Source organism: Larimichthys crocea, chromosome XIV, assembly GCF_000972845.2.
Source record: "Larimichthys crocea isolate SSNF chromosome XIV, L_crocea_2.0, whole genome shotgun sequence".
In the NCBI taxonomy this organism is placed as follows: domain Eukaryota; kingdom Metazoa; phylum Chordata; class Actinopteri; family Sciaenidae; genus Larimichthys; species Larimichthys crocea.
In genome coordinates, this window is record NC_040024.1 from 11,982,556 (window position 1) to 12,035,383 (window position 52,828).

The 52,828-nt window shown below is 39.5% G+C and overlaps 7 protein-coding genes across 10 annotated transcripts in view; 5 read left to right on the top strand and 2 right to left on the bottom strand.

The window, feature by feature from the left end:
* The first annotated feature begins 8,238 nt into the window (after positions 1-8,238).
* Positions 8,239-9,383, top strand: LOC104932941 (endonuclease domain-containing 1 protein). The gene is made up of 2 exons (XM_010748282.3): positions 8,239-8,584; positions 8,790-9,383. The coding sequence occupies exons 1-2, from the start codon at positions 8,291-8,293 to the stop codon at positions 9,381-9,383; spliced, it is 888 nt and encodes a 295-aa protein (XP_010746584.3). The 5' UTR covers positions 8,239-8,290.
* A 1,178-nt stretch (positions 9,384-10,561) lies between these two features.
* si:dkey-85k7.10 (endonuclease domain-containing 1 protein) lies at positions 10,562-12,088 on the top strand. The gene is made up of 2 exons (XM_010748281.3): positions 10,562-10,885; positions 11,455-12,088. The coding sequence occupies exons 1-2, from the start codon at positions 10,562-10,564 to the stop codon at positions 12,034-12,036; spliced, it is 906 nt and encodes a 301-aa protein (XP_010746583.2). The 3' UTR covers positions 12,037-12,088.
* Positions 12,089-12,187: 99 nt separating this feature from the next.
* ufsp1 (UFM1-specific peptidase 1) lies at positions 12,188-13,739 on the bottom strand. Its single transcript, XM_010748278.3, has one exon. The coding sequence runs from the start codon at positions 13,608-13,610 to the stop codon at positions 12,855-12,857; it is 756 nt and encodes a 251-aa protein (XP_010746580.3). The 5' UTR covers positions 13,611-13,739; the 3' UTR covers positions 12,188-12,854.
* Positions 13,740-14,134: 395 nt separating this feature from the next.
* Positions 14,135-17,193, top strand: LOC104932938 (zona pellucida sperm-binding protein 3). The gene is made up of 8 exons (XM_010748280.3): positions 14,135-14,532; positions 14,772-14,899; positions 15,025-15,128; positions 15,246-15,423; positions 15,651-15,768; positions 15,971-16,062; positions 16,229-16,344; positions 16,517-17,193. Exons 1-8 carry the CDS (start codon positions 14,233-14,235, stop codon positions 16,603-16,605), a joined length of 1,125 nt encoding a protein of 374 aa, XP_010746582.3. The 5' UTR covers positions 14,135-14,232; the 3' UTR covers positions 16,606-17,193.
* Positions 17,194-25,181: 7,988 nt separating this feature from the next.
* epoa (erythropoietin a) lies at positions 25,182-32,260 on the top strand. Of its 2 annotated transcripts, none has more exons than XM_019268996.2 (5): positions 25,182-25,281; positions 28,974-29,104; positions 29,246-29,332; positions 29,505-29,669; positions 30,524-32,260. In XM_019268996.2, the coding sequence occupies exons 1-5, from the start codon at positions 25,269-25,271 to the stop codon at positions 30,674-30,676; spliced, it is 549 nt and encodes a 182-aa protein (XP_019124541.1). In that variant the 5' UTR covers positions 25,182-25,268; the 3' UTR covers positions 30,677-32,260. The 2 variants fall into 2 exon arrangements, with proteins under 2 accessions (XP_019124541.1, XP_010746579.1); XM_010748277.3 differs by lacking the exon at positions 25,182-25,281 and adding an exon at positions 25,593-25,719.
* A 192-nt stretch (positions 32,261-32,452) lies between these two features.
* pop7 (POP7 homolog, ribonuclease P/MRP subunit) lies at positions 32,453-34,428 on the bottom strand. Of its 2 annotated transcripts, none has more exons than XM_010748276.3 (2): positions 34,290-34,428; positions 32,453-33,315 (listed from the first exon to the last, which is right to left on the bottom strand). In XM_010748276.3, the coding sequence occupies exon 2, from the start codon at positions 33,271-33,273 to the stop codon at positions 32,818-32,820; it is 456 nt and encodes a 151-aa protein (XP_010746578.1). In that variant the 5' UTR covers positions 33,274-33,315; positions 34,290-34,428; the 3' UTR covers positions 32,453-32,817. The 2 variants fall into 2 exon arrangements, with proteins under 2 accessions (XP_010746578.1, XP_027143562.1); XM_027287761.1 differs by lacking the exon at positions 34,290-34,428 and adding an exon at positions 34,172-34,268.
* Positions 34,429-38,561: 4,133 nt separating this feature from the next.
* Positions 38,562-52,828, top strand: part of LOC104932937 (interferon-induced very large GTPase 1) — an 18,479-nt gene continuing 4,212 nt past the window's right edge. The window contains exons 1-6 of one of the 2 annotated variants that reach the window (XM_019269052.2): positions 38,562-38,607; positions 40,698-40,775; positions 40,889-40,964; positions 41,059-41,319; positions 41,531-41,791; positions 43,104-47,934. In XM_019269052.2, coding sequence (XP_019124597.2) covers positions 40,734-40,775; positions 40,889-40,964; positions 41,059-41,319; positions 41,531-41,791; positions 43,104-47,770 — 5,307 coding nt within the window. In that variant the 5' untranslated portion in view covers positions 38,562-38,607; positions 40,698-40,733 and the 3' untranslated portion in view covers positions 47,771-47,934. Of the gene's footprint in view, positions 38,608-40,058; positions 40,188-40,697; positions 40,776-40,888; positions 40,965-41,058; positions 41,320-41,530; positions 41,792-43,103; positions 47,935-52,828 lie in introns of those variants that run through there. The other variant, XM_027287760.1, reaches the window with a different exon arrangement.

A 52,828-nucleotide genomic window follows, 5' to 3' on the forward strand; every position in this document is an offset into this window, starting at 1 on the left:
TCAGAAGAGATGTAGCCCTCGTCTTCATCTGAACAGATGAAGTCGGGGTCAACATCCTCTCCGTCAGAAGGAATGGAGCCCTCGTCATCAATACTAAATCTGCTGGATCTGTCATAATAATTGTTTTGGATAAAATGCCTCCAAACAGATTCTCCACTAAAGAGCTAAAATTATCTGGATAACTTTGTAAAACCCTGAACAAATTTTATGACATCAGTCCATATTCCAGAGTTGTATGTTTGGAGAACACAACTTATCTACAGTCTACAGTTTTAAAACACCTTGATGGTACAATGGTAAACAGAAAACTGTTGGGAGTTTGAAAACTTGAACTGAATGAGGTAAAATAGGGTCAAATTAAGTAATAAGGAAACAAATAATGGGTTAACAAACTAGTTCTTCAGCAGTGGCAGTAAATTAAACTTTGAAATGTGCTGCAAACTATTCCTAAACAACGTTTGAGTACTGACAAACCCCGTCTGTATAAAAGCAGTGTTGTAACAAACAGTTCTGAAGCATTATTTGGACAATATCGCACTGCAGGAAACAATATAGTGCTATAATAACGGCAAGAAAAGGACTGTTAACAAAGGAAGCCAGACAGACCATTAAAGTGTCTTCATTTTAGTGGACCTCCCCAGGGGGCTACGGACTGTTTAAGGGGAGTCTCGGTGAATGGAAGCAAGAAATATGACGTTAGTTGTCAAAAGGAGATCACAGAGACTAAACTAGAGTTCAGAGATACTGTAGTTTTTTACATTACATTACATTACATTATTACATTACATTGCATTTAGCAGACGCTTTTATCCAAAGCGACTTACAGAGGAGGACATAAGCTGACAAAGGTGTAAAGGAGCATAGAGTAGTTGTTAGTTTTGTTAGGCAGGGAAGCAGAGAAAGGTTTTTACACGTTTTTTAAAGGTAGAAAGGGATGTTGGTGTTCTTGTAGCCGTTGGTAGGTCATTCCACCATTTGGGGACAACCACAGAGAAGAGTTTTGGGGAATCGTACCGTTTTTCCCAGAGTCAGAAACTAATGAACATCTTAGGACTTATGTCAAACAACACATTAGGCTAAGCTCAATTGTTGAGTGTCGATATGGGATCAAATAGCATCACCATAGGCATCTAGAAATTTAGCAAAACTAAGCAAGTAAACTAAGTCAGAGTGGAGGAGGCGCCTTCTTCCAAACCTTGTCTGAAGTGAGGCCCAGAGTCTCAAAGCCCTCGTCTCTTACACCATCAAAAAAGGCAGAAAGTGGAAGAAACTCTGGCAGGAAGAGGTTTGGCAGGCCAAAAACCACTACAGAAGCAGAAGACAGGTTTCTTTGAAACAACAGCTTAACACTCGCAAAGTAAGGAAGTGTCTGGTTCACCTTCAAGCTGCAGGTTTGACAGCTCAACCAGCAGTAATAAAGTTGTTGCTAAAATAGGAAAAAAACTCCTCTTGGCTATGAATCACTGACGATGAACTACTTAAGATTAGAGCAAGGTCTTATGGGCCGATATATCAACATTTGAAATGTTCAGTTCATCATGAGCTCAGTTTGCACCTTGATCCATTTGACTAGAGGTGAACATGATGAAATGGCTCATCAGATTTTTTAAATTTAGACTTGAACATCCACAAAATCATATTCCCCTCACTTTAAATTGAACAAATAAACTGGAGAAACCATCGTTACAACTTCTGAAGTATTAGGATGGTCTGGGGGCAATGAAGCCTAAAGTTTTGGAGGGTCAGACACAGATTATGGAGTTATGGAGACAGCTGACTGAAGCAGCGGACTGTGTCTCTACAGCCAGATCAACACAGGAACAGATCTCAGAGCAGGATTGTAAAAGTCGCTGACAAAAACTAAAATATCAGAATGAACCTGTGGAACTACTTTTTTTTAATGCAACCTTGAGGAATGTAGGAAATCTTAAAATATTAGAATATCATTTATATATTTTTAAAGTGTATCCATTTTGAATTCAGGCTACAGGGGAATAGTTTCAGATATTTATTCTAATAACATTTCACACTTTTTCATTTTGTCATGACCTTTTACTCCTTCCTATAATACGATTTCTTCTTTCAGCTCAGGATCTTTTTTTATTTTTTTTATTTTTCTATTTAGCATTGATTTCATTTTCATTAGCCTGGACCGACCTCTCAGCCTGCATATCACAGCAATGTCTGCACACGTGTTTGACCCAGTCCTGATTCAAATGGCCTCCATAATGACTGAACAAATTTCAAGACTGCGCCACATTTTTTTTATGTACACCTGAGTGACAATGCTGCCATCTTATGTCCAAAAGTAAGTAACTACAACTTATTTTGGACAGGTTTCAGCAACTTGGATGTTCAAATTGTAAACCTTTGGGACAACATGTGGATTACTCAATGATTCAATTTTTTATCCAGTGAATTAGTCAATATATGTAGGCTAAGAAGCTTTGCTGCCATATGATAGAATCTGCTAAGACTTTGCCACAGCTTGCAAACATCATCTTCAGTGACCCCGAGCTTCTCCTCCACCAGATACGATCACACAGCACTGGCACTATTCCTGAGATCAGCACTGAATACATTAGACATAACACTGAAACTTTCACTACACTATCATTTTACCGAGTCAATTGGTCTATGCGTTAAATTAAAATGCTGCATGAACATATAGCTGATAATTTATTAATGAACACAACTGTACTTGGGGCGTGCTGGCAGGGTGAGACACTAACCTGTTTCAAGCGTGACTCAACTTGTTTCAGGAGTTTGCGAGAACATCGGAAGCTCACCTTTAAAAAAAATCACACAAAATGAACGGAGACATATCACAGCCATTGTTTACAATTTTATTATTGAATGTGCCTGAAAGAGCTGATTAGGTCCTGGTTGCTTGGCAACCTCAAGCCTGCCTGAAGGAGGAGAGGGGGGAGAAGCCGAGCGGTGGGCATCTTAGCAGTTATTTGCACTTAATTTGAAGTTGTCTGTCTAAAATGACAGTGTCAGTAATAATGTATGGGGGCAACAGGGCCAGAGTCAGGCACACTCAAAATTTCTTTAGAAATTTTCTAGTTATTATTATTAAGCATCTTTAAAGCATTTACAGAATAGCCACAGTTTATAAATGTATAAATAACCTTAATGTTTTAGGGGATATATATATAAATATAAATAATCATTGACCCCCGTATATTGCTCATGTGTGTAATGTTACAATAAAGTGTCATCAGAACTTTTAAAACTAAATACACATTGAGTTTGAGTACGTTTAATTCCTAATGATTCTTAATTTTATTTTCACGATCCATCATATCCTCACATCTAAAAACATCTGCTCAGGTCACTCAGGTTACATGTTAACCAGAGGTCGCTCTAGGTTAATAAAACCATGAAAGACCACACTTGCTTCATTAGGATTGAGAACTGTATGAGTGTAGTTTGATCATGACCTTTTCTAAATGAGTCCCACCCACTTCAAACTAGTGACAGGTGCCCAGGGAAAGAAACAGAAATGCATAATATAAGCAAAACATGTGTCACTTGTCTTACAGTCACAATTAACTGTTAACACAATGTTAATTTTTCAATGATGTCACTGCTGTTTCAAAGACAGGTACACATATCCTCACAGGTAAAAACAACACAGGCAATCTATCAGTCTAATAAATATTTCTCATGTATAGTTGGAGGGCCACAGTCCTTGGTTAAGGAAACTGAACTGGCAGCTTCAGACTGTTCAAGTCTAGGTGTAATGTCCAGCTGGGCTCCATATCTGTAAAGCTTCCCGTGGCAAGGATAAGGTTCATAAAGAGCAGCGGGCCATGTCGTGTGGTTTCAGGTGCCTCCAGTCCTCCACAGCCACAGGCCACCTCTGCAGGAGGCAGGCTTTTGGTTGAAGGGCACACAGCCTTTAATAAGAAAACATGGCTGTGCTATTAAAGTGTAATAAAACAACCAACAATCCAATTTTGATTACTGAGACCAATAAGGTGTTTTGATGATGTTTATAATAGAAAGTAGTGTACAGTGCTTTGAAAAAGTATTCACACCCCTTGCACTTTTTCACATTTTGCCACCTTACAACCACAAACATGTTTTTTTTATTGAGATTTTGTGATCGATAAACACAGAGTAGCACATAATTGTGACGTAGAACGGAAATGATACATAGTTTTTTCAAAATTTTAAGCAAATAAAAATCTGAAAAATATGGTGTGCATTTGTATTCAGCTCCCCCTGCATCAATACCTTGTAGAGCCACCTTTCACTGCAATTACAAGTCTTTTGGGGTATGTATTGCACACCTAGACACTAAATTTTTGCCCATTCTTCTTTGCAAAATAGCTAAAGCTCAGCCAGATTGGATGGAGAGTGTTTGTGAACAGCAATTTTCAAGTTCTGCCACAGATGCTCAATGGGATTTAGGTCTTGACTTTGACTGGGCCATTCTAACACATGAATATTCTTTGATCTAAACCATTCCCATTGTAGCTCTGGCTTTATGTTTAGGGTCATTGTCTTGCTGGAAGATGAATCTCCTTCCCAGTCCCAGTCCCTGTATATGATACATAAATATGTACCAGTTCATTACTTTATTGTCTTCAAAATAAGGTAAATACAACTGCCAGGGCGAATTTATGAGATAAGTTAGCACAGGTGCACCAGCCTGACAGAAGCCTGTGCAGAGATGCAGGGCTGCACAGACTCTGTGGGAGCAGATAAGTCAGCTTTCCAGCCAATAGACTCTGAGCTGCTGCTGCTTTGCATACTGAGTCTCTGTCCAACAGTCAGTATACTTTACTAGATTATGACAACTACACGAACACAGCCTGGCATATTCAACACCACATGAAACCACATTCTTCATTCATAGTGGCGTGTCAAACCCCAGACGATGAGGAAAGTTTTGTATTATTTTCATCTAGTCCACTTGTGTGATGATGCATCCGTCTTGCTCCAGCGTCCTATCCTTCCTGTTGATGGCGTCCCCCCTGGTGAGTGCCAGTGTGTCGAACAGCTTCAAAGACTGCAGCCATTTTTTCTACATGCAGACACCACCTGCAGGGATAAAGGGAACCAGCCCGAGGAAGATCTGCCAGAAGTTTGCAGACAATCTTCGCTACGCCACGTTGTATGACAGCAGTTGCCGCCTCCCCCTCTACTCGGCCTACATCTTTAAGAAGACTGATGGGAAGAGGAGGATTGACACACCGTGGATGTATGAGCCACAGGTAGAGAGAGCTGAACCAATGCATTTGTTGTATTTGTCACTTCAAATTAAACTTAAGAGAAGCTGCTTGTATTTAACTGGAGACAGACATTTTGACTCCTTAAAACCAGAAGAACCAGGTGGCTACAGTTACATTAAAGGGATAGTTTGGAGGTTTTTTTAAAGTGGGGCTTTGTGAGGTACTTGCTTTTCCAAACTGGGGTTTGCTGACACCATCTACTGTAGATAACACACCGACTATTCATAAACACCTCAAAATAACCCACTCCTAACACCCCCAAATTTAATTTAAATGTCCCGATAACAGCAACAGTGAATCAGCACATGTAAAAAAGCACAAACCAAACAAGAAAACAAATAGCATTGGTGAAGGGGAGATTTTAAAGCTTGGATTTTGGGCTAGTTACTCGAGGTAGAATGTGGTAAAAAGTAGGTACAAAGTATGTCTGGCACCCATGCTGGACAAACAGGCATCACTTGTCAATCACTACACAATACCCCATGCGCATACCTCTCTATAACAATGATATTTTGGAAAATACGCTCACTTTTTTTGTCGAGAAGCGGGATTGGCAGCACTCTCATGTCTGTAAGCTGTTAGCTTAGCTTAGCACAAAACAAACACATTCATATGACACTCCAAACATGAGAACTTCTTATCTAACTCCTGCAAGAAAGTACATTTCTCAAAATGTCCCCTACTCCTTTAAGCTTTAAAAACATTAATTGGAATATTTTTTTGGTTTCTTTTTAAAAAGTGCTGACACCATACATTGTGGTGGAAAATCAGTGGTATATGAAGTTATAATGTCTCAGCCTTTGAAATAAACACCACATTCCTTTCATTTCTTTCCCTACAGTTGGTTTCTGATAATGAGAGTGGCAACATGAGAGCACTCCCCCTCACTGAAGACACCCCTCCTCTGATTGAGGACAGCCAGGCCGTGTTGGAGGACTACACAGATGCTGTAGAATATAGACGTGGCCCACTGAATCCTGACCTGTTTCAATCAGAGCCGGATGACAAATCCTCCACATATACTCTGACCAATGTAGTGCCGTTATTTACCGACTTCCTGGACACTTCCTGGCACCCGTATTTGGACACCATCCGCCGTCGCCTAAACAACTTCTGCCATGGCAAATCTTTCATGGTGACAGGAGTGACCGTTTCTGGTGCAACCATCAAACGAGACAACAGGGACCGCCTGGCAATTCCAAAGCACGTGTGGTTGGCTTACTGCTGCCCACGTTTTGACCGTAACTCTCCATATGAGGTTAGGTTTATGTTCCCTAGTTATGGGGGTTATGCACTGAATGAACAGACTGACCACAGTGTGGTGGAAGTCCCACTGAAGACTCTGGAGAGCTTCCTGAAGAGCCAGACAGACACAGACAGTGATTTCACTATTTTCTACAAGGGCTGTGTGTCCGAAAACATCTTCAAGAAGAAAAGAGACCTTACAAGAGTTTCAGGATAAAGGGACACCTTGAACTCGCAGTAATGGACAAAGTCTATTATGAATTTGGTCCCATGCATTTTGGACTAAATTAGAATTATATTGAGGGGGGAAAGAGGCATGAAAAGGATCATAATCAAAGCTGCAGAGCCTAAAATATCCTGACTTCAAGTATCATGTATCAGCCAAACCTCCCCAAAATTCTACATGCTACATTTCCTACTCTTATTCATACATCCATGTCATGTGTATTTCACATAGAAGAAACTCCACATGTAGGCTAAATCAGATTAGGTCCTGGCTATCTGGATTCCACGTTCCAGATGTTACATTATAACTACCTCATGTTGTCTCTTCTGGCGTATTAATACATTTTTCCTATCACTGTACAGATGACATTGCTGAACACTTCAATACGTAAATTATCAGCTAACTGAATAAAAAAAGAAAAAAAATAGGGAAGGATATCTTTTCTTACTATCAAACAAATTAGATATACTGCATGTGGAAAAGGTGCTAAAACTTACAAAAGCATGCAGCACAAACAGGCCAGAGGTTCTGTGGAAACGTTTTCTTTCTGGGCAGTTTGTATCATCTAGCGGCTTGAACATGAGTACCTCTGACATTCTGTAGTGTACCCTGCATTAGTCATTATTCTGCATTTCACAGGATGATCAGTGGATGCAATATATCATGTAAGAAATGTTTCTGGCCCTCAGTAGTGCCTTTACACACTGCATCTTCATGCATGACATTGGAGAGTGCTGGTTAGGTTAGGGTTCCTGTTCCTGTGTGATTAGATTGGATTATGAATTTAAATTAAAGTAAAATGATAATAAAATAACTTTACTGCATGTTAGTATGTTTCTATCTTTACTAAAACTGTGGAATTGTAAATAAAGGTTACTGATTACTGACTTACTAATGTATTAATACTGCATGTTTTAATGTTTTTAACACATCTGTAAAAACACGAATAAAATACAATCAAATAAAAACCTGTTTTGTTTCATGCATAATATAATACTAAATTTCATAGTATGGTCTCTCTTATTTTGCATACTGTATGTTACAACCTTTCTGGTTTGAATGTGGCAGAGGACAATAACTGCATGCCATTCTTTGATTTTTAGAATGTTTCCCATCAGTCTATATTGTGCCTTTATTCTCCCTTAAATTCAAAGAGATGTAGTATTTTCATCATCATGATCATGATGATATGAGTATATACTACTTTTTCCAGTGCGTTATTGAAGCTACATCATATTTTCAATTAACATGTTTAAATCAAAGATTTAAATCTTATAAAATTCTAGACCAGAATTGTATAAAATGCCGTGAATTCAAGGAGTTCTTGACTGCAGGGTTTTAGGTAGGATAGCCTTTTCTACCTTCTTCCCTACCAATGAGAGAAACACTGATGTCTACAGTAGCTGTTCCTCTTACTGTGGGTGGATCTGCAAAGGTGTATTGTTTTGCATATTGAGTCCTGATTACAGAGAGCAGAGTGTGAAACCTGAGTTGGCTGTTATACCGAGCTCCATGGGCAGATATAGAGAGGCATTCCATCGTTTGTAGAAGCTCACCGAAACAAAGCTTTAACATGGCATTTTGGGCGCAGATGGCTTTCCTGCTTGTCAGCATAATAACATCAGCAGTAAGAGGGAAAGTGGAACAAGAGCTGTCTCCAGAGTGCAGAGAATTCCTCTACATGGAAACACCACCAAGTGGACTAGAGCACCACTCACTTCAGTTCATTTGTCAACGTTACAACAAGAAGGCTCGCTACGTGACACTGTACAATACTGTGGACCATATACCTATCTACTCTGCGTACACTTACAAACGCTCAGATGGGGAGAAATGCGTGGATGTTCCATGGATGTATGAACCACAGGTAAAAAATAAAAAAAAGGTTGGACATAAGCATGAAAGTCTTTTAACATTAACAGCGTGCTGTAATTTTTCTGTACTGCAGTCATGTTAGTATAGTATAGTCATGTTTGTGTATAAAAGCTTTTATTCATGCATATGTTGTGTAATTCCTTTTTACCTATGCTCATTTGCTCACATGCACTCAATCTATCCGTCTGCCTTCACAGCTCTCCACATTATCTGATACAGATGAGATGCAGCCTTTCCCACGTGGTTACATGCACATGAATTTTGAAGATAGCCAAGCTGTTCTGGATGACTACACAAACGCCATCCTTTACGAGCGTGGCACCCTCAACCCAGACGAGCATCAGGATGATCCTGACGACAAGGCGTCCACCTACACCCTCACCAATGTCGTGCCTATGGTGCCTGACTTCAACAACATAGTCTGGAACAAACAGGAGCACATCATCCGCAAACGGCTTAACAATTACTGTCGTGGAACCGCTTACATTGTCACAGGTATCACCACCTCGGGGAAGATGATCCGCCGGGAAAACATTAATCGTGTTGCAGTGCCCACATACCTGTGGTCAGCTTATTGCTGTATTCACTATGACCACAATGCACCTTTTAATGAGCGCTATAAGTTCCCATCTTTTGCTCACTATGGCCTTAATGAAGAAGATAACAATGAGGTGGTGGAAATCTCTGTCCAGAAGCTGAAGGAGTTTCTCAGGAAAACAACTTTTGTTGATCAGAACTTTCAGATATTTGTAGGTGACTGTATCCCACCAGCATCCAGCCAAGCTAAATAAGCAGATATTTAGCTATGAGGCAGCACATATTTTGACTTGTCATAGTAAGAAAAGCACAAATGTTACTGATAACATTAACTATAGCTCTAATCAACTGAGCACCTGTGCCTTTCCTGCTGCAAAAATGACAAAAAATGCTGATGTGACAAAGGTCTATAGTATATGGAAGGAGCTTAATTGCGCCATACAAAACACAGAATTTGTATCACTGGTAACAATGCACACAATGCAACTGGACATTAGTCTCCCTGCTTTGTCTAATTTGCATTAATAAAATATTTAAAATGTGTAATTAAACTGCCTTTGAAGCTTTATTTTCAAGAACATTCCTCTGATATGTTAAGTTTTTAGTGTTTAATAGCTTTTATCAGTCACAAAATAACAATAAACTGAAGACCTCTTCTGGTATTGATACCATATTTATCATGTGTATGCCTATGTAAACCTTGTATTATATCTCCTACTGGCTAACATGAAACAATCACATAGTATAACTATAACACCAGCATTAACATTGATCTCAGTAAAATTCACCACACTTTTTGTGAGTTCACTGCCGTTGTAGTCCTTATGAGTGTACTACAATCTCTAGATCATTGGAAAAACAGACTGAAGAAACATGCCACAGATGAAACAGATGACTGCTTTACATTTGTCTAAAAGAACTGTAGTGTAAATAAGAGATCCAATGACCTTCTCTTCTCAAACGCAAGATTGATACCTTCAGTTTCTTCCTGATCTACATTTTTAAATTTCTTTCATTCTCCCTCTGTAACCCTGTCTCAATACAAAACAGAATGAATGCAAAATATCATTACTTAAGCTGTTTGTGCACAACTTAAAAGGACAGTTCTCATTTTTCATAGCAGAGGGTGAAGTCATTTTCCTTCTCTGCAGTGCATAGTAATAAAGTGCTCTGGATGCTTGATAACATTCACTACTTTTGAATTACTGCTACGACATTTGTGGCACTTTGAATATATGGAAAGGACTTTACAAAGGGAGTCCAGTTTGTTCAAAGTAAAGGTGTTGAGTCTGACAGAGCTATAGCAGAGGCTGCACTTACAATAGTGAATTTGCAGTGGTGTGTTAGGGGTGAGACAGACACTTACGAGCGGACCTAGTGAGTTCTAAAAGGACGTAGACGTTGTAAGTTTGAGGAACAGATAGCTTTCGTAATGGTACCCACATCAGAAAATTGTGCCTTAACCCTGGCAGCTGTTGTGACCGTGCTGACCAGTGTGTTGCTGCAGGGGGCCCAGGCAGGAGTGGTGGTGGACTTCAACCATGCTGAGCGCTGTAAGGACTCTCTATACATGGGCACTCCACCCCGAGGCTACCTTAGCAACTCCTTTAAGAAGATCTGCCAGAGATACGAGGACAAACCCCACTATGTCACCCTATACGACCCCCAAAAACATATCCCCATCTATTCTGCCTATACGTTCAAGAAGTCAGACGGGGAGAAGAAGGTGGACTTCCCTTGGATGTTTGAGCCCCAGGTGAGTGTTCTCTCAAAATTAATCAAAGTTGAAATGTTACTTTAGAATTATTACAAGTCTGAGTTTCAATCCAAATCATTTGAAGGTAGATGTGCATTCTCTGCACGTGTAGATACGACATGTCTGTCTTATATTGTGCTATATTATAGTTTCATAACATATATGTAAATCTGTTTGCATTTATCAAGGATTCCTTCATGTCTTTAGACACATAAGACATATAATCAGAAATGTTTCATATATCCGCACAGAACGAGCAGTTCAGAGAGCTGGGGCAACTTATTTTACTGTTATAGGCAACTCAGTAAGCTTGAGATATGCTACTTTACTGGCTATGAATGATATTTCAAAGAGATAATGTTGCCTTGACCTTTTATGATCTAGTCTAGTATGTAGTTATGCAAATTTGTCACTAGCCACTCACATGTTGCACTTGTCACTTATATTCCTTTGTGGACGTGACAAATTGTCTGATTGTGAAAACATCTCTAAATTATTGTATGCTTTTAATTTTCAGAAGTAAGTTATAAGTATAAAACAATTGTGCTTCCCCTTCTCTCTCTTTCTAGCTGGCTTCAGAAAAGAGCAGCAGTAACATGGAGCCCTTTCCACAATCTTCAAGCATGCATATGAACTTTGAAGACAGCCAGGCAGTCCTGGAGGACTATGCTGATGTCGTTCAGTATGAGCGTGGCCAGCTAAATCCTGATGAGCATCAGGCCGACCCTCTGGACAAAGCCTCCACCTACACCTTGACAAATGTGGTACCCCAGATCAGGGAGTTCAACATGGGTCCCTGGGCAGAACACCAGGACATCATCCGCAAACGTCTCAACAACTACTGCCGTGGCAAAGCCTTTGTGGTCACTGGGGTGACCACCTCCGGGCACACCATCCGTCGCAACAACCTGGACCGGGTGGCTGTACCTGAATACATGTGGTCAGCCTACTGCTGCACCGAGTTTGACCAAAATGCACCATACTTTGTGCGCTATAAGTTCCCTGTGTTTGCAGCTTATGGGTTGAATGATCGTGTCAACAACCACATGGTGGAAGTTCCTCTCAAGAACCTGGAGAAATTTCTTAAGGGCAGGATGGATGTGGACAAGAACTTTCAGATTTTCTATAACGACTGTGTGCCAGATAACTGAGATAACGTGGGTGTGATCACTGTTATAATTCAGGTTTAGAAGTGTTACCACAGTCGAAAAGTTTGGTGTTCTTGCAGCACAAAATATACATAGAATGTGCTGTCAAATGAAATGAGATATCTTAAACAATAAAATTGGGAATTTATTGGAGTCTGTTTGATTATGTCCATTTTATTATTTTTCTGATCAGTTTTTAATTTCTTCAGAAAATGTCAAGAAATGGTAGCTCTATCACAATATCTCAGTCTAAAGATTGCTTGTTTTGTCACAGTAACGGTTGAAAATGATAAAAATGACAATCAAAATATTTTTTTAAAGTTGCAAATCTTTAAAAAAGATGGAACCAGAGAATCGTCACCATCTATATTTGAAAAATAAATTCAATAAAATGCAGTGTGACAAAGGTGGTAATGGTGATTTTCCTTTTTAAATATTAACAATACTGATTGTGCATACTGATACTACTACTCTCACTAAACCAATAATTTTTTTGAATTAATTATTGATCACTGAGCTTGGTTTACATATTGACATCACGGAGAGAACTGTGTGTGTAATACAAATGAATTCAAACTAAAGCATTTGCTTTTGAAGCAGAAATCACTGAGGGAAATACTTGATACATACCCAAGAAGAGTTTAATGAATCATAATCATTAATTTCATCCACAAGATGGCACTACAGCCCCAAAGCTGACACTGCAGTACAACCTCTACCCTAATAAAATATTACATCCAAATTAGAAAACCAGTTTTCTGAAGTTCATCCGAACAAACAATAATTCATCTGCCTCTCTGAATTAGAAATATGTCTTTTGCTTAGTTCATGTTCCTTTTTTTGGCAGTCTGAGGCATACATAAATTATAAAACGAAGACTGATCCAGGGATGATACTCTTTTCCACGCCACCCAACCCCGCTTCTGCAGCTCTTGCTGCTCCAGCTGACACCCATAGTAGTGAGGGTCAACGACAAGCAAGTAGCTCCCTCTATCCCCAGAGCACACCCCCAATATCCCTTTAGAGGAGTTGTCCCTGTCCCCTCCCATCATGACCGGAGATCCATGTTTCTCAAAGTGCTGATGGAGCTCCTCCACTGCAACATGCTCCAGCTCTGCGCCTCCACCTCTGACATGCACCAACTTACAGGGGACATCATAGAAATAGTCAAGGACCAGGGAGGCTTCAAATGTCCCGATCCACTCCCTGGAGCATGAAAAGGAGGCTGGTTTGTCCCCCATGGTGACCAGGGCTTGTTGGATTTCAGGGAGGCTTGGTGGAGGTCTGTGTTTGCCCTGAAGTGGAAACCAGTTTCGGCAAAGCCAGGAAGCCACAGTCTGAATGGTGCGGTAGCCGCATCCCCAGCCTCTGTCATCTTGCCCATCACAGCCATAGTGGAAGTAGAGGTAGTCTCCTTTTATCAGAGAACATTTCACAGGACCTGTGAGTGGATCAGGAAGACCACTGTGCACGTTCATTGATAAGGTTTTGCTCTTCTTCATAACCCCTCCCTCTTCAGCTCCACTTCCTCCCCAGTCAATCTCATCAGATTCGGAAGCTACAACCTTTTGCTCCATTTTTTTACTAATTATTCACACTTCAACATTTTACCTGATACGTGTCACTTCAAAATGTTTCCCAGCTGTTTACCTCCGACAGTAGTCTATTGCAACTGCAATAACTGTCCCTTCGGTACATTTAGACGCTTTAGTTCCGCCTTAACATCGTTCCCACGATGATACGTTCACGAGCGTCAGCTCAGCTTGACTCACAAATATAAATAAACAACCTGTCGCCATGATTTACTAGTTTGAAAGCGAATTTATTTTCGACCATTTATTTCATGTTGGAGATGTCTGAATTAGTGTTAGCGGTTTAATTGTGGAAAGAAAATGCGCACCGGCAAATTTAGCTTTAATACTTTAATTTAGCTTTTACGATTAAGAGTTTTTGTAGTATAATATTATGCATTAAATTATCATAAAATATTTAGTTGTTCCAAGTCCTAGCATATGCTTTTTACACGTATTTACATTTGCATACATGCATTACATTTATTTCTGTGTGTGTCAGACATTGTTTTTTAGCAGTCCCTGAAGGCGGCATAGGTGCTGTTAAGTGCGCGCGAGCCAAAGCCATCTGCACACACCTGGTTGTAAATTGACTAATTGACGCTATCTTGTTTTTTTCTTTTTTTAAATGGCGCCTCGTATTAAATGTATTAAACCATTCGCCTCCTTATTCGCATTCTTGTTATATGTGTGCGGAATTTCATTCGCTGAAAAAACTGTCGGGCTCGAAATAAAATGCGGAGAAGCCAAAGTGAGAGTCACCGTAAAGAGACACTTTTTCGAGGAGAGACTCATTCCCTTCAAACCCGAGTATCTTCGACTCGGAGCAAACTCAACACGGCAGAGTTCGTGTGGACCAAACGGACCCACGTCTGAATCTGAAATGGTCATCTCCGCAGGTCTACAAGAATGTGGGACTGAGTCCAGTGTAAGAGAAGGGAAGGGGGGCGGGCACACCCCATTCAAAACTCTGCTAGACATTAAAAGCTGAATACTGAATAGTTATTGTATCCATGAGTCTAATAACAATAATGCAGCACTTTAAATTTTTTCCACTTTAAGCTTTAACTTGTGTGTGCTACCCTCATACCATTTATTTTGCAACCATAATACCAGAAATAGAATAACTTTTCTTTTTTTCTTTTTCTTTTTTTTTTTACTATCCAGGTTCATGGTGAGTTTCTTGTGTATTCCAACCAGCTGGTACTGTTTCCTGCTGTGGTTCCCACCTTTACAGGCAGTGCGATAGTTCGAGGGGCAACTACTGTCATACCTGTTGACTGCCACTATAGAAGGTAAGGCTGATGCCATATTACTGTAGAAATCATCACTTGTGCAGCTACAGAGTACAATTTTGCTGCATAACGTTGTATAGGAACAAAGTCGAGAGTTGTGTGTCTTTATCTTTGTGCGAGCACAGAAAGCAGACGGTGAGTGGAGAACCATTAACTCCAACCTGGCTGCCCATGACATCCACTGTCAGTAACTTTGGCCTTCTGCACTTCTCCCTTCGTACCATGGCAGGTGAAATCACTATTTCATTGAATCTAGGCAACAGTGAAATATAATCTCTGACAATTATGTATTAGGTGGAATTCATTTGACATTTGGACTGAAAACTGTCTGTTGTTTGCTTTGCAGGTGGTTGTACCTCTTTACGTAGTTCCTCAGTGTATCAGCAGGGGGAGGCAGTGTTTTTGGAGGCCAGGGTGGAGGCCCCACTGCATCCTCCTCTTACTCTATATGTCGACTACTGTGTTGCTACGCTACAGCCTGACTCCCTCTCCTTGCCAGGCTACAAGTTTATCACTAAGCATGGGTGAATCTTTCCTTCTGACTAAAAACAAATAAGTAACTCATTAATATAATACTAATTTGTGGACAGTACATAAAACTTATGTCACAGCAAGAGCTTAAGATATCGCACAGTGCACAGTCAGAGAATTCAAATGTAAGATTAAGTCAACCTTTATTTGACTACACATCATGTCTATGTTTGATGCAATTTGTGGAATAATTTCAGCAACTATTGCTCCTCTATTACAGATGTCTTATGGACAGTGTATTGCCAGGGTCGTCATCTAAATTCCTTCCTCGAGAGCAAGTTAACAGACTATGCTTCAGTGTCGAAGCCTTCCACTTCAACCAGCAGACAAGGGGACCGGTAAAAACTCCTCATTGTGCAGCAGCTGGTTCATCGCTTTCTGAATGATAATTGTCTTAGGAGTCACATTCCATTTATTGAGCTAATTTATTACTCTCCTTGTGTGTTGTTTGTCCAGCATTTAACATGTGTATTTTTAACGGATCATTGTAGTGCTGGATTAAATGTACAATGTTAATGTGATGTGGCTTTCTTTTTCTAGATGTTCATCAGCTGTCACCTTAGAGCCGTTCTGAAAGGAAGCTCACATAGCCACCTCGATAAAGCTTGCTTCTTCCATAGGCCCACATTCAGGTCAGACGGACAAACTCTTAGTGAGCTTCAGATGCTAAATCAGGTCATTTATATTTGGTCATTATCATATGACATTAGAGTATAGCATTCACTGATGTAAAGTATATTCTGTTAGCTGGGGCATCACAATTGAGGTGTATTACCAAGATGTTTCTGTGTCATTCAGCTGGCATGCCATAGAGGGAGACTCTGCTCTGTGTGAGTGCTGCGACTCTGAGGACTGCTTTAGACAGACTGAAGAAAGCAGTGACCACACTGGACACACACCTCAACCAAATGCAGGTTGCTCAGCCGTTTAGAACAATCTACACATTTTGCTGGTTATTTTTACTAGACGTGCTGAATTAAAATGATAGCATGACCGTAGCAACTTGTATGTATTTGATGTATGGAACAGTACAGTAGCCTGTGCAATTACATGGTCACTGATCAGGTTGTATATGTTTTCTGACAGAAAAGAAGCATGAGGCGGACACAAAAGTCGGGCCACTTTACACCCTACCACGCTCCTATCGGACAGGCCGTCTGTCAATCATTCACTAATGAGCCTTTTCACAACTCACAAATAGGTGGGTACAGGCACTGTCAAAACCAAGACAAGGTGTATGACAATAAAGCATCTATCACATACAGTTTTCTCATTACTTGTAAAGTTTGGATTATAATGATGGCAAATTCATTTCATTTGCCAATATTTTTCTGGATTATAAAAAAGTTTAGTTGGAAGCCATGGGATATAAAGCAACCGGCTCTACTAATTAATATTTTAGGTAAATACAAAAGCCATTTAAATGCGGGATTTATTCTTTGTTACTTTAAAACCCTGATGGTCTTTTGCAGCACTATTTCATTAAAGCCATCACAACAGCTCCCTCATCGACACTGCCAACAGACAGAATATGTTTGCAGAAGAGATGAATAAACTCATGTAAGGAGGAGAGTTATGTGTTCACCATCGCAGTGTCTTCACATGTGTTTTGCATGCTATATGTCAATGCTGTGACCCAGTGCTGTTCTGCTTTTACTAAGGATGCTCCTAAACCAACGGGTTAGTCATTCATGCTTACTTTGAGGGTGTTGTACCTGACCCCAGGAACAACAAACAAAACAACACAGGCCTTTTTTTACAGTAAAATCTTTGTACATTACACTAAAGAATATATGTGAATGTTATATTTACAGTAGGGACTTTGACTTATTTTTCATTAATTATCTCAGCATTTTTAGCATTTTTTAGATGTCTTTGAGATGAAGTAAGAAATCCTGTTTACAAATGTGTGTCTCGTCTGAGCCACACCAGTTAGTTCATGACTGAAGAATGGGTGGTTTTTCATTCAGCCATGAAAATTGATAGCCATGAAAACAAACCCATGAGGAATTTCCACAAAGAGCTTGAGGAACTACAATGGAACCGAAAATATCTCTGAGGCAACAAGCGCACTAGAATAAACAGACACTGGAGTAAGAATGGGACTGCTGCAAGTCATGCACTGTATATGCTTTGCACTAGAAACACGTCTAGTCCCGTGAGAGGAAACGTGACAGACCAAATGGGAAACCTTGTAGATTTCAGGACCACAGTACAAACTGATCTGTATTCTCGAATATAAGCCATGCAATGTAATAAACAATTCATAAGAGGGTCTTTTTCTGGATCTAGCCTTTCATTCATCTAAAATGATTGTTCCAAAAGCCCAGGGTTCGAATATGACCTGTGGCTCTTTTCCGCATGTCATTCCCCGTCTCTCTCCCCGCATACCTGTCACTCCTTAGCTGTCTCTATTAAATTAAGGCTTGAAAAGGCCAAAAAAAATAATCTCAATAAATAAATAAATACATTGCTCTACAGATCAGCTAAGAACAGTGTTATTATCTGTTGTAGGGCAGGAGTAGTTGAAACTGAGCAGTTACATTAACTTTTGTGGCATAAGGTATGTTGTGAGGTTGTGGTTTCGACAGCTTCATGATGCTAGTTATACTTAGAAACGGCAAAGAGACCATTGGTTCTTTTTTATATTAATGTAGTATTGGGATTAGGGTTACAATTGACAGTGTGTTTTCTGTAGAGATCAGTGGCTTTTTATTTGTTTTACTGTTTTTGGTTTTGTAAGTACAGACAGACAGACACACACACACTTTATTGATCCTGAAGGAAATTCAAGAGTAATATAGAATAGTAGACACTTTTGTGGCAAATCTCTTATTCTGCCATATTTTCATTATGCTTAACACAAAAAAAATTCAATCAGCTGATTTTTCAGTTTAGCCATCTCTATCATCATATTTACTAATATTCCAGTAGCTGGAATGCCTCCCAAGTCTGTGTAAAGGCAATTCTGAGATTCCTTAAATTTGTTAGAAAATAGTTGCTGAAAACCTGTAAAAAAGACTTTGAATGATATATTACTGAAATGCAGAGTTAGAGGATAAAACTGTTTTTCACCAGTTTTCAGTGTATTCAGCGGACATGCCCCCACAGTCCTGGAGCTTTGACACCTAGTTTCATAAACCTCTATGGACTGACAAACTCACAACACTTATTTGTTCTTACTTTACGTTGACTTTGATAAATCATTTCTTAATTACATTTCTAGGTATTAAGCAAATTTCCATCTTCCTATACCTCATGTATGGTATTAGTTATATGGTCAGTGCTTTCCTCTGTTCTATTAAATGTTCTGTGATGCAAGTGTTGGTCTTGGCATGGTTCATCAGACAATGTTTTATGTTTGTGGTTTGATGTCTCCATTGGTTGGCACCTTTCAACATAGAATGGAAACAATCCAACATCAAGGTCCATTTTTTTATTATTTATGGGACAGCCAAAAAAGATCTTGCCCTGATAATGCTAGGGGATTAAATCAACAAACATAAAGAGCTCTCATATGTCACAAAGAGGAGCAATTGACTCTCCTCTTCTTCAGAGTAAACTGCAGTCAGTAGTCAAACCACGTGCTAGTAGTCAAAGGCAATTCGACTCCCTTACTTCCTTTTCTTGAAGATGTTTTGCTTCTTGTCTAAGAGGCATTTTCGGTTCTGAATGACTAGTGGGAAGTCCCTGGAGTTTAACTGTCAGATTCACACCCACACTGTGGTTGGGGTCATGTGTGGTTTGTTGTGTCTTTGTCATGCCAGTTATGAAATCTTTTCCCAGACAGTTTAAGACCCATCAACACCTCGACTAATGTGAATCCAACGACTCTCACATGATGTCCGGGGAAATGCATCTGGCCCCATTATATTGCTTTATTGCTACTGGATCACTCACCTCTCATTTGTTTGCTTCTCTTCCATGTGGTCCACAGAGTTCCTATTCTGGGCAGAACTCCCAATTATTTCGTTGCCCAATTGATAAGTGTCTGCGATCGGGGAGCCATGCACATTCCGACAAGGTACACAAGAATAACACTAAATACTCAAAGGGAGGGAGGGAGCTGCAGTGTTGTAACAGGAAACACCCACTTTTAAATGTGGTATTCAGTCAAATTTGGTATTTAGTAAGTCAGAAATTAAATTGTGGTGAGCATGTTCCTTTATAGTGCAGGCAAGCCGTGTAGAGTTGATACAGTAAGAGAAAAAACAAGGTTGGTTAGATAAGCAAGCAAATGGCATTCTAGTTGGATGCTAAACAAGCAGTGAGGTTGCATTGTACTATACAGCTTTTATTGTTTTTCTTTCATTTCAAATGGAGAAGGGTCAACTAGAGCAAGGTCCATGGGAGATGTTGAGCCTAGAATAATGCTTTAGTGTTTTCTCCACCTCCTATGGCTTTAGATTTTTTAAACCACACATATAAGGAATAATCAGATTATCACTTAATGTTAGACAATTGTCCCTTTGTCTATCAGGCTTATGTTGCCAGTAAGTTAGTTATTTTTTTATTGTTGTTGAACACAAATGTGTAAATAACCCAAGATGACAGAATAGGAGTCTATATCAATGTGTGCAAATCTAAAGAGACTTGTACAATATGTATATATTTATGCACAAATTGAATAGAAATGGAGGTGAAAGGTTGAGGTGGAATATTAAACCTGCAGTTTCAAACAGCGCAGGGAGTACAGTCAGGTCCAGGAAATAGCAGACAGGGCAGCCAAAAAGCGGGTGAAGAGCATGTAGTGGAAATGACAAGTGATGAGAGGCCCTCTGGATAAGAGAAGGTGTGAGGCTAGGGTAGCTTAGCCAGAAAAAATACCACACAAGGCAGCTTGGCAACAGGGAGAATACCAGATAAAAGAGAAAAAAAAGATAATACAGCCAGAGAATTGCTTACAGGGCAGCAGGAGAACAGGGGACTATCTAAAGACCTATAAAACATGTTCTGGGGTGGTAAAATAGGGGCAGTATGTCAGAGAGGGATATGACGTTGTTGGTGTCAGAAGGTTCAGTTCATGTCAAGAGCAATGCTTTGTAAATGAACCAGAATTTCATTTACTCATGGGCCAAAAGACAGCATTTGGGTAGAAGAGGTTCCTGTCCTGGAATGCTCTCAGCACTTAAGGCCATCACCATGGGATCATAATAAGTTCAATGGAACAACACCTATGGAACATCACTGTGGATGTCTGTAAGCTGAAACAATACTTCCGACCTCTCAGTGTCTACTGTCTTGGCTCCTGCCTTGGCTCCTGTGTCCCTCACAGTCAGTCCCCCCATTCTTTTATGTCAGCTTCCTGTCTCGTGTCGCGCCAGAGGAGTAGACCTAGCTGGCTGTGAGCCAAAACCTGGATAAGAAAGCGAAACACACACACACACACACACACACACACTACAACGTAATAGCGGTGCACTGCACTATATTTTCATTGTTTGCATCACCCCTGGCCGTCTCTGTTTATTAACTGGTGTGAGGCACAGGGAAAGATCATTTGGGTTCATCACCAACTTTACATCACCCCTCCTCTTTCATATCATCCTAAATTCAATAACTGTGTTCCATTCCAACCAAGGAGTCACTGTGACTGGACCCCCCCTGCCCCCGCACTCCCCACACATCCCTCACCTCCCACCCCAATCCCCTGCCCTGGTCACGGAGCATGGCTCGCAGCACGTACCTTGTCTCCCTCTCCTCTCTCGCTCTCATGTTGGCTCAGACTAAGCAAACAGCCCTTTAAGCAAACAGTGCAACAATCTGTCCACATTGTCTTTAGCTTAACATGCGGTGACCATGTTTTAATAAAGCTGACTCATAAGAGTAGATATGATAAGACAGTAGATTTAAATATCTAAACTTATAAAAGAATGTTTAAAAAATGACCATCAATAATATGATTAGAATATGTAAATACCAGAAAAAAAACATTGTACCCAGTTTATATTAAAGGTCCTCCATTTAGGGCATCACGTGGCTTCACATTTTTAGGAGTATGGCAACCTTAATTCTTAGAAAGGGAAAAACGACTATTGATAAAAATTTAACCATGGCTCTTCTTTAGTAGTATTTAGTAATGTATCAATGTCAATAATCTTAGTCTTTTCTTGTTGATATTGACGTCATACACAATATTGTAATAATTTGTTTTCACAGTTCAAATAGTTTTCATAAATTTCTATATTATATATATGTATTATTATTATATGTACACACAATTTAATCTGTGTGTACACGTGTGTGCGTACGTCCCATGCATGCGCCGTCCATCGGCTTATGAAATCCTAAACATGCAGACGTGTAAACCTTGCAACTGTTATCAGTGTTTCCAAGTATCTGTGTGAGTAAAGCTATGTCTGTCATTTTGCATGATGGCTCCTGGTACTGCATATGCAAACATACTTTTACTTCCTGTCTGGTGGAAAAGCCTCCTGTAGCCTCTGGAAGACCCCCCCTCCTCCTATGACACACAGAGGAGACTTCCAGGAAATTTCGATATATTTCCATTACTCTGTCTATGATCCTGGCTCCAAAGTGGCTGTCAAGGGTCATGGTGAGGACATGGGACTTAAACATGTGCAGAGTATAGAATTACTGTAAGAAATCTTTGACTACGTCTGCCCTGAATCTGTGGATGGTTCTAACTGGATATTCATAATTCACATTACATAATATTAACTTTTCATGAAATGATATCTAACCACATCGATAAATGTAATGAAATGCACTCCCATGCTCCCATGTTTGTCCTAGTCCCATTTGTTTCATTGTATCATGAGGAAGTCAAATTGAGAGAAAACTATTCTAAGAATGTTATCATGGATGGACTCCAGCACTTGAGCTGTACATGCTTCCTTGAAATAACCTGCATCTTCCTGTAGCAGATACTTTGTTTTGATGATGCCATGGATGAGCCACTGCGGTAACACTTTATTTGGATAGATACTACAGATTTGGGGAGTATTTGTAACATTTGAATACTAGTAGAGTCAACAATTCAACTGTTTGACCAATAGAAATGTTTTCTGATATTACACCACAGTGGTAAAAACATCTTGTTCAGGATATGTTCATGAATTGTTGCATATACTCTATATATATTATCTGTTAAACATCTACAGACAAAGCAAAACAGTTGAAATGTACAAATACTCTCTATCCTATCTGTAGGCTACACTGTCCAAATAAAGTCTACTCCATTGCTACTCACCACGTACCTGGGTCGGGGTCAGTGTCATTTTGTCACATAAAGTTCACTGAAATGTCTTTTTTACCAGAAATATGATTTCACAAGAGGAGGTGGAGAATTTCAGTAATGTGTTTTCTGAATTACAATTTGATTTCAGACAAGGCTGCGGTTCCTCTGAAACATTTCTCTAATGCCACTCACTGTTATCTTCCAGATGAAACAGTAATGTTTAAGATCAGCGCTGTTGCAAGGTTTCTATATTGAGAATCGAACATCTGGTGGAAAAGCTGTCAGAGAAGTTCAGTACAGCTTTCTTTGAGCCAGTGTCTACTGGACATCAGACCATACCACAACTAGATGTTTGACAGAGAACATCTCACATTATCAGGGCTTAATTCACATTCTTTTCATTGACCAGCGGGACAGTTCAGTTCATTTGCCAATTATCAGAACTGATCATGATCAGGAAATCCCAGAGGAAGCCATAGAAGTTAAGTGCTCACACCTTCCCACTGATATGTGGAACCTGGGAAGTGAAATTCAGTTTTTTAAAATGACTTCTAGCTCATTCTGAACTGTCATGATCACTAGAGGAGCGCTTTCATGGTTTCAAACATCATCATCATCATCATCATCATTATCATCATCATCATCATCATCACTACTCCTCTGTCCTTAAGTCTTTTCTGTTATTCATTCATTGGTATCAGTCTAGCTCTTGTCTAACTCCTGTTCTCTCAGTTTTCTTGCTGTTTCTGTTATGCACTTCTGTTTCATAGACTCTAATGATTCTTTGTTATGATCAGAATGCACATATCTCAATGAACAGAGCTGGGGTCTTTTTCTCTCTTGTAAACAACTCAAGCAAGCAATAATGTAATAATGTTTATTTATTCATACTGGCTCTAACCACGGGTATAGAAGAAATCCACCATGGAGGCCTCGTCAAGCAGAAAGGTAGCACATTTATCTTTAATAGAAACATATAGAAAGGTGACCAATTAAAGGAAAAACCAATACAAAGACGCCGTCCTATCATGAGCCTCCAGAACAGTCTCAGTGCTCCGTTTCTTTGCTTGTCTTGTCTGGTCTCTGCACTGACAGGATGAACATTCTTCAAAAGATATTCCCTCACTTGATGATTGGATGATGACGATGGAGAGCACTAACACGTCGCCCCAAAATGTCCCATGGATGTTCGACTGGGTTGAGAGGCAGCACCTGCAAATGCAATGACATAACTGTAATATCCAATAAAACATTCAGTGTATAAGGACATCGGCATTCATTTTGTTTCTCCAATATTTATATATTTTAAATGTTTTCCTTTAATTGATCACCAGTCGGCACATCACTGATCACATCTAACTTTAACTCTAAAGAAGAGAATGAAAAGGAGAGGCAACAAAGCTCTTCATCAATTAAAATGCATCAGACTTTACAGAGCGGTGTAAAGCTAAATACATGGGGAAATAATCAGAACATATCACATACAAAGTGTCTCTGTAGAACTTATTAGATGGTGTGCAAAAGATGAAATGGTCCATCATTGCCCCTATCCACTTGTTGATAGCCATGATTACTCTGTGCCCTTCTGTGACTTAAGGTCTTATCCCTTAATCAATCACTGGCATTAAAATTATATTAACAGCTTTGTTTTCCAGTGTAGTCAGACTGTAGAAATAATTCTCCTCATTGTTGTCTCAGTTGACTCTTTGTCTATGCTCTCTCCGATTCCCTCATCCTAATTTTCAACACATCAGTGTTGTGAAACATGCTTTTCCTTTAATCACAAAATACAGTCACAACTACGTTTTACAGCAAGTGCTGTTAGTTAATCTGCCTTGTTGTTCCCACGACCTTGACATGCATGGATGTCTGGGTAAAGACTCCAAGGGGAAGTTTTAGATGATCATCAACTGTAAATATGTGAGGATGTGTGTCACTGTAGAAAAGGAGTAGACGTGGGTAGTGGGTATAAATGCCTGTGCCACAATTAACAAGCACACATGCATACTGATCTGCTGCGATCAGTATACATTTTTTATTTAAAAGTTCAATCTCGTATTGTTGAAAAGTTCCAGAGTAACATCGATTCATGTGAAAGCTTGATTTCTGTGTGGCATCATTTGGCAGCTGTGGACAGTGAACGCGCCCTGGCACATGACAGATGTCATTTATAGTCTATAAAACCCGCAATGATTCTAAGAATCAGGGCTAAACTACTTATTTGATATTTATTATAAGTATTTACACGATCAGTTATTTTGAAAGTATACTACGGTCATAATCGTTTCTCGAAATCATCCGAACAATGGATGGGAAGTCTCCGCACGGCTTTTTTTGAGACAGTATTTACTTTTTAGAGCAAATGTTTTATAAACAGGGATTGCCTATTATTTGGACAACAATGAAAGAAAACAATTTTGACTTAAGGGGGGGATGTAGTTTCGAGCGTCATCATAGAAACAATGCAACTTTATTTTCAAAGTCATCAATAAAAAAATCAAACAGGATCAGTTTTTAGAAACACCTACCGGATAAGTGCAGGAGATCCACAAAAGAGCTTCGTTTCCAATTAATGGGCAATAGACGGACCTATGGGCCAAACCGCGAGGACCCTGTGAGGGGTATGCGGATACCGCTATGGAGTTTCCCAGTGAGTTATGGACATGCCTTCGTGATTTTTTTCTCTGTACACTGGCTTTAGTAGTTAGTGGATTTTCACGCTTTACGCCTGAGGGACTGCATGCATGGGTTAGGGTTGATGTTTAATCGCTCACCGTGGTGCGTAAAAAGGCGCGTCCTCGTCCTTTTCGTCACGTTATCGCTATATCCTTAGGGGGGGTAAATAAAAGGTTTTGCCAAAGCACAGCAGTGATGCAAAGTGTGGTAGGTGACTGCTCTCACCAGCAGCACAGATCTTTTTTTTGACACGGACCTGGAGTAGTGCTGGGACCAGCGCACTTGGTTGCATGTTGGACTTTAACTTGAGCCTTTAACTTGAGCCTTGAAGCGCGTGCATATCTCTAATTATTTCACAATGTTTTTAAACGATGCGGCACCTGTTTGCGAATGTTGCAGAAAACGGGTAGAGGTAAGAGCGCTTGTAATATTATCTGGACTGGTGCGTTGCTTGGTGTGGATTACCTGTGGGCTGCATCAGTATATATATATGCCCGGATTTTACGTTTATCGGGGTGATGAAGTGCTGAAGTGGCGTGCAGTTATTCGGTGTTCACATAGCTCATGTGTACAGGTGATGTTGAGAATATTTCTCTGGAAATAATAGTCAGGCTTTCTGTCAACTGTTCTGTCTGTTTTTCGAAGTTCTAACGCACTGAAATGTGTCAGTCTCTGCAAGCTTCAGTTTATTCACTACAGTTCATGGAAATAGATTGTGTAATGCCACCTCTTAGAAAGTGTGTGGGCTGTATATTAAGCTATAATGCTTAATAGCCATTAATCATAAGCTATTAAACATTCACCTCTAAATGAAGCCAGGTTGCTTTCTAGTGATGGACACTGAGCACTGGTGGGAATAGAGAACATTCAGAACAAAAAGACTCCTTTTGACGCTTAAGTCATATTAACTCAAGGCACTAAATTTGTTGGAGCTGCTGGACTGATTCCCACTCATGCTAAAGATCTGTTATTTCCTGTAACTGTAAGCAGCTCCAGATAAAATGCTCTGTTTTTTCTGTCTTGTTCACAGGGAAAATATGTCTAGAGTCATTCTTCTCTAGCATGACTCAGCAGACTGGGAAGTTAAGGGTACTGAATGCAAGAGCTGAATCTGCAGTTTTTTGACACAGTCGTGTCATACATATGTCAGCAGAAAAGAGCAAAAGGTTATCGCAGGCTGACACCTCCAGTATAAGGGATTCCAGTGAAGCCGAATAGGAAATTATGTCACACTGTGTCATCTGATAGCTACTTATTTACAACTCTACTCTTTGTCATGCTTTTTGTTTCAAATAGAATGATCTTATCAGGCTGCTGTGCTATTATACCATGCTGACTAGTTGGTTTCAATTGCTGATATTTTTGTGCACCTGTTTGACATGGTTAGTTAAAATAGGACATGTCCAAGGCACCATCTCACGTGAACATCCAGCCACCTTTCCAAAAGGATCTGTCACATACCTTGAGTGAAGCTTGCCAATATCCAAAGCACTGTCACTTGTGGTCTACTGCTTCCGATTTAAAATAGCAACATGGTTTTGGCAGAGAAAGCTGGTAACTTGAAGTTTGGCCACAGTCCTGCAGGACTGCAAATTCCACCACCTTGGTGAGAATGTGGAGAGAGAGAGAGGGTGTGTGTGTGTGTGTGTGTGTGTGTGTGTGTCTACACACAGTTTAGATTGATGAATTCTCACGTAGGCAATGGTGGAGGTGAAAGGGTCACAGATAATCCTTAAGCTGAGTCACACACACCTATTTAACAAAGTGACCGCGTTTGGGAAAATGACAAATAAGGAGTGCCATTAGTTGTCTACGGCAACATCCTTTTACCTCTGAAACTACTACATACATTTCTATATGTTAAATATACTTGACACATTGTTGATCTGAAGTTTTACTCTATAATGGTAATGTAGAAAGACCTCCGGGGCTTGTATAAACTTAAGTTATCATAGGGGGTCTGAAAAAGACCATATGGACAAAGATTTAAAATACGTGGTTCCTTTGAAGGGGACAACTTTACAAAGGTCTACTAGTTAATTTATTGCCGTCTTAGTGAAGCCGAGCAGCCACTTAAGGGATGAAAACAGGACCCATTCTAGAAGGATTTATTCCCTGTGTGAAATGCTTTGTAATTCATCCCTTTCAGTGTTCATTTCCCGCCATGCTTACATCTTGTATTTCTATTAGTAACAATAACTTTCACTGAATGACTCCATAAGCACCAGTGAATGTTACACACCTGTCGACACCATTTATGTGCATGTTTAGTTGCCTATGTGTGGTGATATTCACTGGATTGCAAATCTGCAGAGATTACAAGTGCTTGCTCAGGGGAACAAGAAGGCTGCAATTCTGTTACTAATGCACATGGTAGCTTGTGAAGTTGTGTGACACTGTGTACCTCTATGAGTTTGCATTAGGTTTCTGTGAAACATGGGGGTGGTATGAGTCAGATGTACAGCTTTATACACAGTCCGACCCCTTTGTGTCCATGACAGTGCCCAACAGAAAAGGGGGCATGGAGGTTAAGCTGATTATACTATTGACCTCTTAAAAGACAGCTGCTAATGTACTGCTGGTAATGTTATTTTAATTCTTGACATTATTTCTTATTATCCTTGAGTGGTGAAGTAGCAAACCACTCAGCTCAGACTAATTTGTGCTAGTTTTCTGGAAGTCTGTCAGCTTAATCTAGCCTGTATCTGACCTGTCTGCTTGGGAAGATCATTTGTATTTCCTATCATCCTTTTGCGTCACACATCCAGGCCGCTGTGAAAGAGTGTATTCAGCATGTGGCACAGAGGAACGAGGCAAAATGCCCACATGACCCACAACATTAGAACCACTTTAATTACCAAGAATATCATTAGAGTTCAGGGAGTGCTTTCAATGGATGTTAGAGATTTCTTTCATTGAGAAAGGGTTAGAAGCAATATCTACATTTTTGAATAGGGCTGACTCAAGGGTTCAGTTATAGAACCACCCTGTTTTAAATAAAGCTTAAGCAAAGAAACAGTCATTTTAGCAATGTCATGAAATCTGCAGGTTTCTGTTCAGAATTCAGGATATCACATGGTTTTGTAGATGTAATATGAAAAAATGAAACATAAAAACGTGAATGAGAACTGCTTAATCATGCTGAATCATTATGATTCTACATGCTACAGCCCTAATAATCATATCTACTGTAATGTTTATTTAGACTGATCCTTGAGCAACTAATTTATCCAGAAAATTGTATTAAATCACAGTGGGTGAACAACATGATTTTGTTAATGATATCTGCAACATGAATAATTGTTCTCATACGTACTTTGTCATGTGATAAACATTTGAAATTATGTCAAATTATATCTTTACATTCCTGAAGGTTTTAGACCATACATACTCATGGAACTGCATGGAAGAGTCACCAGATGTATTTGTCACATATGTCATGTTGAAAGACCTTGACTGACGTCAATAGATGAGGGTGGGAGGTCAAGGGCATATGTATTACAAAAGACACATTTGTTCCAAAGGTTATGAAGTTGTTATATAGTATGTTAAAGTGAATCATGTTCGCGGAAGAAGAGTCTTGTAAGAAGACGCAACTGATGCAAAGATGAAAAGTGAAACAAATGGAGTAGTAGCCTTTGAGTGACTGACTTTTTGTATCTGCAGGATTGCTTGCCTTGCTGTTGATAGTGTTGGAGTGGACCCGGCCAAGTCTACCATCACCGCTGAGGCCAATCTGTGACCTGAGGGTCTTGAACCATTTCATTAAGGAAGCACGAGACGCAGAAGTCGCTATGGTGAGAGGAAAATGTATGCAGATCTAAGCGCAGGCAATGCTTGTAGCAGCGATATTGTAGTCCTGGAATCACCTATGCTGAATATGTATACACCATTGGATAAAAGTACACTAACATTATTATTTTCATGTTTTTTTTTAGAAGTCATGTAGAGAAGGATGTAGCCTGTCAGAGTCTGTCACTGTTCCCCAAACCAGAGTTGAATTTGATGTCTGGGAGAAGAAAAATGTAAGTAACCACTGAAAACTACAATATGTAAAACACGTTCATGGAGATTTGCTGCCTGTTGATGTGTAATCTAGTTAATTTCTTATTGAAGAGGATCACCTGTTTCCTTTGTTCCGTATCACCTCCATAATGAGACCCTTCAACTCTTGCCTTCTTTACTTTTTTTGACAAGGCATTGGAGCAAGCCCAGGAGGTCCAGTCTGGTTTATGGCTCCTACAACAGGCCCTCAACTTGCTACGGACCTCAGTCACCAACACAGCACTGCACAGCCACATAGATAACTCCATCAGAAACCTGGTCAGCATTAATGCTGTGCTGCGTAGCCTCAACATCCAGGTAAGTTACAAAAAAACAATACCTCTTCTAAGTCCATATACCAACGCAGGTCCGAGGTTTTGATGGTTTCTTTTTCGATCACATACTGTTGATCTTATCCTACCATTTATGTAGCCATGGAGTCAACAGTTATGTAAGACTCATCCATCTTAATTCATTATATTTGAGTGGAAAAATGGCCAAGGTATTTACAACCAATATGTTTTTGCCCTCTACTATTTAGTGGTCATACCAAGGCCATATCAAGTTAAGTTTCTTGTAATCAAATAATGGTGTTTTCTCCAGTAATGGAGAAACTGAGGGATGTCATGGGACATTCCCTAGAAGTGTAACCATAAGCCTTTCATGACTAGTCTGCAGGCACTGAAGCTGCCATATAAACTTGTTGGTAGAGTCCTGAATTTGTGGCGACACAGCCTTTGAAATGATTCAGGTCCAAGCTGAGGCCTTGTGGACAGACAAACTAAAGCTGAATGAGCAGCCTGTGTCCAGGCTCAAGGGTCACTGAAATCAAAGTTTCATCATTTTAACTGGGAACATTTAACATGCTTCTCTTACACATGAAAACCTTGACAAATATTGACTGGAAAGCTTGGAAATGTTACATTTTTTCTCATCGATATAAAGAAAAAATCAACATAAGAGTATTTTCAGTACTTTCCAAGATGAGATCAGCTTGCTATAGTGGGATTATTTGGTTGTCTGAAGTTTTTTTAAATTTTGTCTGTAACATTATAGGCCAAAATGTAGCTTGTTGCAGTGGAGGCTTTTGAGATTTAATTGAAAGAGGAGGAAAGACAAAAAAAAGACACATTTTCCAAATTAAGCAAGAGTTGCTTTGTGTTCTCTTTCAGGAATATACCCCACCAGCAAGTGCTGCAGGGCTTGAGGGAACATGGACGGCGTCCTCCGCAACAGATTTGCTTCAAGTCCATGTCAACTTCTTGCGAGGCAAAGTGCGCCTCCTCCTTTTGGATGCGCAGGCTTGTCAGCAAGATGTCAGCTGATCAGCTGATCTCCCTACTCCAGACGAAGCTAATTTGTGTTTCCGAAGGCAAGAGAAGGGACTTGACACTGCTGACCTGCACGTTGGCTGCTGGAAGCGGTGTGGAAAGAAAGGAAAGATACAGCCGTCCTCACATAAGAGGAGGAAGCTGATAGGAAAAGACAGGACAGGACAGGACCAGCAAGGCTTTGGATGGACAGGAGATGATTGCACCTTGGAATGTAGATGTGAAACATGGACATGGTGAAGCACACACTGACCAAAATGAAGCCTATGGGAAGCACTGCTCCAATAGCTGTTCTACTGGCACTCTCTTGCACTTTGTTTGTGGATGTTAGTCTGCACGTTTAAATCTGTACGTAGTATGTATGTGTGTGTTTCCAGTGAGTTTTGCCCTTACACTCACCCCTTTAGAGTGATTTGTGGAGTGAAACACCCAGAAAATATTGATTGCACCGGGAAATTGGAGGACTGTTGGGTTGCAACAGACCATCCATTTCCCATAATACTGCAAAAATGAATGAGGCCTCACCCCACAAGCCTTTAACATTTTTCCAACCATGCCTCACTGAAACATGAGTCTCTTTTCCTGTTTTTTTTTTTTGATTAATATTTTAATATTTTTTTAAAAGTTGTGTAATTGCTATTTATACAAATTTTCTACTTTTAAGTCTTTGTATTTTTTGTGTTGATTTTAGTTGGGCTCTCGTCGCCATGTTCTTCTGTAACACTGAACACATTTGCAAAGCTGTTTAACATCATTCGCAATGGCACGCTGCTGTTAGTTTCACGTCGCATGTTCAAGGGACTAAAAAGTTGATGCAGAGGTTCTGTTACAGTGAACGAGGGAGCAAGAGGTCAATGAGGAGGAGGGTGGAGGCTTACATGAGAACTGTGAAGTTGTTTTATTATTATCTGTGTTTTTGTTTCTGCCTTACCAACACTCAACCAGTCTCTACAGGCAGTCTGATAGCCAGACTGCCTGGGAAAATGCTGTTTGGCCTTTGCAATTAACATCCTGTGAGCCTGTAATTGCAAATAGTTTTCCAGAATCTGACGCTAACGCTGTCTCTTTCCTCCCTCTATTGTTCGTCATCAAATGGCAAGCAGGCAATCAGTTAGTCCTGGGAACTTGAGGCTCTCTATAAAATGGATGTTCAACTATTTCAGACGAGTTAAGTGTTCTTCCTTGTTTTTTTTCCGTATTTTTAAATCTTGTTGTGCAAGAGCAAGATGTTTTTAAGGATGTTTGTACATGTTTTCTTTCCTGTTATTTCTGTGTTGTTTTGTCCCATCACTGTATAATTTGCTATTTAAATACAAAATATTATTCTTGGATAAAGAAAGGATAGATGGAAACACAACAAGGGGAAGTCTGTCCATTTCATTCATTATCTTCATCTTGTTCACGTCAGTGGAATTAACAAGCTTCTGCCGTTCAGATGCTGAATGCAAGCTGCTATCACAGACCTTACTCTGCATAAATGATAGTCATTTAATCCTGATCAAATGTCGCTGCCCTTGATGCAGAGGTGATAGTTCAAGATACATTCCAGCTAATTTTTATTTTAGTCAAATTAAGTACACTGTCACCAGCAGTTCAAAGATTTAAAGGGAAATTTAAATACACCACTGCCATCTAGTGGAGACTTACTGCAACAACACCTGCATGGAATTTAAACTTAGGATTCTTCAGTTTTTCTTATTATTTATATCTTTGAAAAACTTGCAGATATGAAATAAAACACTCAGTCTGACTCTTAAGCCAAAAAAAATATTAAAGACACTTGTACATTTATTTGGCACAGCCATGTGAACAATACTTAAATTTCACTGAGGTTTTACCTGCCAAACAACACGGTTGCTTCAAGACATGCAAAGTAAAAAAAGAACAACAACTTGCAACTGACGAAACACATGACAAAAGAGCAAGGTATATTTAGTCAACTAAAGATTCACTAAAGTCCCAATTAAAGTATTCCAACACTGTTCACTGACAAACACACAGCCTGCACACTGTTTGTTGTCTGCTCCATTTTCGAGTCCTCTAGTGCTGTAATCATAGGCCCACCAGAAAAACATGTTCTCTACTGGTTTTTAAGAAACCAAACAGGACTCACACTCCTCACACCTCTTTTCAGGTCACTGTGGGTCAGGGTAGAAAACCTTAATATGAATGGCCGAGTTGTTGCGTGTACGAGTCATGGGCTCCCCGGCTTCATCAGGATCTTCAGGCTCCAGATCGTCCACGAGCTCCACTGTGGAGGTGTTGGCTGCCAGCTGCAGCACCCCCTGGCTGCTGGCCTGTAGCTGAAGTGCAATGTTGATAGCCCTGTTGATAGCCAGGCCCAGGCCGTGAACACAGATCTCCCTGTGACCCCCGCCTTCCAGCAGCTTCTGACAGCGAGCCAGCTGAGCCCGGAAATCAGTCTTCATGTTGACGTAGACGTCGTTCCGTCTTTTTGGGAGTTTCCGGGGGAGGCGCTTCCTAAGGGTGTACTCCACTGGGTCCATCTCTACAGCCGGAGAGGTGGAGTCAGTGTGCACTGGGGCTGCCTGAGGGATAGAGGACATTCCTGGGTTGCGTGGCTCCGTCATGGTTCTCCGTAGATATATGCGCTTAGGCAGCAAACAAGGAAGCTGAGGAAATAAAGTTGACAGAAAGAAACGGATGAAACGTGCTCATGATACACAAAACCTTCCAGCAGATCCTATCCAACTAACAATGATTTGATTATGTGATCTGCTGGATATATTTGAAATTAAGCCCCACAGATATTTAAGTTACTATCCTATAGGGCATGGAAAAGCAAAAGCAAAATTGTGATGAGGATTTTTTTCACCATTTTCTCACATTTTAAAGACCAAACCAAAGAAATAAATCCAGCAGGTTAAATGATAATAAAAGTGGTCGTTGTAACCCCCCAATAAAATGGACATGACACAAATAAAGCACGACACTAATATTGTTACCATGCTACGACACTGTTAAGGGCATGGACAGCAGGAAGTGGCAACTTAGAACGAGGACACTCAGTGTTACTTTAAATACAGAAACACCTGTGCATGTGTCGTTAGTTCAGCCGGTGTTGCGGTTTAACGAGTGACCATATTAACTTGTGACCGTGAGGTTTGCGTAGTTAATGACAGGCGCTGTTGTCGCAAACAAACACACCTGATTCGTCCTTTGGTGTTTGACAGCTACGTGTCTTTACTTTCCCTGTTTCAACAGCTGTCCCGATAGGACCACCACATACGTTATTCGGCTAAAGGTCACCAGTTAACAGGGTCGCTCGTTATACCGAAACACCAGTAAGAGGCACGGGTTAGTTAAACATTAGCCACATAGCGTTTCCCAGGTAAACCTTGAGGCTAAACATTAAAACGTTGATTTATGCCCGTTACCCAGCAACAAATTAGACTTTCATGTTCATATTGGTGATCTGACATATGTCTCCTGTCTCTAAAACAACGTTTAAATCCAACAGAAACACACCACGAGTCCTCCCGTTAGCTATCCAAGGCTGCTCGGTCTAACAGCGGGTAAGCTAAGCTAATTATACGGCGAGGTGTCAGTGCATTGAGTATTTCATACATATGATGAACACACTTACTTTGACAAGGTCACCTGAAGTCACGAGTGTGCCTTATCTCATCGTTAACGTGTCTGCGTGTGTTTCTTTTCTATCACAGCGGCTTTAGACAAACTGGCGAGTTATTTTCTGTGTGCCCCGGAAGTAGAAATATCAAGGGGGCAAATACCATAGACATGATATATATATATATATATATATAATATATATATATCTATATATATAGCTCTATATATAATAATATATATCTATATAATATATATCAAGGGGCAACCATAGACATAATATCTATCTATTATATATATATATATTATATTATATATATATATATATATACATATATGGCAAATACTGCCTCTGTCATTTTACATGAAGAGCAGAGTCACTGCTGCAGACTGTGGGTCACTACATTGTGACAGTCCTCTCCAAAAGTCATGCAGGATTCACGCTTTTTAAAATATAAAATCATTTAACATTTCACCATAAATGATTTTTGCAAATCCAATGAGTTTAGTTCTTATAATAAGATCTTCTATTTAAAAGAAGAATTTGTCCTTTAACCGGATGGCGATGGATATATATGAAATATGTGCAGTGACTGCTTATGTACCATAGTAAATAAATACATATACTGTGATGTGTACCAATAAACAAACCCTGCCCCCCCAAAAAAAATGTAGAAAGAAACAAAATGATGCAAAATAAAAAATAGCACAAAGACGCCTTATGAAATGTTAAAACTGAGATATTTCATGTCCATGTGATGTCCATTTTGAATTTGAAGCCAACAGCAAGTTTTTTTTTGTTGTTGTTGATTTTTTTTTGCAACCATGAGATATAAAACAAAACTTTGACAGTGATTTTTATCATCACTGCAGTGTGCATTTATTTGGCTGCTCTAAAACGATGATGGAAGATATTATTGTGAAGTACAGAACAGGTGTTATGCTTTCCGGACAGTTATCCTGCTACAACTCTGTTGCTGTGTAAAATGTAAATAGAAACTGTAGGAGCCATATATTCCTTTGGATTTGCGGTTTTATCCCTCCTGAACACTAGGGGGTGGTATGGTAAAGGCAGAGGCTGACCTTTTTTTGGAAAGCTTATTGAGCTTTGCAAAGTTTGCAATAAATGCATTTTCAGTTAACGTTTCTAAAGTTTCGGCATCAGTTTCTCCGGGTCACACGTCTAAACATACAACATAATTAGCAATCAGTAGCGCCGGAAAATGGGACTTACACTACACTACAATATGGATGTAAACTTCCTACTATGGGCAGTGATCCTCCTTATGTGGTACAAAAGGCTCTGCATGGATATTAAGTCTCTTTTCAAAGTAGGACTCCATGCCATCCAGCTTCCTAGAAGAAGCACTCCTCACACTTGATCCAGAGGTTCTCAAGACATTTACTTTTGCCATAGATGCAGCCATTTCTGAGCAGTTGAAGCTGCTCCTTTCGTTTCCTTATTTGTTCTTCCTGTTCTTCCAGAGCATGTTTTTACTTGAGCAACTTTTGCCGTGCCAGTATAGCAGACACTTCAGCCTCAGCTCTGAGACGTGCAGATGCAGTAGATGATACATTAGACTTTGTGCCATCTTTCACACTGCCTTGATTTGAAATGCTGTCACATGGTGCTATTTCATCCTGATCATCATTTTAACGGTTTTGGTGAAATTGTAGCTCTTCTCCATTTTCCCCATTCTCCTCCATTTTGTATCCTTTTCCGGTGATGAGGCCTCCTGCAGCTGGGGCCTTCCAAGGGCATGTGTGCTTTCAACACGGGTTCACTTTGACGTATGTTGAATATTTTAAACCATGCTTCAACATCCTCAATACATCCTTCTGTATGTTTATTAACCTTTGAAAATCATAGCTTTTGTTTTGTTTTCTCTCAGAAATTCCCTAAAACTTGTGGACAGCCTCCCCTCGTAATGTGTCAGATTTTTATTGCATTGGCAACAGTTTAATTCTGTACTAATGTCGCTGGATTGACAGCAGTTCCAAAACTCCCAAACAAACAAACTCCTCCTACCGCGGCCACCGTCTTGGCGGTACCAACTTAACAAAAAAATCATTAAAGATGTGGATCCTCGGAGGGCCTGAGGCAGGCTGAGTTAAGCCTAGGTGCTCAAAGACACCACCTGTAACGACAAAAACATGTCAATCAAAGCAGCCGCTGTGTGAATTAGGCATACATTTAAGCTTTAATATAATTTGAATGGGTGTGTTAGATAAAAATTCAGACTCAGTATAGTTGTCGTGAATGGGGAAATTAGCTATGGAGACCAAAACACCTTTTTGTACCAGGCTGTAAACATGTTTATTTTTGCTGTGAAGTTTCGCACTTTAACATGGGGGCTTATGGAGATTGACTCGTTCTGTAGCCAGCCTCAAGTGGACGTTTGAGGAACTGCAGTTTTTGGCACTTCCGCATTGGCTTCACTTCACAGCCACGGAGGTTGCCACATGGTTAACCACTCTAGCTGTAGTAATTTTGACAGAAGCAGAGGAGAAAGTCTAATGATGTTATAATGAAAGTTTGTTTAGGGTTGAGGCAAAGGTAAGATGGTCGGGGTAACACTGGAGATCACTGTTTGTGGTCCCAAGTATTTGTTTTAATCCAAACAGTGACCTTACCTTCAAGTCTTTTTTTTTGTTTGTTTTTTGCCTAAACCTAAACAAACTGCAACATCTTTGCATCATGAAATGACTTTTTTTTTTATTGTCACATGCAAATGATGTTCTGCTAATATTTGTAATTGTGTTTTTATTTCTATGTACTTACAGCAGTGAGTCTGTTCGCTACCCGGCCAGTTCTTCTCTGTATTGCAAGACAAAGGTCACAAAAGCGCATGTAGCATCACAACCAATGGGTTTTTTGGGATGTTTCTGCCATATTTTTTTTATTTAACATGGCCAGAAAATCCAAATTTGGTTGAAAGGACAGGCGATCATCTTTAGAGTCTTTCAAAAGGCGTTTTGTTGCTTCTTTACTAACGCTTACCATTATGTTAGGAGAGAGCCACATATTTAGTTTACAATAGGAAGCAAGTGGCGAAAGCAAGGCAGGCATCTTTTTCATGTTGTGTCTGATGTGCTGATACACTGGGTTGAATATTTGCTTTCATGTGCTACTGGAGTATTCAAGTATTCATGAAAAGTGTGTAATATTCAAAGATTGTGTGGCAGACTTCCTTTTGACGAATAAGTAATACACAGGAATGTTTACTATTTACAGATCTCACTTTGCCACGAGTGTTGATAGCGGCGGGACTTTTAACATCTCATATCACTCCGCTTCGCAGGTATTTTAACGTAATTCCTTATGTGTCGGTAAAGACACACGGCCCTAGAAACACAAGATACATGACATCACGTGTCAACAATCTTCTTGTCAATTCATACAAACATGCTTTAGGCCTGTTGCCATGGTGTCGTAAAGTTGGCTGGCAGTTAAAGTAGCTCTGTTTTTTAGGTTTTTGTTTTTTCATCTATTCTGTGCAAACATGGACTTGAAGTATGGAGATTTTTTTTTTTTGCCTTTTTTCTTTCATACTTCAAAAAATCTATCTATCCATATAGAGAGTGTGGCATCACAGAAACGTGGCTGAATGAACTCAGTTTGAGTAAACTTATTTAGGCCTGTGATTTGTTTTTAATTACAGTAATAAATCAACTTGTTCCATCTATCCATTCTTTTTTAAATGCAACTATGTTTACCATCAGTTTAACTGTAATTTAGTCTGTGGTTTGAATTTCTAATACTTTTGAATTTGCAGGACACGATTTCTGTAGCAATAATTTAAAGGTAAGGTTTCGGGACAAGCAAGTCTAATATATTTTTATTTTAATATTCAAAATTTTAGTGATTAATATTGATACTTGAATCACTCTTACCCCCAAAATTCCCCAGGGTGCAGATGCACTGTGTTGTGGGGTTCGGTTCAGCATGTATTTTGCTTTATAATATAAATTAAGATAGAAAAAGGTATTGTTGAGGTATAAAATGTTTCATTTGTTGTGACCACATCGCTTCAGCGCATAGTCAAAAACACAAATATATAAATATATAATATATAAAATATATTAAAACTTTTACTCGAAACAAGTATTGAGGCAGCCATTCTATATCTTTTATTAATTTATTATTATTATTAGTTATAAGTTTTAAGTTTATATTGGTTTTTTTTTTTTTCAGATTTGTGGGAAAAACCAAAGCACTCGGAGGAAACCCACATGGGACCTGTCCCTCTAGGACAGAGCTTTATGCTCAGTGCAGGTACTTAACATACAACAGAATATTGGATCTGCACATTATCATGAATGAATCCACAAAGGTAGGCTGCAATTTCTCTGTCACTGATTCTTTTTGTCCTCCTTTAAATCAAATGTAGGCTTTTGTGAACAAATCTAAAAACCAGTTCTTCCTTTCTTTCACATCTGGAGTCAGATAACAAAGAATAAATTAGAACACGCTAAACTTGCATGAAGTTGATACATATCTTCATTCTGAACATGACTTATTAGGGAGTAATGCAAAGTCTGTTAACATTTAAGTTAAAAACATATCACTCCTGCTGTTGTCTTTAACAAGATCATTCAGAAAGTAATATTTTGTGTTGCATCTACAGATATATATCACCAGCAGTTATGTCCTTAGAAATTAACGTTTAGTGCATTCATATGCTTCATTATGTCAACCAGAGAAGCTTTGCATGAAATCTGACTGCGGGCCGGGATTTAGGACAATAGACATTTATTGTATATATTCCTAAATTCAAAAATGCTTTGACAGAAATTCAGTATATGCTCACAGTCCATCAGTTCTTCTATTTCAGCAGCTTTCTGCCTTCAGCTAAGTGGCATACCAGACAAATAAGTTTTGCTTTCCTGGAGAAACCAGAATCTGTTTCTGAGAAACAAAACAGAACATGACTCATCTTCATGCCCTCCATGATACAGGATTTAGATTTTATTTACTACATATGCAGGTTACAGTTAGGGTGGGGCACTGTGTTGTGGATTGATTTGGCACTGTCATGGGCCATCTGCAGTACCTGGGCGTCGTTCTGTTTCAAATTACTGCTGATTGGCTGCGATTCAAATTATCTGAATCCAAACATCACTATTCTTGTGAAGAAAAGGCACGTTATCGCTGGTGATTGTAAAATACGAGGCTGCTCATGTGATTTTATATTTCTAGGAAGAGCTTTCAGGGCTTCATATGTAAATTATAATCTCTTATTCAAACTTGGCATGTGACCACCTCAGCATGTCACATGCTCAGTCAGACACAGAAGAAACGCTTCTCTCTGTTTTCAGTATTGTATTGTATTATTATTATTGTATTATTTATTTAGTGGACAGAGCTTGTGTGTATACATGGAGATGTGTTTTGGCTCAATGTCCTGCTGAAAAACAAATGATGGTCCCTCTAAGTGTAAAGCAGATGGGATGTCATGTAGCAGAATGCTATGTCATCCATGCTGGTTAAACGTGCTTCAGGAAATATAATATAATGTAATAGTGAGATGTGCCTGTTACTTGAACTCTGTACACAAAGGCTGTATGTAATTATGCTACAGTGGATCTGGTCTGTATTTAGGACAATAGACATTTATTATATATATTCTTAAATTCAAAAATGCTTTGACAGAAATTCAGTATATGCTCACAGTCCATCAGTTCCTCTATTTCAGCAGCTTTCTGCCTTCAGCTAAGGGGCATACCAGACAAATAAGTTTTGCTTTCCTGGAGAAACCAGAATCTGTTTCTGAGAAACAAAACTGAAAGTAACTACACCCAGAATAAAAGGAGACGCCCGCAACAGAAAAGGACAGAGCTTTATGCTCAGTGCAGGTACTTAACATACAACAGAATATTGGATCTGCACATTATCATGAATGAATCCACAAAGGTAGGCTGCAATTTCACTGATTCTTTTTGTCCTCCTTTAAATCAAATGTAGGCTTTCGTGAACAAATCTAAAAACCAGTTCTTCCTTTCTTTCACATCTGGAGTCAGATAACAAAGAATAAATTGGAACACGCTAAACTTGCATGAAGTTGATACAGATCTTCATTCTAAACATGACTTATTATGGAGTAATGCAAAGTCTGTTAACATTTGAGTTTAAAACATATCACTCTTGCTGTTGTCTTTAACAAGATCATTCAGAAAGTAATATTTTGTGTCACATCTACAGATATATAACACCAGCAGTTATGTCCTTAGAAATTAACGTTTAGTGCATTCAAATGCTTCATTATGTCAACCAGAGAAGCTTTGCATGAAATCTGACTGTGGGCTGGGATTGGCCCCCGGGCCGTACTTTGGACATCCCTTCTAGGGCTGATTACAGTATTTTATCTGTGGTTTGTTCTATGCTTTAGTCTAGTCTGTTACAGGGTCCTTTTTCTTTTTTCAGTGAGATGCAGTTTAAATAATCTGGGTCAAGTGTGAGATGGCTGAGAGTGTACCCACAATGGAAAGCTCAGATGAGGAGGTAAACAGTTACTTTTTAATTCCAAACATAATAATAAAAATGAAAGAATATATGTAGCACGCGCTGTCATGTTGAAATACATTTTAAACTGCATATTTTTCTCAATTACTAAGGAGTTCAATGATACATACGATTCCTTCTGTGAAATAAACTGTGAGGAAGGAGAGAACACTCAACCATCACCACAGTGTAAGTGTAACTCTATATAAGTGATAAAATGTAATGACTGTATACATGCTCTGATGTGTAGATACTGAGATGAACTTCTCTTCCCTTATGACAGATGTTCCTCCACCAGGAGAAGTAACAGTTCTGAGTGCTGACCAGGAGACTGTTTCTCTTGGTTTACCACTCGCTGATCACTCTGTTAGGTGTACACTGCAAATAGATTACTCCTACATACAGAGAAGCAGTTTGATCACACAGGACTCTGGCACTGTGAAGGTTGAGGGACTGAAACCTGGGACTGAGTATACTTTCAGCATCACAAGGATTGCAGACAATGGAAATCGAAGCAAAGCAACCACACTATCTGTCTTCACAGGTAAATCTCATACGTCAAACAAACATGAAGGAGAGTGCTGTCTGAATGGTATTTGGGCTTTTAACTTATACAAATGTACTTCTTACACCGAGGTGTGCTCTCAATATATGTTTGAGACATAAGAGGTGGTACATTGTATTTCTAAGTGCATGAAGTGATTGTGTGTCTTTAATCTCCAGTTATAAGTGAAACTATTATTTCATTCCCGCAGAGCCCAGCCCTCCTGGTAACATTGCTGTCTGTCAGGTCAGCAGTGAGTCACTGACTGTGCATTGGGAGGCTCCTGCTGGTGAAGTGGAGAGTTACATCGTGACTTGTTGCAGTGAGGGAGAAATTGTGCAAGAGTTAACAACGGAGACAAACAAACTGACTCTCAACAACCTGAAGCCAGGGGTGTGTTACTCGCTCCAGGTCTCTGCACAACTTAAGAATGGAAGAAGAAGCAAACCAACTTCAACATCTGCACGAACATGTAAGTAAAACAAAATCACAATTGCAAAAAAAAAAAAATGAAGAAGAAGAAACAAAATTTGTTCAAATTCTTGTTAGTGAGAGATTCTCTTTCTCCAAGATATTCTATTCACCATTGTTTAAACACCATTGTCACCGCTGTTTAATCAGCATCTTGATATACCGCAGTGGTATATCAAGATGCTGATTAAACAGCATGGCCATGACACAGGTGAGCCTCAGATTGTGAAATGTGCAGATTTATGTTGAAAAATACATGTATTAGGCACTCAACTATGACATTTAATTAAAACAAATATAACTTAAATATAGATTCAACTCCTTAATTATTATAAATTAACATTGTCACCTAACTGTCATCATCACCTGACAGACTGTGTCACTTAATGCTTCAAACTGAGCAGCAGATACAGACTATATAGGCTGTTTTTGTTTCATATAATGGCCATTGTATGGAAAAAATACATGTCTGTTATTAAAAATTAAAAATCCTGGGTGTCGGTTAGCACAGTGTGGCCCTTTGCTGCATGTCATCCCCCATCTGTCTCTCCCCACATTCCTGTCACTCTTTAGCTGTCTTGGTCAAATAAAGCTTAAAAAGGCCAAAGAAAATATCTTACAAAAAAAAAAAAAAAACAGCCAATTATTTCCAACTGACCTGTCATTCAATACAATGCAGTTCACCCCATTATTTAGTTGGGAGGAGGGCTGGTTACTTCTGACGTTTTTTATTGTTTGCACATTAATGTGGACGCTGGTCCATTGTATTTTTATTCATTTAGGTAAGTAAAGTTATTTATTTTTTTACTACTAGGATTGGTGGAGAGAGCATTTTTATGTTATGTCACCAGTTTACCATCAACATTTTTCAGAAACATGCTGCATCTGTTGCATTTATTAATGTACTCCAGCCTGTTTTCCTTTTAAAATATAACAGACTGTTGCATCGTCACAGATCTTCTGAAAAGCTTAGGAATCTCTCCCTCAGAGTTTGACAAAATAGGGGCCCCCAAATAGCATCTTGCATAGGGCCCCTAAGCAGCTAGAAACGGCCCTGGAAAAGACACAGACGACCTGACAATAACCCACCAACAAACACAGAGACTAAATACAGAAGTGAAGATGACGACAAGACAGGTTAAAACTAATTATAGACAGGTAAAACCAATTAGAGTGGAACAGATAATCAAAATTTGCCGGAAAATTCAGAAAAGCTTTTTCAGCATACATGAGTGAATTTCTTAATTAACTTTGGATCTGTGTCTTATTAAAACGCAGATGATTGGCTCATATCCACATCTTTATATCCACAGGCACACCACTGGAGAGTTTATTGGAGAATCTGGGCTTGGAGCAGCACTACAAAGACAAGCTATCACTGAGCAGAATACTTCAGATTGATGAGAAGACCATGAGTGATGAACCTGCCAAGTGTAAATCAGATCTTCCATTTTATTTTCTCAAGAAACTGATGATGGTTAATGTGACAGCTAGAAATGTGAAATGTACATCTGTGAATGAATCAACCTGTGATACTGCATCCGAAAAGACAGGGTTAGATTTTGATAATCTGTCTGACAGTCTACATTCAGGTGACATGCTGAACCCTCTTGACATAATCACTGCTCTCTTTTTGTGTTCTGATGGATTTGTACAGCAGGAAATGGCACTCAAAATGTCTATGTGTCAGTTTTCTGTGCCTCTGCTGCTTCCTAATTGTGACACAAAGCAATGCACACTCATGCTTTGGGCCTTGAGAGACATTGTTAAAAAGTACAGACCTCAGTCACTTTCAGAATCCAAGGGCTTTATTGAAGACAGAATTGTTGTCTCTGAACTTCCAATGATATCTTTTGTTAGACTGGGTGACTGCTCCTTGTCCAAGTCAGAGATACTGAATAAGCTTCTGAGCAATTCTCAGCAGTACCATGACACCTTTATTCACCGTAACATGGAGTGTGGTAACAGTCCAAAGAAAATATCCAATGGATTGGCTGAAATTACTTGGTACCTTCCTTGTGGGAACAAAAACATGGATGTTTTCAGTGAGCCAGTGGCTGTAGCTAACCTTCGTGGGGATATTGCTTCATTTGAGACACAATTTTCCTTTTTGTGTCAGACATCTGCAGCAGTTTTTGTCTTCTTTGACAATTTGGACTCTCAGTGTGAACTGCTCACTAACCAAAACCACAAGGCACAGATCTTTTTGGTGGGTAACCATCAAAATCAGAACTTGGAGGCTCTAAAAACACTAGCAACCAAGTTGGCTTTAACTAAGAGCAACATCCTTTTAAAGACTAAGTCCATGAATGATGCAGACTTTGTAAAAACAATGCGGAACACAGTCAGGGATGTAGTTGAGAAATCAAAGATGAAGATGAGGGTTGAGCAGATGGTTGACATTGCCCATGAACTGGGAATCTTGGTTGATGAAGATTCTGAGGATTGTCAGACTGCCAAGGAAAATGCAGATGCCATCACGGCAGAAATTCAAGACATTCTAAAATACAAAGAAGATGAGTTACCCCTGCAAGGCCAAATATGGAAGGACCTGACTTGCTTAGAGAAGGAAGAATACCGGCTTCGAAAAGTTGGGTCTAAAAACATAGAAATGTACAAAAGTGATCTTCAGAAAGAGAAAACAATACTCCGGGAAAGACAGAATTCTTATGACATGTCAAAGGCAATGACATGTTTCATCAATGCAATATCAAATCCAGGGATAGAGAGGTGCTATTTCCTGAAATGGATGCGAATGAATCTTGATAACCTCTCTCGAGAAAAACTGTCTGTCCTCAGGGAGCAGTACAAAAAGAAATACAACTCTAAGAACAAAGAGGAGATCAAAGACATCGACAGACAACTTTCCAACAGCTCACTGGGGACTGAACACTTCTTCCGTGAAATGGGTCAGATCTATGAAGCATCAGTTTCTCTTCCAGAAACAGACCCATCACGTCAACAATTACAGCATCTGCCCAAACTATGTGCACAATTGTTGCTTGATGGATTTCCCCTTGAGCTTGTAGATGGAGATGCATCCAACATACCTCTCAGATGGGTGAGTGATGTTCTCTCTCAGCTCAATGACTTGGTGTCTCCTAAGAGCAAGATATTGGTAGTCACAGTTCTTGGAGTTCAGAGCACAGGAAAGTCCACTCTCCTCAACACCATGTTTGGAGTGCAGTTTGCAGTCAGCAGTGGTCGATGCACTCGAGGTGCCTTTATGTTGCTCATCAGAATCAATGAAGATGTTAAAAAAGTTCTCAACTGTGACTTCATGATGATCATTGACACTGAGGGCTTAAAGTCACCAGAGCTTGCACAACTAGACAATAGCCATGAGCACGACAATGAGCTTGCAACACTTGTTGTGGGGTTGAGTGATATCACTATTATCAATATTGCAATGGAGAATTCAACAGAAATGAAGGATATCCTACAAATAGTTGTGCATGCCTTTCTCAGGATGAAAGAGGTTGGCAAAAAGCCCAAATGTCAGTTTGTCCACCAGAATGTGTCAGATGTTTCAGCACATGAGAAGAACTTACGAGACAGGAAACTGCTCTTGCAACAGTTAAATGAGATGACCCAAGCAGCAGCCAAAATGGAAAAGAAAGAGGAGAACAAGAGTTTCACTGATGTGATGGACTACAGTCCAGACACTGGGAACTGGTACATACCTGGACTCTGGAATGGAAACCCACCAATGGCACCAGTCAATGCAGGGTACAGTGAGGCTGTTTATGAGCTCAAGAAAAACATCATCCACATTTTGGGAAGTTGTAAATCATCTTCAAATAACATATCTGACTTTACAGAGTGGATCACAAGCCTGTGGACTGCAGTCAAGCATGAAAACTTCATCTTCAGCTTCAGAAACAGCCTCGTGGCTGATGCATATATGAGGCTGTGCACAGAATTCAACAAATGGGAATGGGAATTCAGAAAAGAAATGTACACATGGGTTACAAATGCAGAAACAAGAATTTCCAACTTTGGCACTGTTGCTGAGAAATCTGAGATATCTGACATGAAAACGTTTCTCAGTGAGATGAAAAGTGAAGCGTGCACAGTGCTGTCTAAATTGGAGACAAAGCTTCTTGAAAATCTGGAACAGTACTTCAAGCAAACAGAGGGTCATCTCTATCTTGTTGAAAGAAACAAAGAGGAATTTGCAAACAGCGCAAAGAGCCTTCGACGAAACATGGAGAGCTCTGTACTTAACCAACTCAAAGCAGCAGCTGACATCAGACAGGGAATGACAGAAATTGATAAAATCAAAGAGAACCACACAAAACAATTAGAGCGGAGAGTGCATCGACTGATTGATGAATGTCGGAAAAAAAAATTTGAGATGACAGACAAAGAGCTAGATGAAGAATTCAATAAGATGTGGAATGAAGCCCTGGAAGAACTATCTTGTCCAAAACAAAAACCCTCAGATGTCATCACAAGTGTGACCTACCACCTGAGAGAAAATCTATCACGTAAGGGGAGTCTTTATTGTGAATTATTAAGTCAGAAAAACCTGAAAGATTGTGGACAGAAGCCTTTCAAATGTACAGCTGAAGGATTTTACAGACTTACCCACACATTTAGCAAGTTCTTCAACATTGAAGATCATGTAATGGCTTCACAAAAACTAGCTGACAGCATCATAAATGCTTGCACAGAGTTTGTGACTGAAAAAATACAAAGAAAAAACAATTACCATGACACTTACATCCAGGAGATCCTACGCATGATTGACAACAAGCTACAAAACAGTCAGAATGTTAAGATAGAGACTGAGTTTGAAGTTTCTCTAAAACAGCACATCTGTGCAGATGCAGCCAGACAGTTCCAGAAAATGCACGAAGATTTCATACGTGTTAATGATCCCTACAGATGTCTGAATCAAAACAAAGACAAGTATTGTGCTGATTTTAAAGATGTGTTCCATGGCCAAGACCAGTGCCAGAAGAAGGCAGATGAATTCACAAACCGCTGCTTGAGGCCTGCAGTCAAAGACTTTGTCAACCGTTCCTTAGGTCCTGACATCATTGGTGAAATGCAGACACGCTCTGAGTTTAGCACACGAATGTCCTTCCAGTATTCACTTTTACTGGATTTGCTTTCAAAGAATGACTTTGAAGAGTATTTGAGCTATATTAACTCATATGAGGATTATGTAAAGAAATGGATCCTCAACAAAATACTGGAACACTTCTCAAAAATCACTACAACATTTGAATTTGAGGATAAACATCTCCAATCAAGCATCAACAGCATAAATGATGCTATCAACAAAGCCAAAATAGAGAAGAAAGGCAACTTGAAGACATTTGTTGAACATGTCTGTCAGGAACTTGGTGACAAACTGGTCATTTCCCAGGATGCTCTTGGTACTTTCATGATCCTAAACAATGCTGACTTGGAACAGTTTGCTAAATGGCTCACTGAGTGTGTGAAGAACATGGCACAAGCTGTTGGGGAGAAGTTTAAAAAAACAGATATACAAATGAAATTAAAAACTCTTCATGTGAAGCCTCAGAACGAGCTTTTCACCAAACTGATTGGATGTGGTCAACAGTGTCCATTCTGCAAATCACCTTGTGACGCAGGAGGACAGGAACATAAAGAGCACTTCACTTCACTACATCGGCCAGAGGGTCTGGGTGAATTTAGGTGGATCTTTACAGGCAAACTTGTCGTTGACATATGCAGCTCCTCAGTGTGCAGTGACACACATTTTCGCTGCAGTGCCACAAATGGTGAACGGCACCCTTATAAAGATTACAGAACAATCTTCCCAGACTGGCACATTCCTCCAGATGTGAGCCTTGAGGCATCAGACTACTGGAAATATGTACTGGCAACGTTCAACAATAAATTTGCCAAAGAATACAACGCACAGCCTGCTGATGTTCCTGACACTTGGAAATCTATCACACACAAGCAGGCAGAAGAGAGCCTCAAAAAGTCATTTAATATGTAAGACCCAAAAACGGCTTTGATACGCCTTATATACAAGTTTTTGCAGAAAGTTTGATCTTACTTTTATGTGAAATTGTAGAGAACACAAATAATGATAATAATAACATGTTGTACATAAGGTTGAAGATGTACTCATAGACGTTTTACCACTATGGTCTACAATAGGTACATGAGAGAAACAATGTTCCCCTCAGAGATCATTGTTTTATTGAAATAATCTGCTTTTAATGCATGTTTATGTTGACCTCATTAAAATTTTTAAATACTCTTTTACACGTTAACAAAATACAACATGTTTTAAATGTTACTAAATAAATCTGAGTTTGAACTTATGATCTTTGCCTGACAGATGAATGCCATTATATTTAAAAGATGTACACAGTTAATCAAGGCAACAAAGTGAAAGATTTTTTTTCTTGTCAAATATATTATGAAATCTTTTTTGTTTTTTTGTGAGTTTCTGATGGCAGATATTTACATTTACATGTCATTTTCAAAGATAGTGATATTGTCATATTATGTTTAGTCTTGTCTGTGTTTCTATCAAGTTTCTGATGACAAATATTTACGTATACATATTCACATGTACATCACTCAGTCTGCATGCAGTAATGTCATAACAAAAAAGCATGGTATGTGATTATTGTAATTTAGAAAATTTTGAAAATAGATTTCAATGTGTTAAATGAACATTCTGTCCAAATGTCAACATGTACGCTATACATGACAGTTTGAGTTTTTTCCTTATATAACTGAGTAACATATGTAATTTTTCTCTGAATTCAGAATCTTTGTTTTTATTTTCATGACGTATCATGCACGTGGGATTAATGTTAACAAATATATAACTGACTATTAATTCAATAAAGAGACAAAACTGAGACATGCTCAGAGTCTGGACTTTTCAGATTTACTCAACATTTCATCCAGAACATGAACGTCTTCACTGCTACATCACGTCACTGTCAGGTCAACACAACTTCCACACCCACAAAGCAAGCTAAAGAAGAGAAAAGCTTCCACGTAGAAATGTACAGTTTTCATCCTCTTCCAGATGTTGTGTGTCTGTCTCTGTCCTGCCACCCACTTTGGTATTTTTCTTCACACATCCAGTTTCCTCAGAGTGAGCAGACTGCAGTGAATCTGTCACAATGGCGCCCTCCAGTGTTAGCTTATAAAATAGACAAGGAAAAAGAACAGACCAAACTGAATCCCTTGTTTCTGTTCTCACCTCCAGTGGTGTCTTTGTAGCTGTGTTGCAGTGAGGTTTACTTCACAACCCTCACTGCCTCTATATCCACAGAATGATATGTAGTCTTTATTGAAAGTCATAATGTATTTTCTCTAAAGTATCTAAGTCAAAAAGATCTGGTGTGTCATCTCAACCTCGGCTCTAGATGGGGCCATTTATATTTTTTATGTGTTTTGTAGCTACTGTAGTTTTTCCTTTACACTTGGATGGAGAAGGTGAAGCAAGTCTGTTGCCATTAGCAACTACACCACTAGATGCCACTAAATCCTACACAGTGACCCTTTAAAGGTGGAGTTTGTCACACTTAGATAGTTTAGTGGATTGCCGAGAGACAGAGTTATCGATCCTTCTACTATAACCCAAGAACAAAGAGCAAAGGAACCACAGACCACAGAGAGTGTTCTAACTTTAAAACGTAATATTCATTTAAAAAGTGCTAACTCAATATCTTAGTCCATCTGCAGTGTATGATGAATTTCTGCTACTGGTAAGAAATAATATTGATCCAGGATGCCTACATGATAATGGGCAACATGATAAACAAATAACACGATTTGTGATGATTTGTGGTAACTGCACCTGTTGTGGTTTCGTGAAAAGTGACAAAGACACTGTGAAAGTTACCATCCTACCCTGTTTTCTGGGAGGTAGTACACTGTAGTGTCAGTAGGGAGGACTGACCAGGTCATGGTGACTTTTCCATGTACAAATTCATCGGCCAGGGGGAAATGCTCTGAAGAATCCTGAGGGAAGACTGACTGGGTCACAGCGACTTTTCCACTTGAGCTCTAAATTAGTGGCTTCTTCTTCTTCTTCTTCTTCTTCTTCTTCTTCTTCTAAACTGAGCTTAGAATGACCTGCAAGCATTTATATGGCAGCCATGATAAGAGAAGGAGAGAGAGAGAGAGAGAGAGAGAGATTCAAATTCATGTATAAAACATGAATATCACACAACATTTACAGTGATGGTCAGTACCTTCTTTAACTGTGATGGATTTCCAGCGTCCCTGCAGATCATCATGTAAGTTATCGTTACTTCAATTTTTTGCCATGAGTGACCGTTCTCAATGTGACAAACACTTTGTTTCACATTTCAATTCAATTCTGACAATGATAATGAAGTCATATTTTTCACAGGTCGTCTGTGTATATATCCTTCTGCTATAACATCCTCTGTCGCATAGCCTAGTTTAACTGAAGTCTGTTGGATTAAATAAAAAATAAATAAAAATACACCCTGCCCCCCAGTGTACACTGTACACTGTCCTTCTGCAGGAAATGCTGTATGTCTTCAATAACCAGGTGTGGGATGCTCTGCTTTGAGTTGTGTCTGTAAAAGAGAGAGCAGCACATTTTACCTGCTAATAAATAAACTGCTGTCAAATCAGACTATTTATCATTTCATGATATTTAATGTGTTGTTAAGAATAGTTAAATAATGCACTGTTATTGCATATATATATATATATATATATTCTTTTGGCCTTTTTATCAATAGGACAGCTGAAGATAGACAGGAAAGGGGCAGAGAGAGGGGAATGACACGTAGCAAAGGCCGTCTGATGCAGGACTTGAACCGGGGCCGGCTGCAGCGAGGACTGTAGCCTCTACACACGGGACGGCCACGTAAACCACTACGCTGCTGACCGCCCCTGTTACTGTATATTTGAAAATGTATGAAAGGAAATGTGGAGCACTGTTTCAACACAGCAACATTTATACCTTTACAACCAGCGTGTTTATGATGAAATTGCTCAGAAGAGCACAAAGGTCTTTATAGATCCAGCCTCTCAGTTTTGTTCTCAAAGTGCACCAGTACAACATTTTCTGGACCTCCACAGAAGGTCTGAGGTCCACCCACCACAGTCTCACAAACTCCTGTGGGAAACACTGTATCACCAAATGTGCCTGTGCATTGTCTGATTTATTTATCATCACTACTGTGATTAGCAGTAAAACACAAGCACTCCAGGAAAGTCACTGTGACAGGTGGTCCACTCAATTCAATTCTGACAATGATAATGAAGTCATATTTTTCACAGGTTATCTGTGTATATATCCTTCTGCTATAACATCCTCCGTCACGTAGCCTAGTTTAACTGCAGTCTGTTGGATTCTTTGTGCACTGTGGATGTCTTTTCTTTATGAATTCTCTTTCACATATTTCCATGACCGTACGATGTTCTCCACTGAGGTCAAGTAAAAGTGTTTAAGGAAGTAATTTTTTGGACTATCTGACCACACCCTGAGACTTAGAAGCTGGTACATGCAATAAACAATGTTGCACTTGTCTTGTGCTCGTGAGGGTTCAGTGTCTTCAATCTGGCAAACCACGTGATCTTTGAGTCTGTGGAGGAGGAGGTGGAGGGAGACAACTCTCCAAAATTCAGAATTTGGACGGCAGTACAAAATTTTAAATATCAATGTAACACATAAAGTTACATATTGTTTGTCTGTAGAATCAAAATGGTGAAATCAGAAATTAGCTTCTACAAATAAAAATACACCCTGCCCCCCAGTTACACTGTCCTTCTGCAGGAAATGCTATATGTCTTCAATAACCATGTGTAGGCTTTAAGTTGAGAGAGCTGCACATTTTACCTGCTGATAAATAAACTGCTGTCAAATCAGACTATTTATCATTTCATAATATTTCATGTGTTGTTAAGAACACATGTCAAATCAGACTATTTATCATTTCATGATATTTAATGTGTTGTTAAGAATAGTAGAATAATGCAAAACAATGCACTGTTATTGTATATTTGAAAATGTATGAAAGGAAATGTGGAGCACTGTTTCAACACAGCAACATTTATACCTTTACAACCAGCGTGTTTATGATGAAATTGCTCAGAAGAGCACAAAGGTCTTTATAGATCCAGCCTCTCAGTTTTGTTCTCAAAGTGCACCAGTACAACATTTTCTGGACCTCCACAGAAGGTCTGAGGTCCACCCACCACAGTCTCACAAACTCCTGTGGGAAACACTGTTTCACCAAATGTGCCTGTGCATTGTCTGATTTATTTATCATCACTACTGTGATTAGCAGTAAAACACAAGCACTCCAGGAAAGTGACTGTGGCTGTCTGGGAGGAGACCTCAGTCAAACTTTCTGCAATAAAATCTGAGTTCATCTGAGAAGGCTGAGACCACACCTCACCCAAAGAGATTTGGCCAATATTAGCTACTGTACATGTTAGCTACCTAAGTGGGCTACATACTGTCTGGTCTTAGTCTTGGTCATAACTTGCTCTTGACCCATCAGAGTCTTGGTCTTGTCTTGGTCTAGATACTCTAGCAGAATTCTTTGTGAAAAAGTGTCTGCCTCCAAAATGAAGGAGTCTTGGTGGAGCTCCCATATATGCTGAGCACATGTTGGCTACTTTTCCTTCACTCTGCGTTCCAGCTCGTCCACTTTTCTCTCTCTTGTTTCCTTACTCCTCTCTTGTCTCCTCACTCCTTTATATTTTTCTCTCTCTTGTTTCATCACTCCTCTCTTGTCTCCTCACTCCTTTATATTTTTCTCTCTCTTGTTTCCTCACTCCTTTAGATTTTTCTCTCTCTTGTCTCCTCACTCCTTTATATTTTTCTCTCTCTTGTTTCCTCACTCCTCTCTTGTTTCCTCACTCCTTTATATTTTTCTCTCTCGTTTCCTCACTCCTTTAGATTTTTCTCTCTCTTGTCTCCTCACTACTTTAGATTTTTCTCTCTCTTGTTTCCTCACTCCTCTCTTGTTTCCTCACTCCTTTATATTTTTCTCTCTCGTTTCCTCACTCCTTTAGATTTTTCTCTCTCTTGTCTCCT

What these genes read in the sequence shown, in the direction of transcription:
- LOC104932941 (XM_010748282.3), top strand. Translation starts at nt 8,291, where the DNA reads ATGGCATTTTGGGCGCAGATGGCTTTCCTGCTTGTCAGCATAATAACA. An exon ending in CATGGATGTATGAACCACAG is followed by an intron (nt 8,585 to 8,789) that starts GTAAAAAATAAA and finishes CTGCCTTCACAG; the next exon opens with CTCTCCACATTATCTGATAC.
- si:dkey-85k7.10 (XM_010748281.3), top strand. Translation starts at nt 10,562, where the DNA reads ATGGTACCCACATCAGAAAATTGTGCCTTAACCCTGGCAGCTGTTGTG. An exon ending in CTTGGATGTTTGAGCCCCAG is followed by an intron (nt 10,886 to 11,454) that starts GTGAGTGTTCTC and finishes CTCTCTTTCTAG; the next exon opens with CTGGCTTCAGAAAAGAGCAG.
- ufsp1 (XM_010748278.3), bottom strand. Translation starts at nt 13,610, where the DNA reads ATGGAGCAAAAGGTTGTAGCTTCCGAATCTGATGAGATTGACTGGGGA.
- LOC104932938 (XM_010748280.3), top strand. Translation starts at nt 14,233, where the DNA reads ATGGCGCCTCGTATTAAATGTATTAAACCATTCGCCTCCTTATTCGCA. An exon ending in AATGTGGGACTGAGTCCAGT is followed by an intron (nt 14,533 to 14,771) that starts GTAAGAGAAGGG and finishes TTTACTATCCAG; the next exon opens with GTTCATGGTGAGTTTCTTGT. An exon ending in ACCAGCAGACAAGGGGACCG is followed by an intron (nt 15,769 to 15,970) that starts GTAAAAACTCCT and finishes TTCTTTTTCTAG; the next exon opens with ATGTTCATCAGCTGTCACCT.
- epoa (XM_010748277.3), top strand. Translation starts at nt 25,698, where the DNA reads ATGTTGCAGAAAACGGGTAGAG. An exon ending in GAGACGCAGAAGTCGCTATG is followed by an intron (nt 29,105 to 29,245) that starts GTGAGAGGAAAA and finishes GTTTTTTTTTAG; the next exon opens with AAGTCATGTAGAGAAGGATG. An exon ending in ATGTCTGGGAGAAGAAAAAT is followed by an intron (nt 29,333 to 29,504) that starts GTAAGTAACCAC and finishes TTTTTTGACAAG; the next exon opens with GCATTGGAGCAAGCCCAGGA.
- pop7 (XM_010748276.3), bottom strand. Translation starts at nt 33,273, where the DNA reads ATGACGGAGCCACGCAACCCAGGAATGTCCTCTATCCCTCAGGCAGCC.